Raw genomic sequence first — 72,089 nt, 5'->3', positions numbered from 1 at the left:
GCTCAGAGGGAAATGTATAGCAATCCAGGCCTTTCTCAAAAAAGAAGAAAGATCCCAAATTGACAACTTAACCCTCCACCTAAATGAATGAGAAAAAGAAGAACAAAAAAGTCCTCAAGTCAGCAGAAGGAAGGAAATTATAAAGATCAAAGAAGAAATCAATAAAATAGAGACTCAAAAAACAATAGAGAAAATTAATAAAACCAAGAGCTGGTTCTTTGAAAAGGTGAACAAAATTGATAAACCCCTGGCCAGACTCACTAAAAAGAGGAGAGAAAAAACCCAAATCACCAAAATTATAAATGAAAAAGGAGAAATCACAACGGATACAGCAGAAATACAAAAAACCATAAGAGAATACTATGAACAACTATATGGCAATAAGTTTGACAATCTGGAAGAAATGGACAATTTTCTAGAATCTTACAGCCTGCCAAAACTGAATCAAGCAGAAACAGACCAACTGAACAGACCGATCACTAGAAATGACATTGAAGAGGTCATAAAATCACTCCCTACAAATAAAAGTCCAGGACCAGATGGCTTCACAGGTGAATTCTATCAAACATATAAAGAGGAATTGGTGCCCATCCTCCTGAAACTCTTTCAAAAGGTGGAAGAAGAAGGAATACTCCCAAAGACATTCTATGAGGCCACCATCACCCTCATTCCAAAACCAGGCAGAGATACCACCAAAAAAGAAAACTATCGCCCAATATCACTGATGAATATAGATGCAAAAATTCTCAACAAAATCTTAGCCAACCGAATCCAACCACATTTCAAAAAAATTATACACCATGACCAGGTTGGGTCCATCCCAGGTTCACAAGGATGGTTTAACATACGCAAATCAATCAACATCATACACCACATTAACAAAAAAAAAGTCAAAAATCATATGATCATCTCAATAGATGCAGAAAAAGCATTTGACAAAGTTCAACATCCATTCATGATCAAGACCCTCCCCAAAGTGGGTATAGAGGGAACATTCCTGAATATAATCAAAGCCATTTATGATAAACCCACAGCAAATATAATCCTCAATGGGGAAAAACTGAAAGCCTTCTCCCTCAAATCTGGAACAAGACAGGGATGCCCACTCTCACCACTGCTCTTCAACATCGTTTTGGAAGTCTTAGCCACAGCAATTAGACAAACAAAAGAAATCAAAGGCATCCATATAGGAAGAGATCAAACTGTCACTGTATGCAGATGACATTATACTATACATAGAAAACCCTAAGGACTCAATCCAAAAACTCCTTGAACTGATTAATAAATTCAGAAAAGTGGCAGGATATAAGATTAACATTCAGAAGTCAGTTGCATTTCTGTATACCAGCAATGAAACATTAGAAAAGGAATACCAAAATACGATACCTTTTAAAATTGTACCACACAAAATCAAATACCTCGGAATACACCTGACCAAAGAGGTAAAGGACCTATATGCCGAGAACTATAAAACCTTAATCAAAGAAATCAAAGAAGATGTAAAGAAATGGAAAGATATTCCATGTTCCTGGATTGGAAAAATCAATATTGTGAAAATGGCCATACTACCCAAAGCAATCTACACATTCAATGCAATCCCTATCAAATTACCCATGACATTGTTCACAGAACTAGAACAAACAATCCATTTATGTGGAACCACAAAAGACCCAGAATCGCCAAAGCAATCCTGAGAAACAAAAACCAAGCAGGAGGCATAACTCTCCCAGACTTCAAGAAATACTACAAAGCCACAGTCATCAAAACAGTGTGGTACTGGTATCAAAACACACAGACGGACCAATGGAACAGAAGAGAGAACCCAGAAATAAACCCTGACACCTATGGTCAATTAATCTTTGACAAGGGAGGCAAGAACATCAAATGGGAAAAGGAAAGTCTATTCAGCAAGCATTGCTGGGAAACCTGGACAGCTGCATGCAAAGCAATGAAACTAGAACACACCCTCACACCATGCACAAAAATAAACTCCAAATGGCTGAAAGACTTAAATATACGACAGGACACCATCAAACTCCTAGAAGAAAACATAGGCAAAACACTCTCTGATATCAACATCATGAATATTTTCTCAGGTCAGTCTCCCAAAGCAATAGAAATTAGAGCAAAAATAAACCCATGGGACCTCATCAAACTGAAAAGCTTTTGCACAGCAAAGGAAACCAAAAAGAAAACAAGAAGACAACTTACAGAATGGGATAAAATAGTTTCAAATGATGCAACTGACAAGGGCTTAATCTCTAGAATATATAAGCAACTTATACAACTCAAAAGCAAAAAAACCAATCAATCAATGGAAAAATGGGCAAAAGACCTGAATAGACATTTCTCCAAAGAAGATATACAGATGGCCAACAAACACATGAAAAAATGCACAACATCGTTGATTATAAGAGAAATGCAAATCAAAACTACCATGAGATACCACCTCACACCAGTCAGAATGGCCATCATTCATAAATCCACAAATAACAAGGGCTGGAGGGGCTGTGGAGAAAAGGGAACCCTCCTTCACTGTTGGTGGGAATGTCAATTGGTACAGCCACTATGGAGAACAGTTTGGAGATACCTTAGAAATCTATACATAGACCTTCCATACGACCCTGCAATCCCACTCTTGGGCATCTATCCGGACAAAGCTCTACTTAAAACAGACACATGCACCCGCATGTTCATTGCAGCCCTATTCACAATAGCCAGGACATGGAAACAATCCAAATGTCCATCGACAGAGGATTGGATTCGGAAGATGTGGTATATATACACGATGGAATACTACTCAGCCATAAAAAAGGATGACATCATGCCATTTGTAGCAACATGGATGGAACTAGAGAATCTCATCCTGAGTGAAATGAGCCAGAAAGACAAAGGCAAATACCATATGATATCACTTATAACTGGAATCTAATATCCAGCACAAATGAACATCTCCTCAGAAGAGAAAATCATGGACTTGGAGAAGAGACTTGTGGTTGCCTGATGGGAGGGGGAGGGAGTGGGAGGGATCGGGAGCTTGGGCTTATCAGTCACAACCTAGAATAGATTTACAAGGAGATCCCACTGAATAGCATTGAGAACTATGTCTAGATACTCATGTTGCAACAGAAGAAATGGTGGGGGAAAAAATGTAATTGTAATGTATACATGTAAGGATAACCTGACCCCCTTGCTGTACAGTGGGAAAATAAAATTAAAAAAAAATAAAATAAAGTAAAAAAAAAAAAGAAAAGATGATGAAAGCTGTTAAAAACAAAAAAACAAAACAAAAAAAAAAACTACCATGAGTTACCACCTCACACCAGTCAGAATGGCCATCATTCCTAAGTCCATAAGTAACAAGTGCTGGAAGGGGTGTGGAGAAAAGTGAACCCTCCTGCACTATCGGTGGGAATGCAAGCTGGGTCACCCACTATGGAGAACAGTATGGAGGTACCTCAGGAAACTATACATAGAACTACCATATGACCTAGCAATCCCACTCTTGGGCACACATCCAGACACAACTTTCCTTAAAAAAAGACACCTGCACCCGCATGATCAATGCAGCTCTATTCACAATAGCCAAGGCATGGAAACGACCCAAATGTCCATTAACAGATGGTTGGATTAGGAAGATGTGGTATGTATATACACAATGGAATACTACTCGGCCATAAAAGAACAAAGCAACTCCATATGCAGCCACATGGATGGAACTAGAGACTCTCATCCTGCGTGAAGGTAGTCAGAAAAAGAAAGCCAAATACCATATGATGCCACTCATATCTGATCTCTAATATACAGCAAAAAGGAACCTTTCCACAGAAAAGAAAATCATGCACTTGGAGAATAGCCTTGTTGCCCAGGGGGAGGGGGAGCAAGTGGGATGGATTTGGAGCATGGGGTTACCAGGTGCAAACTATCGCTTTGGGAATGGATTAGCAATGAGATCCTGCTCTGTAGCACTGAGAACTATGTCTAGACACTTATGATGGAGCATGATAATGGGAGAAATATTTATGTATCCATGTATATGCAGCTGGGTCCACAGGCTATACAGTGGGAAAAACATATTGTTTTGGGGACATAACAATAAAAAAAGAACAATGGAATTTCATGGTAAAAGTATCCATTCAAGGAGAAGTTATTGCCATCATTCATATACATGCCCCTAATATAGGAGCACCCAGATACATACCACAAATGCTAACAGACATAAAAGGAGAAATTGATGAGAATACAGTCATAATAGGAGACCCCACACATTAATGGACAGACCATCTAGACAGAAAGATCAATAAAGCAACAGAGATTCTAAAGAGAACAATAGCAATATCAGACTTAATTGACATTTTCAGGACACTTCATCCAAATTAACCAGACTATACATTAATCAGAAAGCTCTGATAGAACTTTCTCAAAGATTGATCACATACGGGAGCACAAAACTAACCACAACAAATTTAAGAGTATAGAATTTACTTCAGGTATGTTTTATAACCACAATGGCAGGAAACTAGAAATCAACCACAGGAAAGGAAATGAGAAAAAAACCGACTGTATGAAGACTAAACAACATGGTACTCAAAAACCAATGGGGCAATGAGGAAATTAAGACGCAAATTAAAAAATACCTTGAGACAAACGACAATGCAAACACAACCATTCCACCTATGGGATGCTGCAAAAGCAGTGCCAAGGCAGAAATTCATAGCTATACAGGCCATCCTCAAAAAAGAAGACAAATCACAAATCAAAAACTTAACCCGACATCTAAATGAATTAGAAAAAGAACAAACAAAACCTAAAGTCAGCTGAAAGAAGGAAATCAAAGATCAAGGGACACAATAAAAAGATTCAAAAATAATAGGATAAATCAATAAAACCAAGAGCTTGTTCTTTGAAAAGGCAAACAAAATTGACAACCCCCTGGCCAGACTCACAAAGAAGAGGGGAGACAAAAGCCAAAATAAATAACATGAGAAATGAAAGAGGATAAATTACAACACACACTGCAGAAATACAAAAAGCCATAAGAGAATACTATGAGCAATTGTATGCTAACCAATTGGACAACCTAGAAGAAATGCACAGCTTCCTAGAGCCGCGCAGCCAGCCAAGCTGAATCATGGAAAAAATAGATCAAATGAACACACCAATGGAAGAAGTCATCAAAATACATCCTCCAAATAAAAGCCCAGGACCAGATGAAGTTATTATCATTCCAATAATAGCAAATATAGCTCCAAGAATCAAAGCAATCATTTTTTTTTCCCTCTGTAGAGGCTATTCTGAAATACATTGTGTTAATTAGGTAATGTGGGGTTTTGTTCCCAAGGTTCAGCAGGATGTACATTTAGCCAGATTGCAGTTGGTTTATACATAACCATAATAGATGCTTGCCTGTTTTATTTGTTAACACATGATGTAAATAACAATTCATGCATTGACTATGATATATCTGAGAACTAGAAGTAAAAGAGACCTATAACACTTTTCCTACCATAAACACATAAGAACCAAAGACACCAGTCTGAATCCAGATAGAATGAATAAGGGAGGTATCCAAAGGTATTCAGATGATTACATTTGTTTATCATAGTATAATTTACATCCCATAAGGAAACTCTTTGTGAGGCTGCAGCTAATTTCCATTGAGTATTTTGCGGTGGTCCCTTTCCAATTTTTACTTTTGAGCCAGAAAATCCCAAAGTGGGCCAATGCATTTGCAAGTTAGAATTGTCTTAAAGCCCCCTTTCTATTTTCTCAGCCTAAGAATTTTATTATTAGCAGATCCAAATTCTCTGTTAGGTCCCCAATTTATTGCCCTATTGTTTTGAATAGGAAAAACAGACAACAAAAACTCAAGGTGTATTCATCATGCAATCATCCCATTCTGTTTCTCCCTGTATCCAGGAAAGGGCTTGTTTAGCAATTGTTTCAGACAGCTTAGCATATTTATCATCTTGTGACTATGTTCCTTTGCAAATACTTAGTATTGATAGCAACAACTTAGGGACTTTTCGCCTTGTTCCTTTTGGAGTTTCTATCAACCAGACCTGATTATGTGTAGGCAAACTCCAAGGCAAAATTGTAGCATTATGGCTAAGACAAAAAGGCTTGGGTACCATGTGTCCTGTGTAATTACACGGGGCACCCTCTAAATGCATATCTGGTAAAGTAGACATTTTTGGACATGAGAGGATCTGCGTATCATTACATATACTAACGGAGGTTTATCCTCCCCTCTCATAGCTCTCAATAATGAAGGTCTAGGAATGAATGTCCTATATTGTTCCCCATTAGCCCCAGTTACTGCAAGGGTGATGACAGTAACGGTGGCAGTGTGTCAATTTTCAGGATTCATAGGTAGCTTTCCTTGACAGAGGGATTCATCTGCCATGTTAAGTGTCTCCTTCCCTTGGACCCAAGTTATTGGCTTGGTATCTTGGGTTCTTGTTGTCATCCTCAGATGGTTGCTGGTATCATCCTTATTTGGTTAGATCCTAGTGTCATAAGTCAGAAGTCATGTGACAGGTGGCCTTCCTTCATGTCACTTTTTATACACCTTACAGGAATCTGGAAAGCTGCAGCCAAAATTTATGGGAAACCACAAGCATAACCTCTACCCCAAGTTATTAAAGCATCACGACCTTCCCATATGTTTTCTTCAGGTGATTTCCAGTATACTAATGGAGAGGTACCAGGAATATGCTGGCCATAATGCTGTTCTATGGGCATTACTCCTTGATCACTGCACATGAAAAAATTTAAAGTAAGCAAACTTCTCTCAATAATCTTGTGAGGGTGGAGACTTCTTCTTCCCCTCTTTTGCTTTTTTAAGTTGGAGTTTCAATTTATGATGTGCATTTTCTACTATTACTTGTCTTTGGGGATTATAAGGGATATCAGTGACATGTAAAATTCCCCAAACGTGACAAAATTCAGCAAAAGCCTTACTAGCACAAGCAGGTCGTTATAGCAATGAGGTCGTGATAAAGGGCTTCTTTCTTTAAGTACCCTCATTTAGTTACCCATTACAGCCTTATTAGGACTGTAGAAAGTATGTCCCAAATGGAAAACACATTTTTCAACCCTTTCTTTCATTGGTTTCATCAGGGAGCTGGCAAGAAGCAAGCAGCCCTCTTGGACTTCCCATAGCCCTGACTGTGGTATTTACAGCTATTCCTTACTTATCCTAACTTCTGTGATTTAGGAGCAGACTCTTACCATGTTACAAGGGCATTAGGGTGGCAAAATTCTGGCAAGGAGGGAATAATTTTTCCATCCCATTTTTTATTTGACATGGTTTCCCCTATAATTTGTGTTTAGCAAGTTTGTAAGCAAACTATTTGTTTCTTTGTTTACAAACTTGCTAAACACAACATTATATATATGGAATACTATAAAAATACATGGTCAAAATCATAGATTATTCTTTAACATTAGTTATTTGTCTAATGAATGAGACAAAGGATTTTCAAAGTACATACAAATTAAAGGCAGGGAAATTCATATAATCTCTTACTAAAAGCAGTATTTTAAGAAAACCTTATTTTAAGAGAGACTACATTAAAATTCAGGTTTTAAGTTAGTTTACTGTTAAAAGTAGTTTACTGAAAGTTTAAACTTAGTCAGTCCTGACAATGTATAAGATTTATTTCTCATTGTTCACTTCCCACAAACCTTCCATTATTTTCTGTATCCACTTTACTTTGTCCACTATTTTCCCTTTAGAGTAACAACCTATAAGAGAGACTTACTTTCTTTTCCCTTAATAAACATGTAATTCCATTATTCCTTCATTTTTTTTTCTACTGAAAACACACCTCCTACATTTTTTACAGGACACCTCAGGATGTCACCAAACATCACAATTAAGTCTTAAATGAGTTTAGTTTTTATTCAGTAACTGAAGCCTCAATATCTCATTTGAGTTGTATTAAATCTAGGTACACTACTTTATCATGCATACTAAATGTTGATGGCTCTAAAGACATGTATATATTCATTTGATCAACAAACTTTAATAGTAATGAATATCAACTACTGAATATCTTCCAGGTCACATGAACCCAAAATGGATTTACTTTATGTGTATTGAGAATTTATGTAGGTGCTTAATTTCTTTTAAGCCAGTTAAGCAGAGCTCTTTCATGAATTAATTTTGGAAATGCCATACACATACAAACAAGCAAAATGGAGACCTCCTATTTCTAAGTTTGAAGTTTTAGCCATAAAAAAAGATCCTCCTGTGTAAAACCTGTCAGTACAAAAGAGACCTGATTCAAAGTGTGTTCCTATTAATGCTGTAACAAGCACTCTTTGAGTATGACCTGTACTCCCTCCATCTTGACACACCTTCACAAATTCAGAGATGCCACCTGAATTTTTACAGAGGCCATTGCCCTTTTACAGCCGTGATTGGCATTTTTATATGCCAATTGATTCATTGACATCTCAGCTGCTTGAGAGTTTACCACCTGGCACCATCCCATTCAGTTAGGTGGTCCACAAATTGTGGGTAAGGTTCTGTAGGGCCTTGAAGATATTGTACAATCGATGCTTGGGTGTTTCTAATCAGGAAGTGTCATCCAGGCCCATTGGACTCCTACACACAGCTGTTCCTATGCCCAAGGATTGATTTTCCAGGTCAAGAATGGGCCCTGTCCCTACCAACATTTCAAAAGAATTGTGAACATTATTTCTTTGACTTAAACCAGCTTGTTCCTGACAGAAGTCCAACAGAATAGACCTCCAAATGAAATAATCTCCACCATCTAGGGTGGCTTTGGCTCTCATATGCCAATCCCATGGGGGAAGATGGAGTGTCTGCATGCTTTCTACCATGCTCATAGTAAAGGCAGCTGCAACTCCATTCTGAATCATACCATCATGAAGAGGCTTAAGAGCTTCAAAGTCAAAAGGGATGTGTGTATGCATATTTTGCCCTGTGACTTAAGGGTCAGGGAAAATAGTTACAGGGCATGCAGATTTTAGGGCTGATGGAAGGTAAGTCAGTGCTGCTTCCACAGCTAACGGTTTATTTAAATTCTCATCAAGAAAGGCATTATCCTGAGGTTGAGGGGAATAGAAGATATGATCTTTTCTTTATGTCCCCACAAGGGTTCCAAAATGTCCTTGTTAGTCCCCATGTGGAAAAAAACAGAAACAGAAAGAGAGGCCCCAGATGGATGGGTGTGCTTTAAATTTTCTCCCACATGATCCCAACATTCTGGGTCCATACTTCCTTCACCTGGAGACCAAGGGTTATGTTTAGAACAGTGTCAAACAATGCCTCTACCTTATATAGCCCCTTAGGCTCTATTATCCAATCCCTGGACTCTTTCAACATATCTTTAAGCAATTGAATATATTATGTAATTTATTGTGATTGACTCATCTCCATTGTTACCCTGGTTTACAGTTTCTACTTGCCAGCTCACAGTTGAGAATCCTTGGAGTTCCAGACTAGCCACTTTGCCTTCTGTACTTTCACTTCCTCCCGCTCATGGCAGAACTTTTTTTTTCTTTTCCAACCCATAGCTGACCTTCTCTTCCAGCCCCAGGTTGGACACCACTCTTCTCTTGTCCTGTGCTGCAGGTCAATGGGTGTCCTGAAAGAGGTATAACACAGAATATAAAACATCAGACACTTTTTACATTTTAAAAGTGGGGGACCAGGAGGCACTCTGTTCCTCTGAACAAAGGCCTATAGGCTCTAGCCCACAAGACTTTTATGAGGGAAAGTGACCTGTTTAGGGTAGTGAGCAAAAGTATGCTTGGGGAATGTCAAAGCTATCACTTAGTGAGATATAGGGAGACTACTTGAAATAAAACTCACAGATATGTACCTCTAGGATATAGTGCAGCTGCCTAGAGAAGAGCATGGTTCAATTATAAAGCCCCATTTTATTTTGACAGGGGACCCTGCACTTCAGAACCCTGCATCCATTGGCAAGCACGCTCATCTGTCTTTTGCCATCACAAATATTTCTTGGCTTATTGTGCTTTTGCACTACCGAGTTTGCTTTTGGCAGAGTTCAGCAGTTCAGTGGTCTTTAACAATCAGCAAACGATCCACAGCGCATACATTATGGACTACTACTCAGCCATAAAACAGAAGAAAAATAATGCCATTTGCAGCACCATGAATGGAACTAGAGACACACGTACTAAGAGAAGTAAGTCAGGAGGAGAAAGAAAAATACCGTGTGATATCACTATATCTGGAATACAACACAGGACATAGATGAACCTGTCTACAGAAGAGAAACAAACTCATGACTTGAAGAGCACAGTTGTGGTTGCCAATGGAGGGGATGAGGGAGTAGAATAGATGAAGAAGTCAGGGTTGGTGAATGCAAACTCTTAGATTTTAGTGGATAAGCAATGAGATCCTGCCATATAGCACAGGAAGCCATATCTAATCACATGTGATGGAACACAGTGGAGGATAATGTGAGAAAATGAATGCATGTGAATAACTGGTAACTATGCTGTACCACAGAAATTGACAGAATACTGTAAATCAACTAGAGGTAAAGTAAAATTGTACAAAGGATAGCCAGTATTCCTGTGTGTATTTTGCTCAGCTCGATGCCAATCACAACAACCACCAGCAACTTTCAGAAAGATTTGGTGATAGCTTGCACAGACCTCAGTGGGCTGCTCCCCTGGTCTAGAATGATGCCAGCCCAGACCCTCAGCAGTTGTTGCTTCTGCTGTTCTTCCCTGATTGCTGAACTCCCAGAGGACTCTTGCCTGCGATCGTGTTTGTCCAGAAGGTTCTGATGCTTCTTCCTGGTGAAGCTGGGTTCTTTATGTGCCACCGCAGCCCTGGGTCATGGGTGTCTGGGAGGGGGACTGGAGACATCTTGGAGTATTTTGATAAATACTTGGGATATTTACATGGGTGGCTTTTCCTTCAGTGCTTAAATGTATATAGAAACATATGTAGCTTTAATTTTTCATTAGTATATGTTAATTTTGGTATAATTTAATGCTTTGGCAAAGAGAGTTGTGTAGCATAGTAGAAAAGAAAACTATGGTAAGCTATGGTTTTGTTACAACATTTGCAGTTTTTTCTCAGTTTGACCATGATAGTGAAAAGTGAAATGTTTTTGAAAAGTACTTTGGGGTATGAGAACAAATATCAATCAACATTTTTGTGTATACGCTGATGAAGTGAAGTAGAGGGAAAATACTTTCCTAATAAGTCAAATGTGCCATTAATTATGCTATATCTACTCACCAGGTAGTGTTTCCATGGAGACAATCACAAATGGTAAAGGACTTGATGCATTTAGTAGCATTTGTCTTTTAAAAACCAGTATGTAAAAGGCGTAGACTTGTTCTTATTACATAAACCTATCAACATGTATTTTGATATAAAAGGCAAGTCCTAGAATTCATAGACACAGATTCAGAAAATAGAAAATGAGTTTCAGGTACAAAGTCTTCATGCAAATGTGTTACCTACTAGTCATGGGAGATTTACTGAGAATGGCCACAAAACAAAAAATGATGGTATGGTGCTGGACATGAAGCAGATGCAGAAAACACGTGCTTCTTAACAGATTTACTGCTAAGGCTTATTTCTGTTTCAGTGTGCCTATCATGGAAGTAATGGTTGTTTTCAATGCCAACTGCTTTTATTCTCCTTGCTGCAAAAGGTCAAAATGAGAGAAGTCTTAAAGTTTTATACACAATGTAAAATAGTAAAAATCCATTATTTTAATGTCAAATGAAAGGAGACCACATTTTATATGCATGTTATTGACTTATGTATAAAGATTAAAAAAAAAAACCCACATACACTACAGAAAGCAACAACAGGTTTCTTCATAGGTACTGTTATTGTGCATGTATTTGTTCTTTTTGGGTTGCAAGTGCAGCATAGGGAAATTCCCAGGCTCGGTGCACACATGTAGCTGCAGCTGCTCTGGCAATGATGTGGCATATGCCGGATGTGAGCTGTACCTGTGGCCTACAATCCTCAGTTTGCCTCAAAAGCCTAATCCTTAACCACTGGGCAGGCAAGGTATGGGACCCATATCCTTGCACACATGTTGGGCTCTTAACCTGCTGAGAGAGAGCAGGAACTCTGATATAGGTATCCTTAATATTGTGCTACTTTACTCTCTGTGGCAAAGGATCATATTGAAGTTGCTTTGGGAAGAAAAAACAAGTAATGGAGAATTTTATTAAGTAAAAAAAACCTCACATGATTATTAATTAAGCCTAGTGATCTGGATTAGTTTGTGTTTGTTGTTTGCTTGTTTTGGGTGATTTTAAAGTTTGGAATTGTTTTTTCTTTTTTCTCCTGGGGAAATGCAACAAACAAGGACATGCAATAAACTCTCAGCCTTCAATATTAATCATTGACTAGGTATTTCATTGAGTTGGATTTTTTCCAGCTTCATTCATTTTATTCCTCTAATATAAAATTATGTGTTGGACACAGTTGAAGCCTAGACCCTCTGCACAGAGGTTCTCATGTGGGTACTCACAAGGTGCTTAGTGAATTCCTGAGAAGCAGACTTGGAGAACACCATCTCTCCAGAGACTAGGAGTGAGATAGGTGTACTCTTGGAAATGGCATCAAAGGTGGCCTCAGGAGAGTTGCCCAGCTTGGCAGTGCAGCCCATGGTAGAAGTGTAGCAGTCATCAATTCCACATCAGCAGTAGCTTCTTAGGACAGGGGCTGAGACAATGCCAGTGGCCCTGGGGGCAGGGAAGAGGCACACCAGCATGGAGCCACAGTGGAAAGGCACTTTGCAAAGGATGATATGTGGCTTGCCAATCTTGTCCCCCGGGAGCCTTCACACTGCACCTGGATGATGGAGAACTTGACCAGAATGATGGCCCCATGGGTGGCAGTGGATACCAGCTTAGAGCATTTGGCACCAAAACCAACGTGTCCTTAGTAATCCCTAGTGTGACAAATGTCTTGAACATGGTCCTCCGACCAGCAAGTTCTGCTTCTGCACAGGCATCATCTTCATAGACTGGTCCTTGAAGGATGCCCCCAGGAAAAGTCGATGATCTCAGATTCTTTGATGGGCAGAGCAAAGAGAGAGATCTCTTTCTTCCAGGGACTTGATTTTCATGTCTTTGACTCGGTGGGCCACCTTGGTGATTGGGAGCTTTGTCTTCCTTGTCCTCAGCTCTGCCCCCTACAAGCTCCCCATCCTTGTCCTCATCTGCCTGGGCCATGACCCTGGCCTCCCTGCAGCTCTGGAAGCCTTTGTGGAAGAGCCTTGGTCTCCAGCTGTAGGTGCCCAGAGCCTCCAGCCTTCCTGGAGCCTCTGGCCCCTCCCACAACACCAGCATCATCTGCCTTTTAGTGTTTTCATGAGAAGGAAGTTCTAGATTTTTGAGGTTCAACTGGTTTTATAGAAATTGATCTGTATTGGAAAACTGAGTGTGGTTTGTAGGTATTTCCTTCTAGGGTTTAGCTTTTCTTGTCATCCTTTTAACAGAGACTTCCAAGGAACACAATTTAAAAAATATTTAGACTCAGTTTGTACTCACTTGTTAATATTTTCTTTTATGGACAATGCATTTGGTATCAAATCTGGCAGTTTGCCTAATCCTAAATTTGAAAAAATCTTACTTTCATTTTTTCTCCAAAGATTTGTATAGGTTTTACATTTTGTGTGGAATCTTGCTCCAATTTACGTAATTGTTCACTGTGGTGATACCTAAATTTTTGTTGTTGTAGTTTGTGTGTGATGTTCATCTATTTCAATACTTTGATGTTTGTTGTTTTTTGCCTATGATAGTTACCTGCTCAAAAGATTACCATATCTCCATTAAATTGTGTTTGCACTTTTGTGTAGAAACACATAAATGTAAGAGCATGGTTATGTTTTTGAGTTCTTTATTCTGTCTGACAAAACAGGGAAGGTTTTATTTCTTGTTTCTGTCCAATTTATATCTGTCTCTGCCAGTTAAATGCAGTCTTCTAGCCACCGTTGCTTTGCTGGGATTTTTATATTAGTTGGATTAAATCTGAAACTCAAGAAGCCATTTGACTAGAATCCATTATTTTCAAAATATCTTGAATCTTCCAATCCATTGATATTCTTCCAATCCAGAGTGCAGCTCCATATTTTCTTCATTTTTTTTAATACCCAGCCCCAGAATTTGGTATATTTACACTTCTTTTTCAACAATTCTTAACAGTACTGCATTTTTAATATCCATGTCCCTTTGTTAGAAGTACATGTTTGTGTATATTGATCTAGTATCCTGTGTCTATGCTGAATTCTCTGATTCTGTGTGTTTCTTAGTATGCTCTGGGATATTTATAGGTGTGCAATCATATCTGAAAACAGGGAAGGTTTTATTTCTTTTTTCTTTCTTTCTTTCTTTCTTTCTTTCTTTCTTTCTTTCTTTCTTTCTTTCTTTCTTTCTTTCTTTCTTTCTTTCTTTCTTTCTCTATCTCTCTCTCTCTTTCTTTCCTCTCTAACTCTCTCTCTCTCTTTCTTTCTCTCTCTCTTTCTTTCTTTCTTTCTTTCTTTCTTTCTTTCTTTCTTTCTTTCTTTCCTTCTTTCTTTCTTTCTTTCTCTCTCTCTCTCTCTCTCTTTCTCTCTCCCTCCCTCCCTCCCTGCCTGCCTGCCTGCCTGCCTTCCTTCCTTCCTTCCTTCCTTCCTTCCTTCTTTGCTTCCTTTCTCTCTCCCTCTCTCTCTTTCTTTCTTTCTTTCTTTCTTTCTTTCTTTCTTTCTTTCTTTCTTTCTTTCTTTCTTTCTTTCTCTCTCTCTCTTTCTCTCTTCCTCCCTCCCTCCCTGCCTGCCTGCCTGCCTGCCTGCCTTCCTTCCTTCCTTCCTTCCTTCCTTCCTTCCTTCCTTCCTTCCTTCCTTCTTTGCTTCCTTTCTCTCTCCCTCTCTCTCTTTCTTTCTTTCTTTCTTTCTTTCTTTCTTTCTTTCTTTCTTTCTTTCTTTCTTCTTTCTTTCTTTCTTTCTTTCTTTCTTTCTTTCTTTCTTGCTTTCTTGCTTTCTTGCTTTCTTTCTTCTTTCTTGCTTTCTTTCTTCCTGACCTACCTGCTTTTTACATCTTCTCATAGTATCATACCTAGATCTTCCTGGCCATTACTAAGTGGTGTTGGCAGACACTTTACTCCATTTCTGGTTTTAGAGGGAAATTGTTCAGTCTTTCATCATAAAATATATCATTATAGAGTTTTCATAGGTGTTTTAAGTGGAGGAAGTTCACTTCCATTCATAGTTCAAACTTCACATGTTCAAATCAAGACTGAGTGTAGAATTTTGTCAATTTTTTCTTCACTGGCTGTTGTAGCAAGTGTTTTTTCCTCTTCCATCAATTTAACATGGCAGAGTGTTTGAATCCATCCACAATGATTTTAGAGTTATCAACCAGTCTTGCATGATTGAAACAAATGGCAGTGATCATGATCTCTGTGCGTGTCTCTCTTGTGTATATATATCTCCAAGTAAATACTTCGCCTGGGATTCTTTGCATCTCTGGCCATGATGGGATTTGGACTTTTTTTATATTGCTTTTTTCTAATTTTGGAGTAAGGCTAATACTGCCTTCATTAAATGAATGAACATGTGCCCCCCACCCTTTAATGTTTTCGAGGTGATCATAGAGAACTGATGTTAATTCTTACACTTTTTGGTGAAATTTTGCAATTTCTATCTCACTATGTAGAATCGGTGTTAATTCTATAAATTATTGGCAAAATACTCCAGTATTGACCATCTAGGTCTGCAGAATTCTCTTAAACATTTAGTCATAAGATGTAAGTAACTTTTTTGGCAACCCTGTGGTATGCAGAATTTCAAAAGCCAGGGACAAAACCCTCACCATAGCAGTGACCTGAGCCACTGCAATGACAATGCCAGATCCTTACCCTTCTGAGCCACCAGGGAACTCCTGAGAATTGAGTATCATTTATAGTGGAGAAGTTATCTCAACTGTATCAGTGTATGCTTTCTGAAGAATTTGTTCATATCACCTAGGTGTTAATCTTATATGTTCATAGTATTCACATTTATATTTTTGTTACTATTATTATTACTGCAGGGATGTAGTGAAAGCCCACTTCCTTCTTGATTCTATAAAATGTCTTTCCCTTCTTTTTGTTGGGTAGTTTAGATTTTATCACTTTAATTGATCTCTTTAAACAATCAGTTCCTTGATTCATCAAAATTTCTTCTTTTTTTTGGACTTTTTCCCAATTCTTTGGCTGTTCCTGTGGCATATGGAGGTTCCCAGGCTAGGGTTCAAATCAGAGCTGTATCTGCTGGTCTATGCCAGAGCTACAGCAACTCAGGATCCACGCCATGTCTGCAACCTACACCACAGCAAAATGCAATGCTGGATCCTTAACCCACTGAGCAAGGCCAGGGACTCAACCCACAAACTCATTTTTCCTAGCCAGATTCATTAACTACTGAGCCACAATGGGACTCCTCATTAAAATGTCTTGTTTCTTTTTCCTTGCACTTAATTTTTTAAACTTTGAAATTGATTTCCTTTTATCCTTTAGGCCCTTTTTTCTTTATGTATTTCCTTGGAGGATGTTTAGATTAGTAACAGACCCATTTTATCTTTTCTAAAGTTTGCATTTTCTGTCATGAATTTTCCTCTCAGCAATGCTTTGCTGCATTTATATCTCAATTGATAGGCTGTAGTTTCTTTTTTCTTTGATTGAGGGTAGGATTTTGTTTTTCTTGACAGCTCTTTGACTTTGGGCTTGGGAAAAGATTCTTGCTTGAACTGTGGACTAGCTTCCAAGTGTGTGGTGCTTTTCCTATTCTGCTTATCTTACTTTTGTACACTATGGCAGGACAGCCCATTGCATGGTTTTGAATCTTTCAGTTTGTTGAGGTGTAGTTTTTGGCATAGGTGTAGGATTCATGGGCCCTTGGACATAGTGTGTATTCTGAGTTAGGTAGAATGTACTGACTATAAAGTTAGACTGCCTTGGTTAGTGATGTTTATTTTTCCTTTTTTTAATAGCTGCACTCATGACATATGGAAGTTCCCAGGCTAGGCATCAAGTTGTAGCTGCAGTTGCCAGCCTATGCCACTGCCATAACAATGTTGGGTCTGAGCTGTGTCTGTGACCTGTGGCAATACTGGTAGCTTTAACCCATTGAAGGAAGCCAGGGATCAAATCCTCCTGAAGACTCTTTATGGTTCTTACCCTTCTGAGCCACAATGGGAACTCCTGGTATTGTTGAGTTCTGTATCTTTGTTAGTTTTCTGCCAAGTTCTATGAACTGAGAATAACATTGAAATGTCCTGTTGTAATTTTAGATTTGTCTATTTCTTCCACTCGTTTAGGTTTACTGCACATGTTCAGGTACAAAGACATCCCAGATTGTGGTGTTGTTTTCTTTAGGGTATTGTTCATTTATCATTATACAGTATCTTTCCGTGATATTATCTTTTCTCTGATCTGCTTTATCTAATATTAATAGGTTTAAGTATTCTTGGTTTTCTTTCATCAATTTTTCTTTCTATCTTTGTTCCACTTTTCCCTTTCAATCTGTCTCGATTGTTTGATTGAAATGAATTTCTTATGAACAGGTTGTAAGTGGATCATGTTTTCGATTTCTGCTGATCTCTTTATGTTGTTGTATGAGTTAATGACAATTATGTCATGGCTTTCTAAAAATTATTGTTATGATTGTGGGCTACTTGAAGAGAATTTCAAAATCTGCTTTGATATACTTACATTAAAAAAACAAGGTTGTCCCCGGGCATGTGGAAGTTCCCAGGCCAGGTACTGAATCTGAGCCCCAGGTGCAATCCTATGCCACAGGGAGAATGCTGGTTCCTTGAACACTCTTTGCCAGGCAAGCCATAGAACATGCCCCTCTGCAAGGACCCAAGATGCTGCAGTTGGATTTTTAACAGACTGCATCACAGCCAGAATACCTACTTCTAAAGTTTTTCAATGTATGTCTGGATATCATTTGTGGTGGTTGTTCTAGGTATTATATTGTACATTTACAATTTATTATGGTCTACTGCTGCTCTGTTTTTTTACAAATTTGACTAAAACATAGAAACCTTACCTCCTTTTCAATCCCTTAGCACGCCCCTGTATGTAATTGTCTACTCTCTCTGCATACATTTAGCCTATTTGGTATGACATACTTTCTTTGTCTTTTCGTGGGGGGCACACACATGGCAAATGGAAAATCTAGAAGTAGGGGTCAGATGGAATCCATAGCCACAGGCCTATGCCACAGCAATGCCAGATCCTTAACCCACTGAATGAGGACAGGGATGGAACCCACATCCTCATGGACACTAGCAGGGTTCTAAAGTCACTGAAGCACAGGGAAACTCCATGTAGCATGTATTTTTAATTGTGTTACATTTAGTTCCATATTTACCTTTGATTCTTACATATTGGAGTTTTGCTGATATTAAGGAAACATATGCTTCATAAGTTTCTCTTGCGCATCAAGCCTGTTCATGATTGCTTATTTTAAGCACTTTTATGGTAACATTGGCATTTGTCCATCATCTTTTTTCCTTCACATTGAAGGCTTCATTATTGTGTCCTGAACTGCAGGTCAAAAACTGATCCTAAAAGAGAGACTGCATGGCATAAAAAACACACAAGGTAAGTTTATCTTTTAAAAGGGGGGGACAAGGAGGCACTCTGTTCTGCTAACAAAGGCCCCTAGGCTTTATCCCACAAGACTTTTATTAGGGAAGGTGACTTGTTGAGGTAAGTGAGCAAAACAGGCATTGGGAGTATCAAAGCTATCACTTAGTGAGATTTAGGGAGACTAATAGCAATGAAAATCACAGGTGTATGCATCTAGGATATGGCATAGCTGCTTAAAGAACAATGTAGTTAACATATAAGCCCCTTATCTTATTTTGACAGGAGACCCTGCACTTTGGAACTCTGTGTTGGCAGACAGGCTTATCTGGCCTTTGCCATCACCAGAATTCTGTGGCTTCCTGTGCTTTTGCACATACCAATAAGTTTGCTTTCTTCAGAGGTCATCAGTACAGTGGTCTCCAACATCTTCCCTTTATTATTTACGTGTTGCCTAAGAACCACCATAGTAAATTTTGGTTGCAGAGTGTTCATTTGGCTTCTAAGGATCAATCTGATTCTGCAGACTGCACAACAAAGGAAAAACTGTAAATATAGTGACAGAACAGCAATAAAGGAAATCTTTGGATTTTCAAGCCAGGTGTGAGGATCAAAATCCTGGAATTATGATAAAATACTTTGAATAACCTGACCCTTAGAAGTGTCCAATCAATTGGGAACTCTGGGACAACATTAGAGGCACCAACATCCCTATTAGAGGGGTGCCAGAAAGAGAAGAGAGAGAGAGAAGGTGACAGAAAAAAATATTCCAAGAGATAATAGCCAAAACCTCCCCTAACATGGGGAAGGAATTGCTCACTCAAATCCAGCAAGCACAACGAGTACCATATAAAATAAACCCAAGGAGACACACCCCAAGACACATATCAATCAAACTGACCCAAATTAAAGACAAAGAGAAAATCTTGACAGCAGCTAGGGAAAAGAAACAAATAACATACAGGGAAACCCAACAAGGGTATCAGCAGATTTTTCAACAGAAACTCTGCAGGCCCAGAAGGGAGTGGCACGATAGACTTAACATGATGAAAGGAAAAAACCTCCAACCAAGATTCCTCTACCCATCAAGGCTCTCGTTCAGATTTGAAGGAGAAGGCAAAACCTTCACAGATAAGCCAAAGCTGAGAGAATTCAGCGACACAAAACCAGCCTTACAACAAACACTAGAGGAAATTCTATAGGCGGAAAAGAACAAGAGAAGATGGGAAGAAAAAAGAGCAGCAAAAACAAATCCAAAGTAATTAATAAAATGGCAATAAGAACATACATATCAATAATCACCTATAATGTGAATGGACTAAATCCCCCAACCAAAAGACGTAGACGGGCTGAATGGATACAAAAACAAGACCCGTATATATGCTGTCTTCAAGAGACCCATAGGGACACATACAAATTGAAAGGGAGAAGATGGAAGACAATATTTCATGCAAACAGGGATCAAAAGAAAGCTGGAGGAGCAATACTCATATCAGACTTTAAAAATGAAGAATACTTTAAGGTACAAAGAAGGCCAATTACATAATGATCGAAGGATCAATCCAAGAAGATGATACAACAATTTTAAATATCTATGCACCCAACGCAGGTTCACCGCTATATATAAGGCAACTGCTAACAACCTTAAAAGGACAAATTGACAATAACACAATCATCGTGGGGGACTTGAACACCCCACTTACAGCAAGGCACAGATCAACCAGACAGAAAATCAATAAGGAAACACAGGTCCTGAATGATGCATTAAACCAGATGGACTTAATAGATATTTATAGGACGTTTTATCCAAAAGCAACGGAATACACATTCTTCTCAAGTGCACATGGAACAGTCTCTAAGATGGATCACATCCTGGGCTACAAATCCAACCTCGGTAACTTCAAGAACATCGAAATCAGGAGTTCCCGTCGTGGCGCAGTGGTTAATGAATCCGACTAGGAACCATGAGGTTGCGGTTTCGATCCCTGGCCTTGCTCAGTGGGTTAACGATCCGGCGTTGCTGTGAGCTGTGGTATAGGTTGCAGTCACGGCCCGGATCCCACGTTGCTGTGGCTCTGGCATAGACTGGCAGCTACAGCTCTGATTAGACCCCTAGCCTGGGAAACTCAATATGCCACGGGAGCGGCCCAAGAAATGGCAAAAAGACAAAAAGACAAAAAAAAAAAAAAAAAAAAGAAAATCGGAATCATATCAAGCATCTTTTCCAACAACAATGCTATACGGCCGGAAATCAACAACAAGCAAAAAACTGCAAAAAACGAAAATACATGGAGGCGAGACAACATGCTACTCAACAAACAATGGATCACTGAAGCAAACAAAGAGGAAATTAAAAGTTACCTGGCAGCAAATGACAACAAGATACAACACTCCAAAACCCTTGGGATGCAGCAAAAGCCGTTCTAAGAGGAAAGTTTATATCCAAACAAGCCCACCTCAGGAAACAAGAAAAAGCTCAAATAAACAAGATAGCTCTACATCTGAAGCAGCTAGAGCAAGAAGAACAGACAAGACCTAAAGTTAGTAGAGGGAAGGAAATCATAAAGAGCAGAGCAGAAATCAATGAAATAGAAACAAAGAAACCCATTGAAAAGATGAATGAAACGAAAAGCTGGTTCTTTGAAGAGATCAAAAAAATTGATAAACCCCTAGCCAGACTTATCAAGCAAAAAAGAGAGAGGACTCAAATCAATCAAATTAGAAATGAAAAAGAAGAAGTAACACGGACATCACAGAAATACAAAGGATCCTAAGAGACTACTATCTGAAACTATATGCCAATAAAATGGAAAACCTAGAAGAAATGGACAAACTCTTAGAAAAGTATGATCTTCCAAGACTAAACCAAGATGAAGTAGAAAAGACAAATGGACCAATCGCAAGAACTGAAATTGAAACGGTGATTTAAAAACTTCCAACCAACAAAGGTCCAGGGCCAGATGGCTTCACAGGCGAATTCTATCAAATATTTAGTGAAGAGCTAACACCTCTCCTTCTGAATCTATTTCCACAAATTCCAGAAGAAGGGATACTCCCAAACTCATTCTATCAGGCCACTATCACCCTGATACCACAACCAGACAAAGACACCACAAAAAAAGACAACTAAGGGCAATTTCACTGATGAACATCAATGCAAGAATCCTCCACAAGATGCTAGCAAACCGCATCCAACAATACATTCAAAGGATTGGACATCATGATCAAGTGGGATTTATCCCAGGGATACAAGGGCTCCTCAATATCCTCAAATCCATCAGTGTGATGCACCACATTCACAAACTGAAGAAGAAAAACCATATGATCCTCCCAATAGATGTGGAAATAAAGCCTTTGACAAAATCCAACACCCATTTCTGATAAAAAAAAAAAAACCCTTCAGAAAGTGGGCATAACGGGAACCTACCTCAACATGATAAAGGCCATATATGACAAACCCACAGCAAACATCATTCTCAATGGTGAAAAGCTGCAAGAATTCCCATTGAGATCAGGAGCAAGACAAGGATGACCGCTCTCACCACTACTCTTCAACATTGTTCTGGAAGTCCTAGCCACAGCCATCAGAGAAGTAAAAGAAATAAAAGGAATCCAGATTGGAAAGGAAGAAGTGAAACTATCCCTATTTGCAGATGGCATGATACTATACCTAGAGAATCCTCAAGACTCTACCAGAAAACTGTTAGAGCTCATCCACCAAATTGGCAAAGTCGCAGGATACAAAATCAATACACAGAAATCAATGGCATTTCTAAACACTAACAATGAAAGAGCAGAAAGAGAAATTAGGGAAGCAATCCCATTTACCATCGCATCCAAAAGAAAAAAAATAACTATGAGTAAACCTACCTAAAGAGACAAAAGACCTGTACTCTGAAAACTATAAGCCACTGATGAAAGAAATCAAAGATGACACCAATAGATGGAAAGATATACCATGCTCATGGATTGGAAGAGTTAATATTATCAAAATGACTATAGTACCCAAGGCAATCTACAGATTCAATGCAATCCCTATCAAATCACCAAGGACAGTTTACACAGGACTTGACCAAAATATTTTAAAGTTTGTTTGGAAGTGCAAAAAACCCAGACTAACCAAAGACATCCTGAAAAAGAAAAATGGAGCTGGAGGAATCAGGCTCCCGGACTTCAGACTCTACTACAAAGCAACAATCATCAAAACCGCATGGTACTGTCACAAAGACAGAAATAGAGATCACTGGAACAGGGGAGAAAGCCCAGAGGTAAACCCACACACCTACAGCCAACTCATCTATGACAAAGGAGGCAAGAATATACAATGGAGAAAGGACAGCTGGTTCAGTAAGTGGTGCTGGGAAAACTGGACCGCCACATGGAAAAGGATGAAATGAGAACACTCCCTAACACCATACACAAAAATGAACTCCACATGGATGAAAGACGCAGATATAAGACCAGACACTATCAGACTCCTGGAGGAAAACATAGGCCAAACACTCTGATATAAACGGTAGCAACATCTTCTCGGATCCACCTCTCACAGTATTGACAACAAAAACAAAAAGGTACAAATGGGACCTAATCAAACTTCAAAGTTTCTGCACAGCAAAGGAAACCCTAAACAAAACAAAAAGACAACCCACAGAATGGGAGAAAATCTTTGGAAGTGAAGGGACTGACAAGGCACTCATGCCCAAAATTTATAAACACCTTCTGCAGCTCCACACCCAAAAAACAAACAACCCCATCAAAAAATGGGAAGAAGATCTAAACCGACAGTTCTCCAAAGAAGACATACAGATGGCCAAGAAACACATGAAAGGATGTTCAACATCACTCATTATTAGAGAGATGCAAATTGAAACCTCTCTGAGGTACCACCTTACACCAGCCAGAATGGCCATCATCCAAAAGTCTACAAACAATTAGTGCTGGAGAGGGTGTGGTGAAAAAGGAACCCTAGTACACTGTTGGTGGGATTGTCAATTGGTGCAACCATTGTGGGAAGCAGTATGGAGAGTGCTCAGAAAACTAAACCTAGAACTCCCATTTGATCCAGCAATCCCACTCCTGGGCATCTACCTAAAAAATCCATGACTCACAAAGACATAGGCACTCTAATGTTCATTGCAGCACTATTTTCAATAGCCAAGACAAGGAAACAACCTAAATGTCCATCAACAGAGAAGTGGATCAAGAAGATGTGGTACGTACACACAAAGGAATATTACTCAGCCTTTAAAAGGAGCAAAATACTGGCATTTTTTGCAACATGGATGGACCTATAAACGATCATGCTAAGTGAAGTCAGCCATACAATGAGACCCCAACAAGTGCTTTCACTGATCTGTGGAATCTGAAAAAAAGGACAGACTGAACTTCTCTGCAGAACAGATGCTGACACACAGACATTGAAAAAAATTGTGGTCTCCGGAGGAGACAGTTTGGTGGGTGGTGGGATGTGTTTGGGCATTGGGATGGAAATCTGTGAAATCAGATTGTTATGATCATTATACAACTACAGATGTGATAAATTCCTTTGAGAAATATATGTGTGTGTGTATGTGTACACACATATATATGATTAAACACAATATTACCATCCAATTTAGGAGAGCTTCTCACGACTAAGAGAAAGGAAACCACTGTGCATCAATACTAAATAGTAAAGAGATGCAAAGCCCAAACTAAATCTCATTCGTTATACAGGTAAGTTCATACAACATATCATAGGCATCTTTTCAAGACAAAACTTTTCACTCTCTCCTATGAATATGATTCAAGGTAGAGTTTGCAATTTGGAGCTCAGAGACACCTGAATTAGGCTGTCTTCCCCTGATAGCCACAAAGGTGACTTCTTTCGTATATGATCCAGCCATTCTAGCACCCCAAAATTCTCAGCCACAGTTTAATGAGACTTTTTTAATTCTTAACATGAACTCCTATTTTTTTACATATACATAATATTTTATCAGCCAATCCCCCACAAAATCTGCATGTGTAAATCTAAGGGGATGTCCTGTAAAGAAAATAGACACTAACATTCTCCAAAAAAAAAAAAAAAAATCAGGAGAAATCACTGTGAAATTTCATGAAACTACATTTCGTGGAGTGTCTGTCTTCATGAAATGTTTAATGAAATGAAAATTCACGACCATTTGTTAATACAAAGCATTCTGACTTAAGAACTGCATTAAACTAAGACATACTGCCAAACTGGACACTCTTTCTAGTTGTGAAAATATTCCGTCCTTAAGTGTGATAAATATAGAAAGCATCATGTATTTTTGACACATATTAAATATTCACAAAAGCTGGAATGGAAACCACTCACAACATTTTTGTAACACTTCTTTCAGCCATGAAGCCACAGAAATTCTTACCGAAAATAAGGTCTCACTGTGCAAAGGAACAGCTTGTTATCCCATATTAAGACCATTTCATAAAATCTAGGTCCTATATTTTTTGTGTGTGTGTGTGTGTGTGTTTGTGTGTGTGTGTGTGTTTGTGGTTCTGCTTATTTGGCTTTTGAGGTTTTTTTGGTGGTGGTGGTGGTTTTTTTTGTTTGTTTGTTTGTTTGTTTTTTATTTTCCCACTGTACAGCAAGGGGGTCAGGTTATCCTTACATGTATACATTGCAATTACAGTTTTTCCCCCACCCTTTCTTCTGTTGCAACATGAGTATCTAGACATAGTTCTCAATGCTATTCAGCAGGATCTCCTTGTAAATCTATTCTAAGTTGTGCCTGATAAGCCCAAGCTCCCAATCCCTCACACTCCCTCCCCCTCCCATCAGGCAGCCACAAGTCTCTTCTCCAAGTCCATGATTTTCTTTTTGGTGGAGATGTTCATTTGTCTTGGATATTAGATTCCAGTTATAAGTGATATCATATGGTATTTGCCTTTGTCTTTCTGGCTCATTTCACTCAGTATGAGATTCTCTAGTTCCATCCATGTTGCTGCGAATGGCATGATGTCATCCTTTTTTATGGCTGAGTAGTATTCCATTGTGTATATATACACCACATCTCCCGAATCCAATCATCTGTCGATGGACATTTGGATTGTTTCCATGTCCTGGCTATTGTAAATAGTGCTGCAATGAACATGCGAGTGCATGTGTCTCTTTTAAGTAGAGCTTTGTCCGGATAGATGCCCAAGAGTGGGATTGCGGGGTCATATGGAAGTTCTATGGATAGATTTCTAAGGTATCTCCAAACTGTTCTCCCTAGTGGCTGTACCAGTTGACATTCCCACCAGCAGTGCAGGAGGGTTCCCTTTTCTCCACAGCCCCTCCAGCCCTTGTTATTTGTGGATTTATTAATGATGGCCATTCTGACTGGTGTGAGGTGGTATCTTATGGTAGTTTTGATTTGCATTTCTCTTATAATCAGCGATGTTGAGCATTTTTTCATGTGTTTTTTGGCCATCTGTATATCTTCTTTGCAGAAATGTCTATTCAGATCTTTTGCCCATTTTTCCATTGATTGATTGGCTTTTTTGCTGTTGGGCTGTATAAGTTGTTTATATATTCTAGAGATTAAGCCCTTGTCGGTTGCATCATTTCAAACTATTTTCTCCCATTCTGTAAGTTGTCTTTTTGTTTTCTTTTGGGTTTCCTTTGCTGTGCAAAAGCTTTTCAGTTTGATGAGGTCCCATGGGTTTATTTTTGCTCTAATTTCTATTGCTTTGGGAGACTGACCTGAGAAAATATTCATGATGTTGATGTCAGAGAGTGTTTTGCCTATGTTCTCTTCTCGAGGTTTGATGGTGTCCTGTCATATATTTAAGTCTTTCAGCCATTTGGAGTTTATTTTTGTGCTTGGTGTGTGGGTGTGTTCTAGTTTCATTGCTTTGCATGCAGCTGTCCAGGTTTCCCAGCAATGCTTGCTGAATAGACTTTCCTTTTCCCATTTGATGTTCTTGCCTCCCTTGTCAAAGATTAATTGACCATAGGTGTCAGGGTTTATTTCTGGGTTCTCTCTTCTGTTCCATTGGTCCGTCTGTGTGTTTTGATACCAGTACCACACTGTTTTGATGACTGTGGCTTTGTAGTATTTCTTGAAGTCTGGGAGAGTTATGCCTCCTGCTTGGTTTTGTTTCTCAGGATTGCTTTGGCGATTCTGGGTCTTTTGTGGTTCCACATAAATGTTTGGATTGTTTGTTCTAGTTCTGTGAACAATGTCATGGGTAATTTGATAGGGATTGCATTGAATGTGTAGATTGCTTTGGGTAGTATGGCCATTTTCACAATATTGATTTTCCCAATCCAGGAACATGGAATATCTTTCCATTTCTTTACATCTTCTTTGATTTCTTTGATTAAGGTTTTATAGTTCTCGGCATATAGGTCCTTTAAATCCTTGGTCAGGTGTATTCCGAGGTATTTGGTTTTGTGAGGTACAATTTTATAAGGTATCATATTTTTGTATTCCTTTTCTAATGTTTCATTGCTGGTATACAGAAATGTAACTGACTTCTGAATGTTAATCTTATATCCTGCCACTTTGCTGAATTTATTAATCAGTTCAAGGAGTTTTGGGGTTGAGTGCTTAGGCTTTTCTAGGTATAGTATCATGTCATCTGCATACAGTGACAGTTTGATCTCTTCTCTTCCTATATGGATGCCTTTGATTTCTTTTGTTTGTCTAATTGCTGTGGCTAGGACTTCCAAAATTATGTTGAAGAGCAGTGGTGAGAGTGGGCATCCCTGTCTGGGTCCAGATTTGACTGGAAAGGCTTTCAGTTTTTCCCCATTGAGGATTATATTTGCTGTGGGTTTATCATAAATGGCTTTGATTATCTTCAGGAATGTTCCCTCTATACCCACTTTGGCGAGGGTCTTGATCATGAATGGATGTGGAACTTTGTCGAATGCTTTTTCTGCGTCTATTGAGATGATCATATGATTTTTGACTTTTTTTTTTTTTTGTTAACGTGGTGTATGATGCTGATTGATTTGCGTATGTTGAACCATCCTTGTGAACCTGGGATGAACCCAACCTGGTCATGGTGTATAGTATTTTTGGTATGTTGTTGGATTCGGTTGGCTAAGATTTTGCTGAGAATTTTTGCATCTATATTCATCAGTGATATTGGGCGATAGTTTTCTTTTTTGGTGGTATCTCTGTCTGGTTTTGGAATGAGGGTGATGGTGGCCTCATAGAATGTCTTTGGGAGTATTCCTTCTTCTTCCACCTTTTGAAAGAGTTTCAGGAGGATGGGCACCAATTCCTCTTTATATGTTTGATAAAATTCACCTGTGAAGCCATCTGGTCCTGGACTTTTATTTGTAGGGAGTGATTTTATGACCTCTTCAATGTCATTTCTAGTGATCGGTCTGTTCAGTTGGTCTGTTTCTGCTTGATTCAGTTTTGGCAGGCTGTAAGATTCTAGAAAATTGTCCATTTCTTCCAGATTGTCAAACTTATTGCCATATAGTTGTTCATAGTATTCTCTTATGGTTTTTTGTATTTCTGCTGTATCCGTTGTGATTTCTCCTTTTTCATTTATAATTTTGGTGATTTGGGTTCTTTCTCTCCTCTTTTTAGTGAGTCTGGCCAGGGGTTTGTCAATTTTGTTCACCTTTTCAAAGAACCAGCTCTTGGTTTTATTAATTTTCTCTATTGTTTTTTGAGTCTCTATTTTATTGATTTCTTCTTTGATCTTTATAATTTCCTTCCTTCTGCTGACTTGAGGACTTTTTTGTTCTTCTTTTTCTCATTCATTTAGGTGGAGGGTTAAATTGTCAATTTGGGATTTTTCTTCTTTTTTGAGAAAGGCCTGTATTGTTATACATTTCCCTCTGAGCACTGCTTTCGCAGCATCCCATAGATTTTGAGAGGTTGTGTCTTCATTATCATTTGTTTCAAGGTAGTTTTTAATGTCCTTCTTGATTTCCTCATTGACCCATTGGTTTTTTAGTAGCATGTTGTTTAGTCTCCATGGAGTAGGTTTTTTCTCTTTGCTTTTCCCATGGTTGATTAATAATTTCATGGCATTGTGGTCAGAGAAGATACTTGAGATAATTTCTACGCTCCTAAATTTATTGAGATTCGCTTTATGTCCCAAGATGTGGTCGATTCTTGAGAGTGTTCCATGAGCATTTGAGAATCATGTGTATTCTGCTTTTTTTGGATGTAGTGTCCTGAAGATATCAATGAAGTCTAACATCTCTATTGTTTCCTTTAGGATGTCTGTTGCTTTATTGGTTTTCTGTCTAGAGGATCTGTCCATTGATGTGAGGGGGGTATTTAGGTCTCCTACTATGATTGTATTCTCATCAATATCTCCCTTTATGTCTGTTAATATTTGTTGTGTGTATCTGGGTGCTCCTGTATTTGGGGCATATATGTTGACAATAGTAACATCCTCTCCTTGGATGGATCCCTTAATCATTAAATAGTGTCCTTCTTTGTCTTTCTTTATGCCTTTTGTTTTAAAGTCTATTTTGTCTGATATGAGCGTTGCGACTCCTGCTTTCCTGTCATGTCTATTGGCGTGAAATATTTTTCCCCACCCCTTCACTTTCAATCTATATGTATCTTTTGTCCTAAGGTGAGTTTCTTGTAGGCAGCATATTGAAGGTTTTTGCCTTTTTATCCACTCAGCCACTCTGTGTCTTTTGATTGGGGCATTCAGTCCATTGACATTTAAGGTGATAATTGATAGATGATTATTTATTGCCATTTGAACCTCGTGTTCCAGTTGATTCTATGGTTCTCCATTTTTTTTTTTTTTTTTTTGGTTGGATGGTCTCCTGTTATTATCTGCTTGAGTGGTTTTTTTTTTTTTCATTTTTTGCAAATGCAATATTTGGTTTTGGCTTGTGATTGCCCTGTTTTTTAAGTATGCTAACCCCTTCCTATAAATGTGTGTTTTAGCCTGATGTTCCTGTAAGTTCAAAATTAAGAAGAGAGACATACATATAAACACAAAGGGTTATTTACCTCCTGACATTCCTTGCCCACATTTTATGGTTTTGATGACTCTTTTTTATTTTTTTCTTTTTAATTTTATTTTGTTTGAAGCATGTTCATGATTAAATCTGTATGCTGGCTTATTTGAGTGACTGCTCTCTGATTTCAGTTTCCTCGGTCCTAGTTCTTCCTCTTCTTCTTCTTCTTCTTTTTTTTTTTTTTCTTTTCTTTTTTCTTCCCTTTCCTTCCTTTCTTTTTGGTTTAGAGAAGCCCTTTCAATATTTCCTTTAACCTGGGTTTTGTGTTGCTGTATTCTTTAAGTTTTTGTTTGTTGGGAAAAATTTTTATTTCCCCTTCTATTTTAAATGATATTCTTGCTGGATAGAGTATTCTAGGTTGCATATTTTTTCCTTTGAGCAATTTAAATATCTCTTGCCATTCCCTCCTGGCCTGTAGCGTTTCTGTAGAGAAATCAGCTGATATTCTTATGGGGGTTCCCTTGTAGGTAACATTCTGGTTTTCTCTTGCTGCCTTCAGGATCCTCTCTTTATCACTAACTTTTGCCATTTTTATTATGATGTGTCTTGGTGTGGGTCTGTTTGGGTTCAGTTTGTTTGGGGCCCTCTGTGCTTCTTGTATCTTGAATCCAGTATCCTTTAGATTTGGGAAGTTTCCAGCGATCATTTCTTCAAATATATTTTCCATTCCCTTATCTTTTTCTACTCCTTCTGGATTTCCTATTATGCGTAGATTGGCCCGCTTTATATTATCCCATAGGTCTCTTGTATTGCTTTCCAGTTTTTTGATTTGGTTTTCTGTCTGTTGACCAGATTGAGTGATTTCCATTATTCTATCTTCCATATCACTGATTCGTTCTTCTGCATTATTCCTTCTGGTTTTTACTGCCCCTAGTTCAGTTTGCATCTCTGCAAATGAATGTTCTAGTTTTTCTTGGCTCCTCCTTATATTTTCTAGCTCCTTTCTGAGGGTATCTGCATTACTGTTCATATCTTCTCTTAATTCCTTCAGTATTTTCACTATTTCTCGTTTGAACTCCAGGTCTGTCTGAGTGCAGAGATCTGTTTCCTTGTTGACTGTTTTAGGTGAGTTCTCCTGTTGGTTTGACTGGGGGTGGTTTCTCAGCTTCTTCATCTTGCTTGTTGTTTTCTTTCTCCTGAGGGAGTTGTACTCTCCGTGATCGGGCATGTTTGCCTTATCACTGCCATGGAATATTTCCTGAGGGCTGGCGTTGTTGGTCAATCTTTTTTGAGGCAGTGTGGCTTTTCTGGAGTGTTGATGGGGCTAACAGTGTTTCTTTGAAGCAAAGGAGGACTTCCTGAGGGCAGACAGGAGTGAGACGTCCACATCGTGATGGTAGCAGATTTCACTTGGCCATGCAGAGCTTGCTCTGGTGTTTTTAGGCTGTGGAGTTCTTGCAGGGGGTTGACGGTGTTGGGCAGCTGCTTTTTAGGGGTGCATCACCCCCTGGGGGCTGGAGCAGCTATCTGGGGCACTGAGAACCTGAGAGGCTCTTCCTTAGGACAGCCCAACTCAGACGGACAGCCTGAGAATGTAGGCGGATCTATTCACAGTCTGGCTGAGCTTGTTGCAGCTTTTCTGGGCTGCAGGGGGTCCTGCCTGGAGCTGGCAGTCCTATGTAGCTGGTCCACTAGAGCATCCCCTGGGAGCTTGGTCAGGTAGCAGGGCCGTTGGAAACCGAAGAGGCTCCTCCCCAGGGCAACCCGACTCAGAAAAACCGTCCGAGAATTAGGTCGATCTATTCACAGCCTGGCTAAGCTTGTTCTAGATTTTCTGGGCTGCAGGCCTTTTCTCGGGGGCTGGTGGTGTTTGGTGCTGCTCTGCGGAAGTGTAGCCTCTCCAAAGGGCAAGCAGGCCTGTGCAGGGACAGCCCCTGTGGTGGTAGGCTTCAGGCAATTTTTGAGGCCAGCCCTCCTGGATGGCAGGCAGCCCCAGGTCCGGTGAGAGCATAGGGCGTGGCGTGGGTGGGGGGAGGGGATGCACTGGGAAGCGCAGCTTTCAGCTAGCTAGCGGGCCTGTAAGATTTCTGTGGCATGGGTGGTATTCTATGGGGACCCACCCCTTCTTCTCTCCCCTCCCCAGCATGGACACAGACCAGGCTCTTCTCCCAGGTTCCCTCTGATGCAGCTTTCCACTTCCCCGCTCCTAGAGTATTGCTCCCTTCCTCTGCGACAGCTTTGTTTTCTAGTCTCCCAGGCAGTCTCGGCCCCGTAAAATGGTTTCTAGACCTCCCAAGCAGTTTCCGCTCTGCCCCGTCCCCCCTAGCCAGGTGACTAATCTCTGGAGCCAAGGTCTTGGTGCCCAGCCCCCACCCAGGCATCCCCCGGCCCTTCTCAGTGATTAACCTTTGGAGGCGAGGTCTTGGTGCCCAGCCCCCCCCCCAGGCGTCCCCCTGCTCCCTCTCAGGGACTAATCTTCAGCGGCGAGGTCTCGGTGCCCAGCCCCCACCTAGGCGTCTCATTTTTTGGTGACTGTGCCCGTAGTTCAGATGGTCCGTTGGGTTCTTGATCGGCTTTTCCGTACTCCAACTTACTGTTACACTCTTCTCTGCATCTGGGGATTCCTCCGGTTCATTTGATCTTTCCCCCAGTAGGTGACTTTCCAGGGTGCAGGATCCCTTTCTCCTCCTCAGTTCCCTTTCAGGAGTGCCCGTCCCACTCAGATTCACCTTCTCTCACTCTCCGATTTTCTCCCATTCTGCCCAGTAATGTCACAAACTTCTAGCCATTATTGGAGTTTAGGTTCCTCTGCCAGGGATTGGTTGCTGTTCTGTGCGAGTCATTTATTCTGTAGATGTGCTTTTTTTGTTGTGTTTGTGGGAGAGGGCGAGCATGTCCCCCTACTCCTCTGCCATCTTGTCCTCCTCCTGGTGGTGGTTTTTTAGTGTGTGGGAAGGCTGAAATTTCCTTGTCTCCTGTGTTGCGTAAAAACTGTCTTTAATCCATTTCAGAAATTCACCTGCAATTTTGTCTCTCTGGACGTTCCCTTTCTTGCAGGTTGGTTGGGCAGGTTTTATAGCTGCCTGTCCTATGAGAAGATATTGTTTGTCACTGTCTAGCATGGTCAAGGATTTACAGTGGGTCCAAGTGGCTGGCTCCCATGTCTCTCACACAGCTAAGCTCAGCTTATCCATCGTGATACCCTGGTTGAAAACTGGTCTCTGTGCACAGCAGCTGGCTGGAGGGCCTAGGTCCCATTTTATGTTGATACTCCTATGTTTCTGGACTCCTACACAATAATATTCAGAAAGCCAGATCAATGCACCCAAACTGCTGAGACCCTTATATTTTCCAAATAAGAACCAACTCTCTGGAACAATGATGGCCCTGACTACCTTATGGCTTTGTTAGTTTCACCCCACACCATACCTTGGCAAATTCTCACCCTCTCCACCTACCCCTACATAACCCTATCTTGGAACAGTCTCACCCTTTCCTCCTATGCATCTTTTATAGCCTGAGGCTAAGCCTGACACTGGTTACCTCAGCCACAAGCCCCTAGAAAACCTGCAACCCCATAATGCCAGGAAGGCCTAGCCTTCTCACACATCCCCTGGCCATTTCCTGGTCACAAAACCTATGGGAAACCTCAATGCTCCTGACTCTATGCCTTTGTTATTTCCTCACCAAAACCTCTCCGCTTATTTCCTGTTCTACCAAAAGAAAAAAAAAAGACTATGATTCCATGTAATCTTGGATTATACCCTTTGGCTCTTTCAAGAACGGCAAGTTTCCTCTTACACTCATATAAGTCGTTTTTCTTATAAACTCCCTTGTTATGACTTATCTCCTACTTGTTGGATTTCCTTAATGGTAGGGGCCTTACATAAATGCAAAATCTCTACTTCATGAATACTTAGCATATATTCATAGACATACCAAAAAGAATCATATTTGCTGTGCTAATATGACTATGAAAATGTCAGGTTCCCAGCAGCGTGGAGACAGACCCCCATTGCCCCCATATATGGCTGTGCAACTTGGAGACCTGCTATGGACGACCTCTCCCAGAATTGGATGCTCAGTTTGAGCAGCAAGAACCAATGGACTGAGGAAAACACCTGGAGGCATATGTTAACTTCTATAGTGATGAACTGCTCTCTGTCATGGGACTTGACCCCCTACTCCTCCCTTGACCTTCCCCTTCTCTTTCTTCATTGTTCCCATCAAAGTTCCTGCCATGAACTCCCACCACAGATTCCTGCCACAGATCCATTATAAGCCTAGCCCCTCCTCACTGTCAAGGCTGGTGTCCTCCTGAGCCATTAATAAATCTCTCCTGTTTATCAAATGCCCTTGCCCACTACTTCCTCAGCAGACTTCACATATGGTGCTAAACCCCAAGTGGGAATGATACCAGAATGGGAATCAGATCAGTGGTGCCGCAAACTCCTGGGATTGAAAGCCAGAGAGCAGCAGGCAGGGGCAGCTCTTCCTGGCTTAACCTCTGGAACCCACCCAGGTTTGGGTCCCTGATCCAGGCACCTCTGCACCAGTCTTCTTCTGCTCAGTCAGGCAGGAACACCTAACGAGGAATTCCACCTTTCCATGACTGACTCTGCATCCAGCACTTGCTTTCTTATACTTGGGTGAGAAAATGTCACTTTTCTGGGTCTCCTGTCAGTCATGGCTCTTGGGCCCCAGTTCCTCTGGCACATCAGAGTACAACCTTCTGCAACAAAGCATCACACTAGGTCTGTAGAATGCATAGACACTTGGCCCCATCCCTCTCATCTGGGGACACCCACATCAGCGAAAAACCACCCTCTCTGTCCCTCAGCGTCCACTATCCAGACTTTAGAGACACTCAGCCTAAGAAGTGGCACTCCCTAAGGTGGCCCCTTCCTTACCCCACATCCCCTCTTAGTCCTCATCATGGTGAAGAAGCCCTCCACTCCTCCACAGAACACACCGCTTGGTTGCCTCTTATGGAATTTAGGTATTCCTAAGAGAAAATGTTAGGTCCAAGCATCTTTACTTCTTCTGTAACTCCGTGTGCACAGGATAAACATTAGCTAATGGCTCTCAATGCTCCCAAAATGCCACTTTCAATTTTTTTCTATAGTGATGTTGTATTTGTTTTTCCATTATAGCTGGTCCACCGTGTTCTGTTCATGTTCTGCTTCATCACTGTACAGCATGGTGAGCCCCTTCCACATACATGTATGTATTCTTTTTTCTCCCTTTATCATGCTCCGCCCTGAGGGACCAGACAGAGTTCCTAGGGCTACACAGCAAGATCCCATTGCTAATCCAATCCAAAGGCACTAGAAGGCATCTATTAACCCCAAGTACCCCATCATTCCACTCCCTCCCTCTCCCTCTCCCCCTTGGCAAACAAAAGTCCACATTCAATGTAAATAGCTTGAGTGACTTCAATAACATTTGTCACTGTAATGACGAGTGGCATGAAAGGCCCTATGTCTTTACCCTCAGCCCACACCCCTCCCTCTGTTCTCCTTGTTTCACATTTCAAATTCTTCTCCATCATTCATGTAATAGTCCCTCTCATTCTGATAGCTCCTGCTTTGATCCTGCAGATCATTATTCTCCTCAATACAAATCTCTCCATGCCTCCAGCTCTCCCCCAACTCAAAATCCTCCACTCCCCAACCCAAGCCGTCCTCAGCTCTCCCAATCCTAACCCAGATACTGGCCTCTCTTTCTCTCCTCCTCATACACAGCACTGTACCCAGTGTCCTCCTTCTCCAAACACCTCCAAACCAGCTCCTTTGGTCCCTCGAGGGGGAGTTTCCAGCACTGGAGGGATTGCCCAGGTCCATGTCCCTATTTCCATGTCCAACCCCTCCCACTTAAATTGAAAAACAAAAAAGATGAAACTCCTTCTCTTCTGATCCCTCCATCTACATTTAAGGAATTTGAACAAATCACTCAGTCTCGTGACCTTACCTGCCATGGTGTTGATGTCACCTTATCCTTCATCCTCGACCTTGCGGAAAGGGAAAGGGTCTGGTTAGCCACTCAGGCCCACACAGATGACCTCTGCTGGCAAAACTAGAACCAAAGAGTGCGGGCGGTAGCAGTCCCAAGACAGGATCCAAACTGGGACTCTCCAGTCGATTCCCAGGCCTTCAGACACCAGAGTCACATGGTAACTTGTCTCATAGGAGGACTATGTGAAGCAGGTCTTAACTAAAAAAAGAAGAAGAAATTAGACAAAACCCACATGAAAAACCTGCTCTCCTTCCTGATTAACAGAGGCACTTCAAAAAGATACATAGTTAGACCTTTCCCATTTGGACGGAATCTTTCCTTCCACACTCCCTTCATCTCTCAGTCTGTCCCTGACATAAGGCACAGATTACAAAAGTGGGAGGATGGCCCTCAAACCCCTCAGCAGGATGTCTTCACGCTCACCTTCAAGGTCTTTAATAATCAGCACAAAGAGGCTGAAAGCCAACACTTAAAAAGAGATCAGGCTAAATGCAAAATGCAGGCAACTGCCATTCAGGGCTCCCCCAAATATCAGCTCTCTCCCCTCGACAATGGCTCTAAGGCACTCCAGGCCCATGCTGCAGGTGTGATAAGAGAGGCCACTGGAAACCTCTCAGGGGAGGGCCACATCCCTCCCTGCAGAGAACCAGAATCCTTGGGCCTCAACAGGCCAAGCCACCTTGGCAGGATCACAGATGACTGAGGGTGCCCTGGAAACCCCTGGATCCTGGACCCACAACTACTACTCGGGTGAAGCACCAGGTAACTCTGCTAGTCATAGGTAAGCTGGTATCCTTTCTTATCAACACAGGGGCCACTTACTCAGCACAACCTGAATTAACAGGTCACAAACACCCCTCTCAAGTCTCTATTGTGCATGTTGGTGGTCTCATCTCCAAACCCTTACCAAAACCCCTTCTAACCTGCACCTCATCAGGGACACCCTTTAGCTTTTCTTTCCTGATATTAACCAAGTGCCCAGCCCAAATTCTTGGCAGAGATATTTTATCTAATTTCAGAGCCTCCCTCAGACTTCTCACTCCTGTCTCTCTTTCCGAGCCCTCTCTCCTCCCCCTTGCTCATCTACAACATGATAAGCTACCTCTCCCAGCCTCTGTTCTTTTGCCCTGGGTGTGGGATACCTCCACCTATTCCATAGCTCAGCAGCTTGCTCCCGTTCAAACTGAGTTAAAAGACCAGTCTGCAAACCTCTGCCAACCTCAATACAGGCACTTGACCGAAGTCACTAATGGAATCGTAGGCATAACCAGGGTCCATGTCCCCTTTCCATGTCTGACCCATACACTAAACTAATCCTGACCCAGGGACCAGTGAAGGGCATGCCATTCTTTCAGTCCCTTTTATCAGCCAGCCTTCCCCTGACAGACACATCTACACATATTAGGACAGGGCCCACAAACTCCATGCCTGGACTAATTGACAGGGCCTTTAAGACTCAGGGAAGAGGCTCCTCAGTTCTGAGGGAAAAGCTTTCTGCCCTCAAGGAAACAAAGTCATCCCAAGAGAAATTTGCCTGTGTCTTTGAGATGCAGGTGTTCTGCCTGGACATCTGGAATCCTTAGCTCCACCATCTTTCTGAAATAGAAATTTCAGGAATAGGGGTACATTTTGCAAGTTGAATTCTCAGGGTCAAGGAGAAATCCTATGTCTTTTGTTCTAAACATTATTAAAAGATGTTTAGCCACCTAGACAAGTGACCTTGATTTGTTCCATCTGTCAGGGACCCAGTTTGAAGCCAGTGTCTCTTGTAGCTGATGGGTTTCACACAGGTGTACCTTATTCGTAGCTGAGACTTTGGAATGGGAAATCTGAGCTTCCTGTTTTGTATGTATCGTTGTTTGTGTTGTGCATGTATGGCCTTGCCAAAATTACTTCATCAAAAAGCTCTACTTAATTGGCTTGAAGGAAATTAAGCTCTTATATGAACTCTCAAAATACATAAGGTAAGGTAATTTTAGATTCACATGAACTGGAAAATATTCCGTGTTAAATTAACATCTGATATTAAAGTTAAAGTAGGTTGATCTAACTTAAATGGGCATGTCTTCAGAGTCATTGGCAGAAGCTTTTCTTATTGCACCTAGGTTTGATAAAAGTCAAATCGGATGCTGAGGCTTCAGTTACTAAGAAGGGACAGCAACATCACTTAAGACTATTATCGGTGTTTTGGTGCTATGCTGTGATGTTCTGTACCAGGAAACACATACTTTTAGAAGTGATAAAAAGTCCACCCAGACAAGTAGACATTGTGTTTTCAGTAAAGAAGGAAGGAGGAATGGAATTGCATTCTATTAAGGGAACAGAAAGTAAGTCTGTCGTGTAGCTTGTTATTTTGAATGGAAAGCTAGCAGACAGAATAATACGGATACAGAAAGTGATGGAAGATTTCTGCGAAGTGGACACTAGACAGGATTTCCAAGCTTGGTCGGGACTGACTGGGAGTTTAAAGTTAAAAAACAAACAAACTTTAAATGTAAGCTCGTGTAAAACTTGAATTAGGTTTCTGTCTCTCTGCTAAAAGAAAGGTTTCTGAACCTTCTTAACCTTACCTTGTTCATACTCTTGATAACAGGTTACATGAATCGATTGGCCTTTAATTTGTATTTGCTTTTGAAATCCTTTGTTACTTTGGTTGAGTGACTAGGTAATGTTTTACAATAAAGTGAGATTCTACTTGGCCAGGTGTTTAAATTTTGCATTCTCTCTCTCACTCTGCGTGTGTGTGTGTGTATTTGCAAATTTCCTAAGTGTAAATTACCGTGTTACAGGGGAGAAATTGTCGGATGGAAGGTATGAACCCAATCTATAAAGATATAGCTCACAACTTACTCCCTCCTTCTCAGACATTTGCCATCCTGATGACCTTGCAGCATGGGAAAAGTGTGCCCCTAAATCAGAGGAGGGAAGATAGGTAAGCAACAGCTGTGAATTCAAGAGCCATGACTGTGGGAAATCCAAGAGGCAGCTTGCTTCTTCCTGGCCCAACAGAAAACCCATTAATGAAAAGAAATGCTTTGAAAATATGTTCTCCATTTGGGGTATTCCTTCTACAGTTTTGGGTTGACAATATCTGGTGAAAATGAGGATCATTTTAGAGACAATCTTGTGACGCATACTCTAGTTCTGTGTTTTGAGGTTAGGGTTCACTTTCTAAAACTCACTTCCCAAATAGTTCTTTGAGGCTGTGTTACAATATTTCAATGTTTAAGGGGGTTACTAAGAACATAGTCTCAGCATGGGAAGCTGAGTGCTGCAATCTGTCTCTGGGAGAATATCTGATGCCCCACGATAACCAGGGGGTTATACATTCTGGGAAAGTATCATTTAAAGGGTTGTCTCCAGCCTAGATGGAAGGTCTCTTGTCAGGAATACTTAAGTACCATATGCACAAGCAAAGTGAATAAAATAACTCTTAAAATCTCTATTTCCCTCTTAAGAAGGACATCCACATTGCACAGGTCTACAGAGAGAACTACTGACATCAAACTCACCCTAAAACAAGGCCCTAATAACAAAAACACCAATGCCTGGACAAAAAGAAGTCACCATCAGAAGGAGACTACTATCCCAAGATTCCCCCCACCCCGACCACATGGTCATTTGTTGACCTTCTCACCTACCTTGGTGGGTTTCTCCCCTCCAAGGCTCTTATCAGTGATGTTCCTAGGTGTGATCCCCTCACTTGGCCAACTAATACCTGCTCTCACAAGGGCACAATTACGTTTCCTTCAACTGTTACTCAAGCTCAATCAGCAGGTAAGACTTTAGCCAAGTGACATAACTCTCCTGGGCTACCTTAATCGAAATTTAAAGGCTTCCTTGAATTGGGAATGTTTAAACTATCTAGGGATAACCAGCCTAAGAACATTGGGGAATACAGCTGAGTGGACAAGCCAGAATAAACTTTCCTTGAAAGAGAAGGAACAGACTAATCCAGCTGAACAGCAATAAAACAGGGCTTTTTTGTGTGAAGCTTTTCAATTTTCATTTATGACTTTATGAATACTGCTTTCCACATTTTTTTAAGAGACCACAAATATTTTCTTATGTTTTTCCACTCCTTATCAGAATAGGTTAATTTGTTTTTATTGCCACCAATATATTGTTATATTTTCTACTGCACAGCATGGTGAGCCAGGTACACAGACATGTTTACATTATTTTCTCACATTATCATGCTCCATCACAAGTGAGGAGACATAGTTCCCAGGGCTACACAGCAGGATCTCACTGCTTATCCATTCCGAAGGCAAGAGACTGCCTCAATGAACCCCAAGCTCCCACTCAATCCGAGTCCCCCTCCCCCTGGAAACCACAAGTCTATTCTCAAAATCCATGTTTTTCTCTTCTGTGGAAAGCTTCACTTGTGCTCTAAAATAGATACCAGATGTAAGTGTTATCATGTGGTGTTTGTCTTTCTCTTTCTGACTTCCTTCTCTCAGAATGAAAGTCTCTAGGTTTATGTTTTATTTGCTCTCTTCACAAAATTGCTATTTCTTGCATTTCCAGAAGTGTAACTGAGTCACTGAAAATGATATATAGTTCCATATGAGATCAGTGGTCTCTAGATATGGGAACATGCAGCAAGAGGGAATATTTTCCTGGACCATAAAAACTAGGAAGATCGGTGGTCCAGAGACTTTTGGCTACTCCTAGTATGGCCTTGTCCAGGACTAGCACATTGAGTGGCCTATCTGTGACATCATTGCCAGACCTAGCAATGTTCATTGCTGGCACTGTGAGATGAAATGGTCATGAAATGCCTCCCCAAACTATGGTCAAATTTCCGACCATGGGGGAGTATGGCCAACTGTGACCTCAAGTTAGCACTTGCCTAGAGGTTCTCTGTGCAGGAAAACTTGAGGCACAGCAGCTGTTGACCTGCAGCACCGGCTGAGCAGAGCTCAGGGAGGCGACCAGGAGTGAGGCACATGCCTTCAGACTGATTTCAGGTGAGGATCTCTATGGGCCCAAATTCTTGCATCTTCTCTCATCTAGAAATACAGAGATCATTGACCATGGCAACTGCATGGGCCAATAGGGAGAAAAGGCAGAATGGAGTAGCTGGGGGTCAGACATCCAAAGAAGACTAGGAAATCCTATGGAAGTAATTTTAGGCAAGCCTTTGCATTGCCAAGAACTTAGGGCTTATGCGCCCTGTCAGACGTGATGACACCAGCTGTCCTCAAAGCAGCATCAGCTGGCAGCGACAACCTTACATTTTCAAGGTCTTCTCTTATAGCAACAGAAAGGAGACAACATGTATTATGACCAATAGCTCCTGTGATTTACATGTTAATACCACATCACGTGTTAAAACCTACTCAGATGAAACTGCACTCCTCCTTCAACAATACCGGTATCAACTTACATCCCACACCCCTGTTTAATCTTATTTTTCTTTTCTTCCCATCCTCTATGGTAGCATGTACCATGTCCATCCACAAGTACTCCCCACTCCAGGCCAGCAGGAAGCAGATAGAGAAGAGTAGACATTCATCCCTATCCCATATAATGGAAGGCTTGAATGAGAGAATCCCAGGAGGATGGAGACAGAGCCCCATTCACCCCAACTATTGCTGCTCACCTGAGAGACTTGCTGTGGACACCCCTCCCAGAATGTGGATGTGCAAGTTGTGCAGCAAGAAACGAGGACCTGTGGGAAGCCACTGCCTGCACAGACTAACTGCCTACAAGGATTAACTGTGCTCTGTCATGGGACTTGAGTCCCTACACCTCCCTTGACCTTCCCTTTCTTCTCCATTTTCCCTGCCACAAGGTCCCACCGTGGACTCCAACCACAGACTCCCACCACAGATGCTTTATAAGAATAACACCTCCTTGCAGTCAGGCTGATGCCATCGTCAGCTCCACCCAGCCCCCTCTGAGACCCTAATAAATCCCTCATGTACTAATTGGCCTTGTGCATTCCTCCCTCAGCAAACCTAACGGAAAATGTTTGGAATATTGTTTAACACACAGACTACTTACATAGGATACACAGAAAACTCTATATATATAATAAAATCAGTGATACCAGATCACTGTCAGTTTTTACCAATGTGAAAACATTATGGTAGAAGTTTTAGAGTATTCAGTTCAATGGCATACATAATCTTCAGAATGTGGTACACCCGTCAATTCCCCAGTTCTCATTGTCATCAATCGACAAGGAAATCTCATACCCTTTGGATGGTACTTCCCCAAATTTCCTCTCCTAACCCAAGCAACCATCAACCTTTTTTTGCCTCTATGGCTATAGATATTTTGCTTGGTGCCCAGGGCCCTTCCATGCCTTGATTAGTGATAAAGGTCGTGGTTTTTGTTTTGTTTTGTTTTGTTTTGTATTGTTTTGGTTTTGCTTGTGTATTTGTTTCTTTTTTTTTTCTTTTCCTTTTGTCTTTTCATTTTTTGGACTGTACCTGGGGCATGCAGAAGTTCCCAGGCCAGGGATTGAACCCATATCACGGCAGAGATCAGAACACTTTTGTAACAAGCTAGCCACCAGAGAACACTGGCTATGCTTTTTCTGAATATAAATACTGCACAGATTCTAGTTATACACTCTCAAGAGCTACATAAGTTTTGTTTCACTTTGCCATTTTTTTTTCTTCCATTTACAAGGCCTTACATAACAGGCACAAGTGCATATGTGCACAAGAGAGAACTTGCGTTTACTTCAGGGATGAAATGGATTTATTTATTTATTTATGTGATTTTTTTTTATTAAAAAGATTCCATTGGAGTGGGGTCTCATTTGCTGATCTCATTTTTTTTTTCTCTCTCTTTGGGTTACTGTTTAAGTACAGAGCTCGTATTTTATGTTAACTGGGCTAATTTCATAGAGAAGTAAATCCTGACTGAAGGTGATGCTCAGATTGCTAGGAGACTTGTGTCTTGTGATGTCACAGCTACTCAGGCTGGCAACCATTGTGATGGATTGGATAGCTTATCTGTGTAGGATTACCAAAGCAACATTTAAAACTGCAGAGTTCAAAAACCATGCAGGTGAGAAAAGTAGCTGAACAGAAACTAATCTGAGATGGCACATGCTCCTTCAGAAATTCAACCTGTGTCTCCTAAAGATGCACCAACTGGTTCAGAATCCTCCATTACATCTCCATGGTGTGATAACTCAATCACTGGGGACTTGGACTTGAGGTCTCAGAGTGAAGAAAAAGCTTTCCAGGCTTTGTCTGAGGGCTCCCTGATGAAAGAGCCATGCCACACATTGAGTGCCTCTGAACCAGATGAAGATAATGATTTTCCTCCTCTGCCCTTTCCCAGAAAACTTTGGGAAATTGTTGAAAGTGATCGATTTAAGTCCATTTGGTGGGATGAAAATGGAACCTCGATCATGATTAATGAAGAACGCTTCAAGAAAGAAGTTCTGGAGAGAAAGGCTCCTTTCAGAATATTTGAAACTGAGAGTATGAAAAGCTTAGTTCGACAGCTTAACCTTTATGGACTTACTAAATTGCAAAGGAATTTTCAAAGACCTGCCTCACTAGCCAACATTCTGGCAGAAGATAATGAAGTCTCTGCTTGGAACAAGGTATTATGAAATGTCCAGTTACTATTTACAGAGGGACATCTGCAAATATGTTCATACATATAGGGTCATAGTAGACCTTGAAAGTGGGATGAACTACTGCTACACTTTTAAATTGAAGACCACTTGGTCATAAAATATTTGGGGTGATAGAGAAATTTCCTAGCCACCTGGAGCCTTCTCGATGAACCTCACCCAATACAAGCCACTGAACCTCATACTGTTACTGTAAATGCACCAGGCATTTTTATTTAAGGACCATAATTGCCTGTTCCCACTACATAAATTTTTGAAAATGTTAGTAATAGATGAGTATTATTTCCTGACATTAACTCTGTGTGATGAAACAAGTCAGATTTTTATGGATTCTTTGTCCTCGTATCTTTGTTTAAAAGGCCACTAAATACCTTTCTCTTTTGGTTTTAGCTGCAGTTCTACCATAATCCAAATTTTAACCGAGGCTGTCCCCATCTGTTGGTGAGGATGAAAAGAAGAGTCAGGATGAAAAATGCTTCTCCAGTATAGGCTTCTCTACTTCAAGGCTGCAACAAGAAGCGCTCTAGAACAGGGGGTAATGTGGATAACCATAATTCTGATGTGGTTGCAGAAACTCATGGAGAAGATGCATTTTCAACCTCTACAAATCTAAATGTGCCTTTAATAAGATGGCCTTCTATGAGCCACAGAATTTCTAATACAAATACCCCAACTAGAAGTGGTCTTTCTTCTCCATCATCACCATCATTCAGGCCACCAGGACAAATTGTCATGGCTCAACATGCTATTTTTAGTCAGTTGACCACGTTTCACATGCACTCACAAAGCAGCTACTCTCCAGCAAGTGGCCACATCGTGAATTTCATTACAACTACCACTTCCATTTCTCAGTACCACCGCATTTCTAACTTCCCACGTGGTTATTTTGGACTGAGGGTGGAGCCTTCTCCTTTGCCAACCAGATACCAGAATATATCACCAACTGAGGGCCCTGTGTCTAACCCGCAACCAGCAGCCCATCCATGGTTCCCAATGCCAATGGCCACTGACACATCTGCTGCCTCGCTTTCAAGGCCAAATCCTCAGTCCTCTTCCGTATCTGAACTATCAAAGGACTATAGGTTATGCAGGAGAGTGAAGATGAAAATTTAGCTGGCAAATGTCACCAAATTCCTGCAATTCTGTTATGTCAGCAATAAACTTGTATGTTCATCTTCATAGCTTCCATTTCTTTACTTTTGACACAGTTAAGAGTAAAAGGATGCTGCATTTCTTTTTCTAAAATGATTTTTCCATCATAGCTGGTTTACTGTGTTCTATCACTTTCATACTGTGCCGCAAAGTGGCCCAGTCACACACCCACCCACCCAAGACCCACACCCACACACATACATATCCTTTGTTTCACATTATGCTGCATCAAAAGTGACTAGAGATAGTTCCCATTGCTATACAGCATGACCTCATTGCATACCCACTCCACATGCAATAGTTTGCATTTTCAACCCCCAAATCCCAGTCCATCACCTTCCTGCACACTCCCCCTTGGCAACCAAAACCCTGTTGTCCAAATCCATGGGTTTCTTTCCTGTGGAAAGTTTCAGTTGTGCCATATATCACATTCCACACATAAGTGATGTCATATTGTGCTTGCCTTCCTCCTTCTGGCTTACTTCACTTAGTAGGAGAGTCTCCAGTTCCAGCCGTGTTGCTGCAAATGGCATTATTCTGTTCTTTTCTTATGGCTGAGTAGTGTTTCATTGTGTATATATACAACATCCCTTAATCCATTCTTTCCAACGGTCATTTAGGTTATTTCCATGTCTTGGCTCTTGTGAATACGGCTGCAATGGACATACATGTGCATGTAACTTTTTCATGGAAAGTTTTTTTTTTCCCCAGGTGTATCCCCAAGAGTGGGATTGCTGGGTCATATGCTAGTTCTATATTTAGTTTTCTGAAGTGTTTCCATAGTGGTTTCCATATTGGTTGTAACAATTTACATTCCTCCCACAGTGTAAGAGAGTTTTCTTTTCTCCATACCCTCTCTAGCCTTTTCTCATGTGTGGACTTGTTAATGATGGCCATTCTGTCCGGTGTGAAGTGATACCTCATAGTAGTGTAGATTTGCATTTCTCTAATAAACTGTGATGTTGAGAATTTCTTTATGTGCTTGTTGGCCATCTGTATATTCTCTTTGGAGAAATGTCTATGCAGGTCTCTTTCCCATGTTGCCACTGGGTTATTAGCTGTTTTGTTGTTAAGGTGTATAAGTTGTTTGCAGATTTTAGAGATTGAGCCCTTATTAGTTGCATCATCAGAAATAATTTTCTGCCATTGCAGGTTATCCTTTTGTCATTTTAATTGTTTTCAATGGCAGATTATTTTACCGTTTTTTAATATTTGAAATGTTTGATAATTTGAGAGGAGCATTTGACATGTCCCCTAGCTGTAACTGTTTCAAAAAGGAAAATGGAACTAAGGAAATAGAGAATAGCTGTCAAGAGATTTCTGAAATAGTCCAAGTTGTATTGAATGGGGGTCTCAATCATGATGGTGTGGAAAAAGGGGCAAATAAAAGTCAATTTGGAAAGGGAAAATACATAGTATTTACGTAGTGTTTTCTCAGCTGCATTATAGTCTATCTGTTACTTCAAATGGAACTTGGATATTAGTTGACAAGATTGTCTTCATTGCAAAGAAAAAATAAATCAATAAATTCCATTGAGTTCCCATGATGGCAAAGAGGTTAACACACCTAACTAGTGTCCATGAGGAAGCAGTTTCACCCCCTGCCCTCGCTCTGTGGTTTAAAGCCCCAGAGTTTCCATGAGCTGTGGTGTGAGTTAAAGATGTGGCTCAGTCCCAGCTTTGCTATGGTGGATGTAAGGCAGCAGACAGAGCTCTGCTTTGACCCTGACTGGGATTGCCCATATGTCACAGATGTGGCCCTCAAAAGACAAAAAAAAAAAAGATAAACAATTACTTAAAAAGTACATTTCACATTCCAAACGATAGCATATTTTAGCTTATCCAGGAACAATGACCATAATTTACACCATAAGTGCAACAACAATATCCACATGACATCATCACAGATTGCATCACTGTCACCACAGGGTGGTAGTTTATCAGTGAACCATTTACAGAAAAAGAAAAGAAGAAGAAAATGGAGGTGTCATTTTCTCTCTAAAATCCTAGGTTATTTTTGCCTTTATCTCCACCCCTTTATATGTCCCGATTCACACTTAGAGGTTGCTTTCTTGTTTTACACAGAGACAGCCTTAAATACAATTGCTGGCCTTTAACATCAAACCTCAGCCAGGTTAACAGGTCCCTTGAAGATATAGAATCTCTTTGACTTAGCAGCGTCTTATGTTTCTCTTTTACTGTCTTTCTGGACTACATTCAGAAGAATTGTTTTCAATCATACCAAGAGTCACCTCAGAACCATCCTTGGAGTAGAAGGGACCCCACTTTGTCTTAAAAAATAGGGTGCCATTGTTGCAGAGGGGAAAAGGAGGAGGGGCAGATGCCAAAGGAATCTCCCTGCTCACACGTGCACAGCCTTTCAGAGGGCAGGGTGCCCCTGGTGCAGGCTGCAGGTGGCAAGAAGACACTTGCTTGTGCTACAGCAGCCTGGGCACTTCTTGTGCTGGCTATGGGTGTCCAGATCCTGCTGGTGGGGGCTAAGGGCATCAGGTGGGTAAGTGAGATGTGGTGCCTCTTGAGTGATCTACAGGCAGCAGGGACAACCCAAAGCAGTCATCTCAGAAACCACAGGGAGTCAAGGCCTGCCACCGGTAGGGGTGTGTGATCAGGTCCAATCTCTGACCACAGTCACCTCAGAGGTCAGAAATCAGAGCGGGCACTACAACTCAGCCACCATCCAGTATTGCTCTCATCACCCTGGCCATATAACCACCCTGCAACTGTCAGTGCCAAATGCTCTGACAGTTGCAGGGAAGAAGCACCCAGAAGGTTGAACAGTGTCCTTTGCCAAGACCCTGTAACTAGGAGCAGTGGTGCACCACTTCCTGTGTGGGCTAAGAGGGACAGGCTGCTTCTTATAAGGGTCCTCAGCTGGGGGGGCAAACTACCATGGTTATCTCCCACTCCAGAGGTGTGCATGGCCTGCTACCACTAGGGGTCTAGGAACAGGCACCCCTTGTGGCCCTAATCACCTCAGAGGGCACCTCAGAAGAGGTCATTGTGACCAAACACTACCTGTTTCTGCTCCAATTTCTCTGGGAATTCACAAACCATGCCACTGCCACTGCCACTACCAAATGCTCTGGGCACCTCATGATTCTGCAAAAAGCTCATTATCACTCCCAAGGCCTGGAAACAAGAAGTAGCCTGTGCCACCTCTCTGCATGTACTTGCTGTTGCTAAGACCCCAGCAAGAAGGCACTGACTACCAGCCCTACCCACTGCCTCCCTCTCCATAGAAATTCACTCAGCACCCTCGGGATAATGGCTTGCTCACTCCCAAGAATGAGCCAGCAAGTATGCAATTCTCCATGCCCCAAATAAATGGTAACATCCCACAAAATACAAAGGGTTGCTCTTGCCTAGAAGTAACCCTCCAAGACTAGAGTTTGGTTTCCCAAACTCACAGAAAAAGAAAATCATAGACACGATGAAGAAGCCCAGCAGCAATTCCCACATAAGGTACAGGAGATTTCATGTGAAGCAGAAACAATGCAACAGACTTCTGTAGGCCAAAAGACACTGAGTTCAAAAGGGGTAGAGTGAATATATACTGAAGGAATGAAGGCTGAATATCAGGGACTTATGAGCACATTACAAACAGTCATGTCGATTACTTTAGAGAGGAATGAGGAAATTTAGGGGAAAATAGGGAAAAATTAGAAAAGTCTTTTGCAGATAGCCAAACTGGGCTAAAGGCACTAAAGGGCAGAGTGAAGAGTGCAGAGGAATGAATTAGTGACATGGAAGATAGCATAATGGAAATCACCCAATCAGGACAGCAGGCAGAAAACCACATGAAAACACAAGAAAGCAACGTAAGAGATCTATGGGGTAGCATAACAGGGGTCCATCTATGCATAATAGCAATTCAAGAGGCAGAAGAAAAAGAAAAGTGGATTGAAAATACATTGGAAGAAATTATATCTCAAAATTTTCCCAAACTAAAGGAAACAGGTGTCAAAATACAGTAATCACAGAAGGCGCACAACAGGCTGAACACAAATATGCCCACACCTAGACCTACTATAATGAAAATGGCCGAAGATAAAGATAAAGAGAGGATTCTAAAGGCAGCAAGAGAAATACAACACATTAACTATAAGAGAACCCCCAAATCACCTAATTTCTCTACAGAAACACTACAGGCCTGAAGAAATTGGCAAACTTATTTTTCCAAAAGGAAAAACTCTGAAGCCTAGAATACTCTTCCCAGCAAGACTATCATTTATTTATTTATTCATTTATGTATGTTTTATTTATTTATTGAGTATCATTTGAACTGGAAAGGGAAACAGAGAATTTCTCCAACAAACAAAAGCTAAATGAGAAACGAGTACACCAATACTAAACCCATTCTAAATAAATACTGAAATGGCTAGAAGAAGAAGAAGAAGAAGAAGAAGAAGAAGAAGAAGAAGAAGAAGAAGAAGAAGAAGAAGAAGAAGAAGAAGAAGAAGAAGAAGAAGATGAAGAAGAAGAAGGAAGAGGAGGAGGAAGAAGAGGAGGAAGAGGAAGAGGGGGAGGGGGAGGGAGAGGAGGAGGAGAAGAAGAAGAAGAAGAGGAAGAAGATGAAATAAGACAAAAGATATACAGATTGGAAAGCAGTCACTTAAATAAGCCAGCATATGTCACCAAAACAAACAAACAAACAAAAATCTACTCTAAAAGTGATGAGAAACACAGGGAACACCAAAAGGACAAACACAAAGATCTTAAAGAAGAAATTCAAAAGCACAGAATGTAGCTAAGTAAGTATGAAAATTTAGACACTTATTTTTAAATAATGTGTTTGAGCCTATATGACTACCAGGCTAAAGCAAGCAGATGTAGGAAGTGGCTAACATTCTTGAAAAACAGGGAAACCACAAATCAAAAGCAAATTTTACATTCATGAAAACTAAAAAGAAATGTATCCAAGCATAAAATAAATGGAAATCATCAAAAAAAAAAGAAAAAAGAAAAAAAGAACCAAGGTAATACACTGAATCAACTGAAAAGCAAGGTTTAACATGGGAATAAATACATGTTTCTCAAAAGTTACTTTAAGGGTCAAGGGACTGAGTACTCTGATCAATAGACACAGAACGGCAGATTGGATCAAAAAGCAAAAACACAAAACTTGCTGTCTGCAAGAGAGTCCCTTTAGAGCAAAGAACACATATAGACTGAAAGTGAGAGAATGGGGCATGATATTTCAATGGTCAAGACAGGAAAGCAGGAGTTGTGATACGCATAGTAGAAAAAATAGACATTGAAACAAACAAAGGCCATAAAGAAAGATAAAGAAGGACACAATTTTAGAGAGCCCAGATGGTGAAAGAGTAGGGGGATTTGTTCACCTCTCCCACAGATGCAACAAAAAATACACATCTACATGTAAAATGACTCACACAGAACAGCAACTGAACGCTGGCAGAAGAACTGAAGCCTCCAAAAATGGGAAGAGTCTCTTGACACAACTGCATAAAGCAACAGAAAAGAGGAGAAAGAGAGAAGGGGCATCAGGACTGGACTCCTGAGAGGGAACGGTGAAGGAGAAAGGGAACCCACACCCTGGAAACTCTCCAAACCTGCGGAAAGATCAGATGAGTCCAAGGGATCTCCAAGATGCCACGAAAAGTGCATCAGCAGGTCAGAGGACTTAGAGGCAGTGTGAGAGCCACACAGATCATCAGAACCGCTGGAACAGGTACCAAAGACTGAGATGCTTTGGTGGGGACTGGGTGCCAAGCCCTAAGATTCGGAGGTGAGTCCCTGGGAGCAGGCTGCGATTGGTGGTGTGGAGACAGCATAAGAAATGAGGAAGTGGTGCCCCAGGGGTGAAGGGTTGCAAAGTGCTAAGGGCTGGGGACTGGAAAGCCACAAGAGAGGAGAAGGTCTGGGCCTGCAGGAGAGACATTGCCCCATTGTTGGGGAGGGGAGAGCAGGATGTGTGGGCCACCAGAGAATACTCCTTGCTCCACAGCATTTTCACTTGCACAACAGCTAGTAGAGCACAGACGGCATTCCCAGCACATCCCCCTCTTCCACCATGGGCATGCCCGGGGAGAAGCCACATTCCTTCTGCAGTAGTCTGGGCCCACTACCCATGGGAAGGCAACCACCTCCTTGGTGTTCCACCCACAGGAAGTGCCCCACTGCCCTGGTGCACCCCAGCAACCTCCTCCCCAAGTCAGGAAGTTCACCACCACAGCAGCAGGAACAGGCCAGCCCTGCCCACCCTTGGGAAGGGCTCTGCTGACACAGCGTGAGAGAGCCAGCACCACCACCCTCGGGAAGCCCCTACTGCTGTTGACCACTAGGGCAAGACCCTCCCGGCATGGGGAGTGAACGTCCTCCATGGCATACACCGGCCAGCCCTCCCCACCCTTGGGAAGCCCTCCACTGCTGGAGAGAACCACAGGCAGCTGCCCCTGGCTGCAGGAAGGGCACCAACAATGGGACGTACACCAACCAGACCCACCAGGCTAGGAGTAGTGCACTTCCACCATGACAGGCACTGGCCAGCCCTGCATGCCCTCAGGAAGCCCTCCTATCTTGTGGCACAACCCATCAAGCCCTACCTGGCTTCAAGAAGTGCACTGCCAAGGCAGAACACTCTGGCCAGCCCCACCCAGACTATGGAAGCTCCCCACCATATCAGCACAACCCACAGGACTACCCACAGGAAGCACTTAGCCACAGTGGTGTGACCCGGCCAGCCATGCATGCCCTCAGGAAGAGCCCAACTACCACTATGTGCCCTGACTGTGCGAAACTACACTTTGGCTTCCCCAAATTCACACAAAAACGAAAACACAAGCAAGATGAAGAAGCTCAGCAAACATTCCCAGTTTATGCAACAGGAGAATTCACCTAAAACCTTCAACACTCAAACAGTCTGACAGACTTTGAGTTCAAACGACACAGAGTGACCATACGAAAGAGATTCAGAGAAGATAAGCACTGTAACTCAGACTCCCTCAGAAAAGAAATAGAAAACATAAGGAGGAGCCAAGAAAATCTAGAAAATTCATTTGCAGACCTACAATGTGAGCTAAGGGCAGTAAGGCCTGGAAGGAATAATGCAGGGGAACGTATCAGTGATGTGGAAGATAGAAGAAAGCAAATCACCCAAACAGGACAGCAGACAGAAAATCAAATGAAAAAACCCTGAAAGCAATATAAGAGACCTATGGGATAACATAAAGTGGGCCAATCTGTGCATAGTAGGAATTCCAGAAGGAGAAGTAAAAAAAAGATTATTGAAAATGTATTGGAAGAACTTATGTCTGGAATTATGCCCAGCCATGCGAAGTGCCCCACTGCCCTGACATGCCCTGGGAAACTCCTCACCACATTGGGAAATGCACCACGACCACAGTGGAAACTGGCCAGCCCTGCCTACCCTTGGGAAGTGCCCTGCTGCCATGGGGCAACTCGGCCAGCCCTGTCCACCCTTGGGAAGTGCTCCACTGCTACAGGTTGCCCCAGAAAGCCCCAGCTAGCCATGGGAAATGCACCTCCACCTCCGTGGGCACCTGCCAGCCCCACCCACACTGGGGAAGCTCTCTCCACTGCAGAGCGAGCTGGCCAGCACTGCCCACACTCAGGAAGCACCCCACTGCCATGGAGCACCAGGCAAGCCCTGCACATGTGCAGGGAGGGCAACTCCAATGTGGCAAGCCCTGGCCAGCTCCACCAGCCTTTGGGAAGAACCCACCTGCCATGAGGCAACCAGGCCAGGACTGCCCCCCTTTGGGAAGTGCTCTGCTGAATGGCATGCCCCAGCAATCCCCAGGCACATTTGGGAAGTTCACCTCCACAATGGTGCACACCTGCCAGGCCCATCCACACTCAGGAAGGGCCCTCTGCCATGGAGTGAACTGGCTAGTCCTGCCCACCCCCAGGAAGCAACTTTCTGCCACAGAGCAAGGAGGCCAGCCACACCCACCATTGGCAACTGATGAGCTAAGCACACTGAAAAGCAGTGCATGCCCACAGCAGGCACTCTGCTGCCAAGAAGCATGAAAGCCCTGCCCAACTGCAGGGGTGTGCCCCCACCACATCCCATGCCATCCAGCCTCACCTGACCTCAGGAAGGGCCCCACCACTGCAGAGCACCCCAGCAAGGCCATCCTGGCTGCAAGAAGTGAATGACCACAATGGTGCACAATGCCCAACCATGCCTGGCCATGGGAAGAACCTAAGCTCAGCAGTGTGACCCAGAAAGCCATGCATGCCCTACTGAAGTTCCCCACCACTGTGGTGCATCCTGGCCTGTGCCAAACTACACTTTGGCTTCCCTAAATGCACAGAAAATGGAAAACACAAGCAAGATGAAAAAGCTCAGAAAACATTCCCAGTTTATGCAATGGGAGAATTCACCTAAAACCTTCAACACTGAAGCAGTCTGACAGACTTGGAGTTCAAAATGGAGATAGTGAAAATACCAAAGGAATGAAGACAAGATATGAACAGGAATTCAGACGCCCTCAGAATGGTATGAGAAAACATAAGGAGGAGCCAAGCAAATCCAAAATATTCATTTGCAGAGATACAAATGGAGGTAAGGGCAGTAGGAACCAGAATGAATAATGCAGAGGAATGAATTAGGGCTGTGGAAGGTAGAACAATGGCAATCAGCCAAACAGGAGAGCAGAAGGAAAACCAAATGGAAAAACATGAAAGCCATATGAGACATACGGTATAATAGAAAGTGGGCCAATCTTTGCATAGTAGGAATTCTAGAAGGAGAAGAAAAAGAGGAGGGGGTTGAAAATATAGTTCAAGAAATTACCCCTGGAAGCTTTCCAAATCTAAAGGATTCTGACTTCAAGGTACAAGAAGCACAGAGGGCCCCAACAACTTGAACCCAAATAGAACCATGCCAAGACATATAATAACAATGGCAAAAATTAAAGATAAATAGAGGATTCTAAAGGCAGCGAGAGAAAAGCAAAATGTCAATTAAAAGGGAACCCCCATAAGGCTATCTGCTGATTTCTTCACAGAAACTCTACAGGCCAGGAGAGAATGGCAAGAGATATTTAAAGAACTGAAAGGAAAAACAATATGCAACACAGAATACTCTATCCAGCAAGAATACCATTTAAAATAGAAGGGGAAATAAAGTATTTCTCCAACAAACATAAGCTGAAAGACTACAGCAATACAAAAATCACTTCTGTAAATTAAAAAAAAAAAAAACATGGCGGGGGAATGAGGATGAAGGAAACTGCAATTAGAGAGCAATCAAACTATCAGGCTAAAGCACACAGTGATAGGATGGGTTAAACATACTTAATAAACAAGGCAACCACAAATAAAAATGGAAGTGTACATTTAACAAAAATGAAAAGAGAAGTACTCAGACATAAAATAAATGGAGACCATCCAACCAAAAAAAAAAAAAAAAAAAGGAGAAAGAAAGAATGAAGAATAATAGAATCATCTGGACTAAGAGTTTTAAAGTGGCAATAAATAAACATCTATCGATCATCAGATAAAATGCCAATGGACTGAGCACTCCAATGAAAGGACACAGAGTGGCTGATGGGATAAAAGAGCAAAACCCCTCAAGATGCCACATACAGGAAACTCACATTAGGACAGAGGACACATATAGATTGAAAGTGAGGGGAGCGGAAAACATATTTGATGCCAGTGGACCAGAGAGGAAAGCAGGAGTTGCAATACTCACATCAGATAAAAGAGACATTTAAACAAAGGCCGTAAAGAAAGACAAAGAAGGACACTATTTCATAGTTAAAGGCTCTGTTCGAGAAGAGGATGTTATAAACAGCAACATGTATGCCCCAAATATAGAAGCACCCAGATACCTGAAAGAAACATTAACAGATATAAAAGGAAAAACTGATGGGACTACAATCTCAGTAGGAGACTTTAACACCCCACTCACATCAATGGACCAAGCTTCTAGACAGAAAATCCATAAGGCAACAAAGATCCTAAAGGACACAATGGAAAACATAGACTTAATCGACATTTTCAGGACATTACACCCAAAAAAATCAGAATACACGTCCTCCTAAGTGTGTAAGTAATAATCTCAAGAATTGATCACATATTGGGGCACGAAGCTAAGCTCAACAAATAGAAGAGTATAGAAATTATTGCAAGTATCTTCACTGACCAAAATGCATGAAACTAGAAATCAATCACAGGGAAGGAAATGAGAAAAAAAAACCTACTACATGGAGAAAAAACAACATGCTATGAAAAAAACAATGGGCCAATGAGGAAATCAAGAAGAAAAGTAAAAGTTACCTGGAGAAAAATGAAAATGAAGACACAACCACTCAAATTCTATTGGATGCCACCAAAGCAGTGCTCAGAAGAAAGTTCATTCTTATACAGGACTTCCTCTTACAAAAAGGAAAAGTCTCAAATCGACAACTTAACCCACCACCTAAGTGAATCAGAAAAAGAAGAATCAACAAAAAATAAAGTCAGCAGAAGGAAGGAAATCATAAAGATGAAAGAGTAATCAATAAATCAAAGAAACAATACACAAAATCAACCAAACCAAGAGCTGGTTCTTTAAAAGGTAAACAACATTGACACACATCTGGCTAGGCTCACCAGGAAGAGGAGAGAGAAACAACACAAATAAATAAAATAAATGAATAGAGAGAAATCACAATTGATACTACAGGAAAACAAAAACCATATGAGAAAGCTAGCAACAATTATATGCCAACAAATCTGACAATGTAAAATAAATGGACAATGTCCTGGAGACTTTCATCCTGAAAAATCAGAATCAAGAAGAAATAGATCAACTGAATATACAGATCCCTAGAAATAAAGTTAACTGTGTCAAAAAAAAAAAAAAACCTCCCTACAAATAAAAGTCCAGGACCAGATGGCTTCACAGGCAAAATCTAACAAACGTACACACGGGAAATGATGCCCACCCTCCTTAAGTTTTTATCAAAATGTGGAATAAGAAGGAAGAATCCCAAAGACATTCGAGGATGCTAGCATTCCCCTAATTACAAAACCAGACAAACATACCACCAAAGTAGAAAACTATAGGCCAATATCATTAATGAATATAGATGCAAAAACTCTCAAGAAAATTTTAGCCAACCCAAACCCACTACATATCAAAAAGTTCATACACCACAACCAGGTGGGAGTCATCCCAGGTTCACAAAATGGTTCAACATGCGTACATCAATCAACATCACACACCACATTAAAAATAGAAACATCAACAACCATATGATGGTCTCAAAAGATGCAGAAAAAGCATGTGAAAGAGTCCAAAATCCATTCACAATATAAAACTCTCACCAAACTGGATAGAGGGAACATTCCTGAACACATTCAAACTCATATATAACACACCCTCAGCAAATATTGTACTCAATGGAGAAAAGCTGAAATCCTTCCTACTAATATCTGGAACAAGACAGAGATGCCCAATATCGCCACAGCTCTTCAACATATTATTGAAAGTCCCAGCCACAGCAATCAGACAAACATAAGTAATTAGGGGCCTACAAATAAGAAGAGAAGAGGTGTAAAACGGTCATGCTATGCAGATGACATGATACTACATTTTGAAAATTCCAAATATTCAACCTCAAAACTGTTTGAACGGATCCACAAAGTCAGAAAAGTAGGAGGATATAAGACTTACCTTCAGAAATCAGTTGCATTTCTGTATACTAATGAGGAAACTTAGGAAAGGCATACAAAAATACTACACCTTTAAAAATGGCATAGTAAAAAATCAAATACCTGGGAATAAACCTGACCTAGGAGGTAAAGGACTTATAGATTGACAACTATAAAACATTAATGAAGGAAATTAAAGAAGACGTAGAGAAATGGAAAGATATTCCACGCTCCTGAATGGGAAAAATTAATGCTGTAAAAATGGCCATACTACCCAAAGCAATCTACAGATTCAATGCAATCCAAATCAAATTACCCATGACATTTTTCACAGAAAGAAAGCAAACAATCCAAAAATGTACATGGAACAAAATAGACCCAGCTCCCAAAGCAATCCTGAGAGAAAAAGAAAAAAATAAATAAATAAACAAATAAGCAAGAGGCAAAACGGAGAAATGCTCCGAGACCTTAAGCCATCTTAAAAAGATGCAGTCATCAAGAAAGTGTGGTAATGGTAACAAAACAGCGAGACAGAACAATGGAACACAATGGAGAACACAGAAAGAAACCCAGACACCTTTGGACAAATAAGCATTGACCAGAAAAGAATCATACACAACGACGAAGTGGATTTTGTCTCAGGTTTGCAAGGAGGGTTGAAAATACTCACAGCAGAAAACATCACACAGTACACGAACATATGAAAACTAAAAAACCACATGATCCTCTCAATAGATGCAGCAACAGCATTCCACAAAGTCCAACATCCACTCACGATCAAACCTCTTACCAAAGTGGGGATCTGAGAAATATATCTTAACACAACAAAAGCCATTTAGGACAACCCACAGCAAACTTAATACTCAAAGGAAAAGAGCTGAAAGCCTTTCCACTAAACTCTGATACAAGACAAGAAGGCCCATTTTGCCACTTTCATGCAACATAGTATTGGAAACATTAGGCACAGCAATTAGACAAACAAATAAGTCAAAGGCATCCAAGTTGAAAGAGAAGAGGTAAAATATTCCCTACATGCAGATGACATGACACAATGTATAGAAAATCCTAAGGAGGACACACCAAAACTACTCAAACTGACCCACAAATTTGGCAAAATAGCAGGGATTAAATAGAGTTTCAAAAACAATAGACAAAATCAATCAAACAAAATGCTGGTTCTTTGAAAAGTTCAACATATAGACAAACCTCTGGCTAGACTCACCAAAAAGAGGAGAGAAATAACCCAAATAAACAAAATCAGAAATGAAAAAGCATAAGTCCAATGTATAGTAAAGAAATACAAAAAAAAAAAAAAATGAGAGAATACTATGAACAATTGTCTGTCGACAAATTTGACAACCTGGAAGAAATGGGCAACTTTCTAGTCTTACAGCCTGCCAAAACTGAATTGAAAAGAAATAGATCAACTGAACAGAGCAATCACTAGAGACAAAATTGAATATGTCATAAAAACACTACCTACAAATGAAGTCCAGGACCAAATGGCTTTCCAGGAAAATTATACCAAACACACAAAGAGGAAATTATACACATTCTTCTTAAAATGTTTCAAAATTTGAGGAAGAAGGAACACTTCCAAAGACAGTCTATGATGCCAACATCAGCTTAATTACCAAGATAGACAAAAATACCACCAAAAAAGAAAACTACAGGCCCATAATATTGATGAATTTAGATGCAAAAAAATTCTCAACAAAAGTTTAACCATCCAAATGCACAAAACATATCAGAAAGGTCATACACCATGACCAGGTGGGAGTCACCCCAGGTGCACCAGGGATGGTTCAACATATCAATCAGTGTCAAATCAATCAGCCATACACCACATTAACAAAAGAAAAGTCAAAAACAACATGATCATCTCAATAGGTGCAGAAAAAGCATTTGACAAAGTCCAACATCCCTACATGATAAAAACCCTTACCTAAGTAGGTATAGAGGGAACACTCCTTAACATAATTAAAGCCATTTATGACAAACCCACAGCCAATATATAATACTCAATGCAGAAAAGCTGAAAACTTTTCCACCAAAATCTAGAACAAGACAAGGATGTCCACTATCACCACTGTTATTCAACATTTTACTGGAAGGGCTAGCCACATCAATCAGACAAGCCAAAGAAATGAAAGGCATCCAAGTAGGAAGAGAAGCGATAAAACTGTCACTGGATGCAGATGTCATGATACTATGTGTAGAAAGCCCAAAAGACAACACAAAAACTACTTTGAACTCATCAACAAAGTCAGCAAAGTAGCAGGATATATGATTCATATTCAGAAATCAGTCACATTTCTGTATACTAATAATGCAACTTTAGAAAAGGAATACAAAAACACAATACCTTTTATAATTGCACTCCAAGAAATCAAATACCTGGGAGTACACCTGAACAAGGATGTAAAGCACTTATATGCTGAGAACTATAAAACATTAAACAAGGAAATTAAAAGAGATGTAAAGAAATGGAAAGATATTCCGTGATCCTGGGTTGGAGAAATTAATTTTGTACAAATGGATACACTACCACCCAAAGCAATCTTCAGATTCAATACAATCCCTATCAAATGACCTATGACATTTTCACAGAACCAGAACAAACAATCCAAAACTTTGTATGGAACTACAGAAAGCCCAGAATTGCCAAAGCAGTTCTGAAGAACAAAAACCAAGCAGGAGGCATAACTTTCCCAGAATTCATGCAATATTACAAAGCCACAGTCATCAAGACAGTGTGCTCCTGGTACCAAAACAGAAATATAGACCAATGCAACAGACTAGAGAACCAAGAAATTAACCCAGACACCTATGGTCCAACTAATATTTGACGAAGGATGCGAGAACATAAAATGGGAAAAATACAGTCTTTTCAGCAAGCATTGCTGGGAAGCCTGAACAGCTGCATGTAAATCAATGAAACTAGAACATGCCCTCACACTACATAAGAAAATAAGCTGAAAAAAGGCGTAAAGACTTAAATATAAGAAAATAAACCATCAAAATCCTGGAAGAGAACATAGGCAAATGCTCTCTGACATCAACCTCATGGATATGTTCTCAGGTCAGTGTCCCAAAGCAATGGAATTAAGAGCAAAAATAAATCAATAGGACCTAATCAAACTTACAAGTTTGGCACAGAAAAGGAAACCAAAAAGAAAACAAAAAGACAACTTGCGGAATGGGAGAAAATAGACACAAATGATGCCACTGATGTGTCTTTTTTTTTTTTTTTTTGTCTTTTTGCTATTTCTTGGGCCGCTCCCACGGCATATGGAGTTTCCCAGGCTAGGGGTCAAATCAGAGCTGCAGCCACCGGCCTATGCCAGAGCTACAGCAACGTGGGATCCAAGCCGCATCTGCGACCTACACCACAGCTCACGGCAACGCCGGATCGTTAACCCACTGAGCAAGGGCAGGGACCAAACCCGCAACCTCATGGTTCCCAGTCGGATTCGTTAACCACTGCGCCACGACGGGAACTCCCCACTGATGCGTCTTAATGTCTAGAATATACAAGCAACGTACACCACTCAACAGCAAAAACAACAACTCAATGGAAAAATTGGCAAAAGACCTGAATAGACATTTTCCCAAGGAAGATGTACAAATTGCCAGCACACGAAAAAATGCTCAACATCACTGATTATTAGAAAAATGAAAATGAGAACTCCCATGAGACACCACCTCTCACCAGTCTGAATGGCTGTCACTAATACATCCACAAATAACAAATGCTGGATGGGGCATGGGGAAAAGGGAACCCTCCTGCACTGTTGGTGGGAATGTAAACTGGTACAACCACTATGGAGAACAGTATGGAGGTATCTTAGAAGTCTTACATAGAACTACCATATGACCCAGCAATCCCATGCTTGCACATACATCCAGACAAAACTCTACTTAAAAAACACAGGCACTCAAATGTACATTGCATCTCTATTCACAATAGCCAAGGCATGGAAACAACCCAAATGCCCATTGACAGATGACTTGCTTAGGAAGATATGGTAGATATACAAAATGGAACACTACTCAGTCATAAAAAAGAACAAAATAATGCCATTTGTGGCAACATGGATGGAACTAGAGACTCTCATGCAGAGTGAAGTAAGTCAGAAAGAGAAAGACAAATACCATGTTATTTCACTTATATCTGGAACCTAATATAAGGCACAAATGTACTTCACGAACTTGCAGAATAGTTTTGTTATTGCCATGGGGGAGGGATTGGGTAGGTTGGGAGCTTGGGGTTAATAAATATAAACTTTGCCTCTGGAATTGATGAGTAAAGAGATCCTGCTCTGCAGCACTGGCACCTATGTCTAGTCATTTGTGATGGAGCATGACAATATGTGAAAATAGAATTTGTACATGTATGCGTAACTGGGTCAAAATTATGTACCATAGAAAAATTTATTTTGGGGAAAGAACTATTAAAATTATCATTACCATCATCAATTAAAGACTATGTAAGGGGTTTAAACATCTACACAAGTGATCTTGTTTTGTTCCATCTGTCAGAATCCCAATTTGAATCCACTGTCTCTCATTGCAATTTGAATCCACAGTTGTGGGTTCTTCATGGCTGAAGCTTTGGAATGGGAAATCTGAGGTTCCTGTTTTGTGTATTTTGGGTGTGTTGTGCATGTATGACTTTGCCAAAATTAATTCATCAAAAATCTGTAATTCTCAAAATACATAGGGTAAGTTAATTTTGGATTCGCATGAACAGGAAAATATTCAGTATTAAATTAACATTTGATGTTAAAGTTAAAATTTGTTGATTTAACTTATGTGCACAGGTCTTCAGAGTCATCAACATAAGTATAATAACATATTGTACCTAGGTTTGATAAAAGTCAAATCAGATACTGAGACTTCAGTTATGAAGAAGAGACTACAGCATCACTTAAGACTATGGTGTTTTGGTGCTGTGCTGAGATATTCCTTCTGTACCAGGAAGCATGTGCTTTTAGAAATGATAAAAAGTCCATTCAGAAAAGTTTGATGGGTTTTTCAGTAAAGAAGGGAGGAGGAATGGAATTGCATTTTACCAGGGGAACAGAAAGTAAGTCTGTCTTATAGCTTATTATTTTGAATGGAACAGTATCAGACAGAATAATATGGATGCAGAAAGTGATGGTAGTTTTATGGGAAGTGGACAGTGAGAAAGGACTTTGTGCTTGGTCAGAACTGACTGCATTGGGAATTCACGTTAATGAAGTAAACTAATTTTAAAGGTAAGCTAGTGCAAAACTTGAATTTGGTTTCTGTCTCTCTGTTAAAAGAAGGTTTTACTAACTTTCTTAATCTTAGCTTTTGATAACAGGTTACATGAATTTGCTGGTCTTTAATTTGCATTTGCTTTTGAAATCCTTTGTTACTTTGGTTGAATGAATAAGTAATGTTAATAAAGTATGACTCTATTTGACCAGGTGTTTTAAATTTTTCTTCTGTGTGTGTTTGTGTTTATATATATGAATATATATGTTATTTTTTTGCAAACTTATGAAGTGTAACTTACAGGGGACAATTTGTGCAATGAAATGTATGAACAAAATCAATAGGATTATGGCTAAAAAATTAACCCCTCATGGTCAGACTTGCCATCCCGATGCCCTTGTGTGCATGCTAACAGTCTGCCCTTAAAGCAGGGAAGTTAATATAGGTAAACAATAGGAGTTCCCATTGTGGAGCAGTGGTTAATGAATCTGACTAGGAACCATGAGGTTGCACCTTCAGTCCCTGGCCTTGCTCAGTGGGTTGAGAATCCGGCATTGCTTTGAGCTATGGTGTAGGTTGCAGATGCGGCTCAGACCCCATATTGCTGTGGCTCTGGCATAGGCTGGTGGCTATAGCTCCAATTAGACCCCTAGCCTGAGAACCACCATATGCCATGGGAACAGATCTAGAAAAGGCAAAAAGATTAAAAAAAGGTAAACAATACCTATGAATTAAAGAGCCAGGACTATGGGAAATACAAGAGGTGACTTGGTTCTTCCTGGCTCCTAGGCAAACCCAATAATGAAGAAGAAATACTTAGGAAATGTGTTTCCCATTTTGGGGTATAACTTCTACAATTCTAAAGCGACCATATTTGCTGAAAAATGAAGCTCCGTTTAGAGCAAAACCTTGTGATTCATATTCTAGTTCTGTGTTTCGAGGTTAGGGTTCACTTTCTAAAATTAACTTCCCAAAGAGTTCTTTGATGCTATGTGACAATATTTCAAAGTTTAGCTGGATTAATCAGAAAATATTCTAAGCTTGGGAAACTGATTGCTGTAATCAGATGCCCCATGATAACCAGGGGGTTACACACTCTGGAAAAGTATCATTTAAAGGGTTGTCTCCAGGCTAGATGAAAGTTCCCTTATCAGGAATTCTTAAGCCACATATGCACTAATAATGTGAATAAAATAACTCTGAAATTGATATTTCTCACGTAGGAAGGGCCTCTACATTGCATTGGTCTACAGAGAGAACTACTGACTTCAAAGTCACCTTATAACAAGGCCCTAATAACAAAACACCAAGGGCTGGACAAAATGAAAACACCATCAGAAGTATACCACTATCCCAAGATTGCCACACCTGACCCATGTTGTTGTTTGTTTTCCTACTGATTTAAATTGATGGGTTTCTCCCCTCCAAGGCTCTTATTATTTATGATCCATGGTGGGATCACCTCACTGGGCAGTATAATACCTGCCCTCACAAGGGCAGAAATATGATTTCATCTAATGCTAATAAAGCTCAATAAATAAAAATTGAAACTTTAGCCAATTGACATAACTTCTAATTTAATTTATTAATTACATTATTAAATCTATACTAATCTAAATATTAAGATTCCTTGTATTGGGAACACTTAAACCATCTAGGGAAAAACAGGGTAAGAACACTGGGCAAACCAGTATAAAACTTCCTTTAAAGGTAAGAGACAGACCAATCCACCTCAACAGGGTAATACTGGTCTGTTCTGGGTGAAGCTTTTCAATTTTTACTTATGACATTACCAATTCTTCTTTCTATATAATATTTTAATGGACCACAAATATCTTATATTATTTTTTGACTCCTTATCCAAAGAGGTTTTATGTTTATTTTATTTCCCCAATACATCATTATATTTTCTACTATACAGCATTGTGAGCCAGTTATACACACATGTATACCCTATTTTCTCACATTGTCATGCTCCATCGTAAGCAAATAGACATAGTTCCCAGTGCTACACTGCAGGATCTCACTGCTCATCCATTCCAAAGGCAATAGTCTGCATCAATTAACCCCAAGCTCCCACTCACTCCCACTCCCTCCCTTCTGCCTCCTGCACCCCCTTGAATCATACATCTATTCTCAAAGTCCATGTTTTTCTTTTCTGTGGAAAGCTTCATTTCTGCTATATAGTAGCTTGCAGATATCAGTGATATCATATGGTATCTGTCTTTCTCTTTGTGAATTCCTTCTCTCAGCATGAGTGTCTCTGTGTTATTTTTATTCACTGTTTTCAGAAAATTGCTATTTCCTGCATTTCCAATGTGTGCCTTAATCACTGAAAATGATAGACAGTTCCATGTGAGATCAGTGACCTCTAAGTATGGGAAAGTGCAACAAGAAGGAATATTTTCCTGGACCGTAATAGACTAGCAAGACAGGTGGTCCAGAGACCATTGGCTACTCCTAACATGGCCTTGTCCAGTATTAGCACATTGAGTGGCCTATCTCTGAACTCTTGGCCAGAATGAGGAATGTTCTTTCCTAGCACCGTGGGATGAAATGGTCATGAAATGCCTCTCAAAACTATGGGCAAATGTATGACCATGGGGGCTTATGGCCAACTGTGACCTCAAGTATAACACTTGCCTTCAGGCTCTCCATGGAGTAAAACTTGAGCCACAGCAGCTGTTTCCCTGCAGCACCTGCTGAGCAGAGCTCAGGGAGGAGACCAGGAGTGAGGCACACGTCTTCAGACAGTTCGATTTCAGGTGAGCATTTCTATGGCCCCAAATTCTTGCCTCTTCTCTCATCTAGAAATACAGAGATCGTTAACCATGGCATCTGCATGGGCCAGTAGGGAGAAAAGGCAGAATGGAGTAGCTGTGGGCCAGACATCCAAGGAAGACGAGGAAATATTTCAGGAGTAATTTTAGGCAAGCCTTGCCTGGCTAAGATCTTAGGGTTTATGTGCCCTGTCAGATATGATGCCACTGACGCTTCTCAAAGCAGCATCAGCTGGCAGCGGCAACCTTACATTTTCAAGGTCTCCTCATACAGCAACAGAAAGGAGACAACATGTCTTATGACCAATAGCTCCTGTGATTTATGGGTTAATACCACACCAAGTGTTAAAACCTCCTCAGATGAAACAGAAGTCGTCCTTCAACAATACTGGTATCAACCTACATCCTAAACTCCTATTTAAACTCATTTTTCTTTTCTTCCCAAACTCTATGGTAGCCTGTACCATGTCCATCCACCCAGTACTTGTCACCCCAGGCCAGCAGGAAGCAGATAGAGAAGAGTAGATGGTCACCCCTATCCCATATAATGGAAGGCTTGAATGACAGGTTTCCAGGAGGATGGAGACAGACCCCCATACACCCCAACCACTGCAGTTCACCTGAGAGACTTGCTGTGGACACCCCCTCCCAGTATGTGGATGCTCAAGTTGGGCAGCAAGAAACAATGACCTGTGGGAAACAACTGCCTGCAGAGCTTAACCTCTTACAGGGAGTAACTGCTCTACATCATGGGACTCGAGCCATTACACCTCCCTTGACCTTCCCCTCCTTCTTCATTGTCCCTGCAACCGGTTTCCAGCATGGACTTCATCCAGGGATTCCCACCACAGGTGCTTTGTAAGCCTAACACCTCCTTGCAGTCAAGGCTGATGCCATCTAGAGCTCAGCCCCTCACTTTCTGATGCCTTAGTGAATACCAATTGGCCTTGTGAATTCCTCTCTCAGCCATCCAAAGGAGAAAATATTAGGAATATTGTTTAACACACAGACTACTTACGTAGGATACACAGAAAACTCCATGTGCTAAAATTAGTGATAGCAAATCACTGTCAGTTTTTAACAATGTGAAAACATTGTGTATGAATTTTAACGTATTCAATGCAATGGCATATATTATCTTCAGAATGTTGTACACTTCTCCAGTTGTGAAATATTGGCCTCAACCCACAAGGAAAACTCATACCCCTTTGGATGGTGCTTCCCAAAATTTCCTCTCCTAACCGCAGCATTTATCCCTCTTTCTATATCTCGATGGCTATAGATATTTTGCTTGGTGCCCAGGGACCTTCCATGCCTTGCTTAGTGATAAAGGTTGTGTTTGTGTGTGTGTGTGTGTTTGTTTCCTTTATTTCTTTTTTTTTTAATTTTTATTTTATGGACTGCACCTGGGGCATGCAGAATTTCCCAGGCCAGGGATTGAACCCAGATCACAGCGGTGACAACAACAGATTCTTAACAAGCTAGCTGCCAGGGAAATCCTGGCTAAGATTTTTCTGAATACAGATGCGGCATAGATTCTAGTTATAAACTGGGAAGTGATACATACCATATGTTTCACTTTACTGGTTTTTTTGGTCCCATTTTCCAGGCCTTAATAACAGGCACCAAATGTGTATGTTTATAATAGGGAATTTATGTTTACTTCTGGGATGAAATGGATTTATTTATGTGATGGGTTTTCTTATTTATTAAAAAGATTCCATTGGAATGGGATTTTGCTGATCTCACTTTTGTTAGGGGGGGTTACTGTTTAAGTAAGGAGCTCATATTTTATGTTAACTGGACCAATTTCGTAGGAAAATAAGCACTGACTGAAGGTTATGCTCAGATTGCTAGGAGACCTGTCATCTGACAGCTACTTAGCTTAGCAACCATTGTGATGCATGGGTGATTTTATCTCTGTAGGCTTACCAAAGCAGCATTTAAAACTGCAGAGTTGAAAAACCATGCAGGTGAGAAAAGTAGCTGCAGAGAAACTAATCTGAGATGGCACATGCTCCTTCAGAAATTCAACCTGTGTCTCCTAAAGATGCACCAACTGGTTCAGAATCCTCCATTACACCTCCATGGTGTGATAACTCAATCACTGGGGACTTGGACTTGAGGTCTCAGATTGAAGAATAGGCTTTTCGGGCTTTGTCTGAAGGCTCCCTGATAAAAAAGCCATGTCGCACATTGTGTGCCTCTGAACCAGATGAAGACGATGATTTTCTTCCTCTGCCCTTTCCCAGAAAACTTTGGAAAACTGCTGAAAGTGATCACTTTAAGTCCATTTGGTGGGAAGCAAATGGAACCTTGATAGTGATTAATGAAGAACGCGTCACGAAAGAAGTTCTGGAGAGAAAGGCTCCCTTCAGAATATTTGAAACTGAGAGTATGAAAAGCTGAGTTCAACAGCTTTACCTTTATTCATTTAATAAGTTGCAAAGGAATTTTCAAAGATCTGCCTCACTAGCTGACTTTCTGGCAGAAGAAAATGAAGTCTGTGCTTGGATCATGGCATTAAGAAATTTCCAGTTACTACTTATAGAGGGAGTGTATAAAATTCTCTTTGGACATGTGCAAATATGTTCATCCATATAGGGTCAAAGTAGACCTTGAAAGTGGGATGAAGTACTGTTCCATTTTTATTATGATTATTTATTGTCTTTTTGCCATTTCCTGAGCCACTCCCATGGCATATGGTGGTTCCCAGGCTAGGGGTTGAATTGGAGCTATAGCCCCCATCCTACGCCAGAGTCACAGCAACCTGGGATCTGAGCCACATCTACAAATGATACCACAGCTCACGGCAACACCAGATCCTTAACCCACTGAGCAAGGCCAGGAATCAAACCCGCAAACCCATGGTTCCAAGGCGGATGCGTTAACCACTGTGCCACGATAGGAACTCCATGTTCAACATTTTTAATTTGAGGATGGCTTGGTCATAAATCATTGTCCTAGCCTCCTTGAGGCTTGTCAATGAACCTCAAAAAATGCAGGCCACAGAGCCTAATACTATTACTGTAAATATACCAGACATTTTTCCTTGAGGACAATAGTTGGCTGTGCCCACTAAGAACATTTTTGAAAATATTAGCAATGGACGTGTATTGTTTCATGATATTAACTCCATATGATGCAAAGAGTCAGATATTATGGTCTCTGTCTCCTCGTGTCTTTGTTTCAAATACCATTAAATAAATTTCTCCTTGGTTTTAGCTGCAGTTCTACCATAATCCAAACTTTAAATGAGGCTGTCCTCAAATGTTGGTAAGGAGGAAAAGAAGAGTCACGTATAAAAATGCTTCTCCAGTATCGGCTTCTCTACTTCAAGGTTGCAGCAAGAAGCACTCTAGAACAGGGCGTAAGGTGGATAATCATAATTCTGATTTTGAAGCAGAAACTCGTGGAGAAAATGCATTTTCAACCTCCACAAATTTACATGTGCCTTAGGTAAGAAGGCCTCCTACCAGCCAGAGAATTTCTAATACAACTACCCCCATGAGAAGTGATGTTTCTTCTACATCATCAGCATCAGCCAGACCACAGGACAAACTGTCATGGCTCAACATGCTACTTTAAGTCACTTGACCACGTTTCATATGCACTCACAAAGCAGTTACTCTCCAGCAAGTGGCCACATTGTGAATTTCATTACAACTACCACTTCCATTTCTCAGTACCACCTTATTTCTCCCTTCCCGAGTGGTTATTTTGGAATGGCGGTGAAGCCGTCCCCTTTTCCAACCAGATATCAGAATATACCACCAAGAGAGGGCCCTTTGTCTAACCCTCAACCAGCCAACCATCCGTGGTTCCCAATGCCAATGGCCACTGATACCTCTGCTGCCTCTCTCTCAAGGCCAACACCTCCATCCTCTTCATTATTTGAACACCATCCTAATTTTGACCTATCAACGGTCTATACATTCTGCAGGATAGTGAAGATGAACATTTAGGCTTGCAAATGTCAACAATTTCCTGCAATTCCTTTATTTCAAAAATAAATATATATGTTCATCTTCATAGTTGCTATTTCGTTATTTAGGAAACAGATAAGAGTAAGAGGATGCTGTATTTCTTTTTCTAAAATGATGTTTATTTTTTCTACCATAGCTTGTTTCCCATGTTCTGTCAAGTTTCTACTGTCGAGCAAAGTGACCCAGGCACACACACCCCCAACCACCCAAGACCCACACCCATACACGTATGCATCCTTTTTTTTTTTTACATAACCCTCCGTTGTGCTCCATCAAAAGTGACTAGATGTAGTTCCCATTGATTTACAGCATGATCTCATTGCATACCCACTCCACATGCAATACTTTGCACGTTTTCTAACCCCCGATTTCCAGTCCATCACAATCCTGCCCCCTCCCCTTTGGCAACCCAAACACTGTTGTCCACGTTCATGAGTTTGGTTCAGGTGGAAAGTTCCACTTGTGCCATCTGTTACAGTCCACACATATGTGATATCGTATTGTATTCGCCTTCCTCTTTCTGAGTAACTTCACTTAGCATGATCTTCTCTAATTCCAGCCATGTTGCTGCAAATGGCATTACTTTGTTCTTTTTTATGGCTGAGTCGGGGTTCCATTGTGTGTATGTGTGTGTATATGGAACACACACATACACACAATCTTCTTAATCCAATCTTCTCAATGGACATTTAGGTTATTTCCCTGTCTTGGCTCTTGTGGACAGTGATGCAATGAACATACATGTGCATGTGTCTTTTTCAAGGGAAGTTTTTTTTCAGCTGTATGCCCAAGAGTGGGATTTCTGGGTCGGTCAGGTACTAGTTCTATACTTACTTTTCTGAAGTATTTCCATGGTGGTTTCCTTAATGGTTGTAACAATTGACATTCCTTTCATCAGTGTAGGTGAGTTTCCTTTTCTCCACACCCTCTCCAGCATTTTTTTTATGTGTGGACTTGTTAAGGATGGCCATTCTGACAGGTGAGAAAGGTACCTCATAGTAGTTTGTATTTTCACTTCCCTAAGAAACAAAATGATGTTTAGACTTTTTTTTACGTGCTTTCTGACCATCTGTATATATATTCTTTCATGGAATGTCTATGCAGGTCTTTTGCCCCCTATTCCATTGGGTTGTTGGTTTTTTTGTGGTTGAATTGTATAAGGTGTTTGTATATTTTAGAGATTAATCCCTTCTTAGTTGCATGGTTGGAAACAATTTTCTCCCATTGTAAGTTGTCCTTTTGTCTTTTTAGTGGTTTTCAATGCCAGATTGTTTTGTGGTTTTTCCATATTTGAAAATTTTGGTAGTTAGACAGGAATATTTGACATGCCTCCTTGATGATAACGGTTTCAAAAAAGAAAATGCAACTAAGGAAAAAGACAGTGGGAGTTAAGTGATTTCTGAAATAGTCTAGGTTGTATTGAATGGATGCCTAAATTAAGATGGTAGGGAAAGAGGGGCAGATGAAGTTCAATTTTGAAAGGGAAAATACATATTCTTTATGTAGCATTTTCTCAGCTGCATTATACTCTGTTATTTCAAAGGGAACTTGGGTCTTACCTGACAAGATTGTCTTCATTATAAAAAAAAATAAATTTCATGGGGTTCCCACCATGGCTAAGAAGTTAACAAACCGAACTAGTGCTGATGAGGAAGTGGCTTCAACCCCTGGCCTCACTCAGGGGGTTTTAAAGACGCAGAGTTGCCATGAGCTGTGATCAAAGTGCAGATGTTGCTCAGTTCCAGCATTGCTATGGCTGTTTTAGGCCAGCAGACACAGCTCTGGTTTGACCCCTAGCCTGGGATCCTCCATATGCCAAATGTATGGCCCTATAAAGACAAAAAGAAAAAGATAAGCATAAGTTAGAAAATACATTTCATACTCCAAACTACAGCATAGTTTAGCTTCCCCAGGACCCATGTCCATAAGTGCACCATAACTGCAATAATGAAGACCAATGACATAATCAGCGATTGCATCACCATCAGCACATGGTGGTAGTTTCGAATGAAACATTTACCAAACAAACAAACAAAAAACGAGGGGGTATCATTATTGCTTTAAAATCCTCAAACTCTCCAGGTTAGGTGTGCCTTTGTTTCCTCCCCTTTATATTTCCAGGTGCACACTTTTAAGTTGTGTTCTTGCTTTCCACAAAGAGAGGCTTAAATAATTATGCTGGTCTTTAATGCCAAACCTTAGCATGGCTAACAAATCTGTTGAAGATGTAGAATCTGTCTGACCTGGCAGCTTCATGTTTCTGTTTCGCCACCTTTCTGGAGCCACATTCAGAAAAATTGTTTTCAGTCCTACCAGCAGTCATGTTACAATGTTTCTTGGAGTTGAAAGTACTTCTTGTGGTTGCCTGTTGGGAGGGGGAGGGAGTGGGAGGGTTCCGGAGCTTGGGCTTATCAGACAGAACTTAGATAGATTTACAAGGAGATCCTGCTGAATAGCATTGAGAACTATGTCTAGATACTCATGTTGCAACAGAACAAAGGGTGGGGAAAAAACTGTAATTGTAATATATACATGTAAGGATAACCTGACCCCCTTGCTGTACAGTGGGAAAATAAAATTAGATAAATAAATAAATAAATAAATAAATAAATAAATAAAAGAAAGTACTTCTCTTTGTCTACAAAAGCAAGGCACTATTGTTGGGGAGGGCAAGGGGAGGAGGGGTGAGCCCCAAAGAAATCTCCCTGCTCACATGTGCACAGGCTCTCCGAGGGCAGGTTGCTCCTGATGCAGGCTATGGGTGGCAAGAAGCCACTTGCTTGGGCTACAGCACCCTGGATTCATCTTGGGCAGGCTAGAGGCAGCCAGGCACCTCTGGCACAGGCTTAGTACAGCAGGGGCTAAGTGAAATGTGGTGCCTCTTGTATACTCTACAGGCACCAGGGTCAAACCAAAGTATTCCTCTCAGAAACCGCAGGTCACAGCCTGTGACCACAGTCACCTAAGAGGTCAGAAAACAGAGATGGTGCCGCAATTGAGCACCAAAAAACTGTTGCTCTCACACCCCTAGGATCATACTGGCTCTGCAGCTGTCACTGCCAGATGCTCCAGATAGCACCCAGATGCTTGGAAACTGTCCTTTGCCAAGGCCCTGCAACTAGGAGCAGCAGGTGCAGCACCTCCTGTGTGGGCTAAGAGGGACAGGGTGCTTCTTCCCAGCATCTACAGTTGTGAGGCAAACCACCATGGCTACCTCTGACTCCAGAGGTGGGCATGGCCTGCTACCACTTGTGGCCCTAATCATCTCCGAGGGCACCACTGAGGTCATTGTGACCAAACACTGCCTGTTTTTGCTCTCACTACTCTGGGAATACACACACACCCTACTGCTGCCACTACCAAATGCTCCAGGCAGCTTATAATTTTGCATGAAGCTCATTATCACCCCCTCGACCTTGAAACTAGGAGTTACCTGCATCACCTTCCTGCAAGTCCTTGCTGCTGCTAAGATCCCGTCAATAACCAGCACTATCCCTTGCTGCCTTCTCCCTGCAAATACACTCAGCACCCTTGGCATGATAGCCTGCTCACACCAAAGAAGGAAGCAGCAAATGTACAAACACCCATGCCCAAAAATACAGTGTAACCACCCAAAGAATACAAGGAGTTACCCTTGCATAGCTGTAAGCCTCCAAGTCTATTTTGGCTTCCGAAAACTGACAGAAAAAGAAAAACATGGGCAAGGTGAAGAAGCTCAGGAATAACTCCCAGGCAAGGGACAGGAGAATTCATGGGAAGCAGCAAACAAGGAAACAGAACTTTGGAGGCTGAGAGGCATTGAGTTCAAAAGGGAAGTAGTGGAAATACTGAAAAAATGAAGGCTGATTATCAAGAAATTAAGAGCAGATAAAACATTAGTGCTGATTACTTTAGAGAGAACTACAACATATAAGGAAAACAATAGGAAAAAAAATAGAAAATTCTTTTGCAGAGACCCAAACTGAGCTAAAGGCACTAAAGAGCAGGATGACTAGTGCAGAGGAATGAATTAGTGACTTGGAAGGTAGAGTAATGGAAATTACCCAATCAGGACAGCAGACAGAAAGACAAATGAAAAAACACAAAAGCAGTATAAGAGATATATGCGATAATATAAAGCATGCCAATCTATGCATAAAAGGCATTC

The 72,089-nt window shown here is 40.9% G+C and overlaps 3 pseudogenes; 2 read left to right on the top strand and 1 right to left on the bottom strand.

The window, feature by feature from the left end:
* Window positions 1-12,476: 12,476 nt before the first annotated feature.
* On the bottom strand, window positions 12,477-19,030 carry LOC146394365 (small ribosomal subunit protein uS5 pseudogene; annotated as a pseudogene).
* A 23,552-nt stretch (window positions 19,031-42,582) lies between these two features.
* LOC110257962 (heat shock transcription factor, Y-linked-like) lies at window positions 42,583-44,241 on the top strand (annotated as a pseudogene).
* Window positions 44,242-65,963: 21,722 nt separating this feature from the next.
* On the top strand, window positions 65,964-67,921 carry LOC110257963 (heat shock transcription factor, Y-linked pseudogene; annotated as a pseudogene).
* The last annotated feature ends 4,168 nt before the right edge of the window (window positions 67,922-72,089 follow it).

The sequence above is a fragment of the Sus scrofa genome, chromosome Y (genome assembly GCF_054392235.1).
Source record: "Sus scrofa isolate SSC_HxYL_T2T_F1_AM1 chromosome Y, Sscrofa_HxYL_maternal_Yorkshire_Landrace_v2.0, whole genome shotgun sequence".
Classification (NCBI taxonomy): Eukaryota; Metazoa; Chordata; class Mammalia; order Artiodactyla; family Suidae; genus Sus; species Sus scrofa.
The sequence above is the reverse complement of the archived record's forward strand: the minus strand, read 5'-3'. Positions and strand labels throughout refer to the sequence as shown.